At 44.8% G+C, this 71,130-nt stretch overlaps 4 protein-coding genes and 1 long non-coding RNA gene across 8 annotated transcripts in view; 2 read left to right on the forward strand and 3 right to left on the reverse strand.

Annotated features, from left to right (window-relative positions):
* The window catches only part of LOC135243492 (adhesion G protein-coupled receptor E2-like), a 20,801-nt gene extending 19,495 nt beyond the window's left edge, over nt 1-1,306 (reverse strand). Inside the window, exon 1 of one of the 2 annotated variants that reach the window (XM_064315366.1) lies at nt 793-1,306. Coding sequence is in view for 1 of the 2 variants with exons in the window: in XM_064315365.1 (XP_064171435.1) it covers nt 255-285 (31 nt within the window). In the remaining variant the exon portion in view is untranslated. Of the gene's footprint in view, nt 1-254; nt 449-792 lie in introns of those variants that run through there. The other variant, XM_064315365.1, reaches the window with a different exon arrangement.
* A 2,124-nt stretch (nt 1,307-3,430) lies between these two features.
* Nucleotides 3,431-8,982, reverse strand: LOC135244082 (adhesion G protein-coupled receptor E3-like). Its single transcript, XM_064316281.1, has 10 exons — nt 8,868-8,982; nt 8,530-8,723; nt 8,220-8,384; nt 7,924-8,130; nt 6,835-7,070; nt 5,678-5,744; nt 5,489-5,580; nt 5,003-5,162; nt 4,784-4,867; nt 3,431-4,139 (listed from the first exon to the last, which is right to left on the reverse strand). The coding sequence occupies exons 1-10, from the start codon at nt 8,947-8,949 to the stop codon at nt 4,086-4,088; spliced, it is 1,341 nt and encodes a 446-aa protein (XP_064172351.1). The 5' UTR covers nt 8,950-8,982; the 3' UTR covers nt 3,431-4,085.
* Nucleotides 8,983-19,669: 10,687 nt separating this feature from the next.
* Nucleotides 19,670-27,037, forward strand: gtf2f1 (general transcription factor IIF, polypeptide 1). Of its 2 annotated transcripts, none has more exons than XM_064315283.1 (14): nt 19,670-19,809; nt 21,003-21,117; nt 21,254-21,300; nt 21,624-21,696; nt 21,832-22,028; nt 22,664-22,834; nt 23,506-23,714; nt 24,059-24,212; nt 24,808-24,869; nt 25,148-25,276; nt 25,439-25,512; nt 25,620-25,761; nt 25,922-26,054; nt 26,458-27,037. In XM_064315283.1, the coding sequence occupies exons 2-14, from the start codon at nt 21,106-21,108 to the stop codon at nt 26,660-26,662; spliced, it is 1,608 nt and encodes a 535-aa protein (XP_064171353.1). In that variant the 5' UTR covers nt 19,670-19,809; nt 21,003-21,105; the 3' UTR covers nt 26,663-27,037. The 2 variants fall into 2 exon arrangements, with proteins under 2 accessions (XP_064171353.1, XP_064171352.1); XM_064315282.1 differs by having other exon boundaries at nt 19,745-19,947.
* A 2,085-nt stretch (nt 27,038-29,122) lies between these two features.
* Nucleotides 29,123-32,609, reverse strand: LOC135243743 (uncharacterized). The gene is made up of 3 exons (XR_010326775.1): nt 32,536-32,609; nt 30,142-30,260; nt 29,123-29,402 (listed from the first exon to the last, which is right to left on the reverse strand). It is a non-coding gene; the product is annotated as an uncharacterized LOC135243743 (long non-coding RNA).
* Nucleotides 31,571-54,609, forward strand: LOC135243741 (voltage-dependent P/Q-type calcium channel subunit alpha-1A-like). Of its 2 annotated transcripts, none has more exons than XM_064315751.1 (3): nt 31,571-32,052; nt 33,207-33,602; nt 53,457-54,609. In XM_064315751.1, the coding sequence occupies exons 2-3, from the start codon at nt 33,448-33,450 to the stop codon at nt 53,776-53,778; spliced, it is 477 nt and encodes a 158-aa protein (XP_064171821.1). In that variant the 5' UTR covers nt 31,571-32,052; nt 33,207-33,447; the 3' UTR covers nt 53,779-54,609. The 2 variants fall into 2 exon arrangements, 1 of the variants encoding a protein (XP_064171821.1); XR_010326774.1 differs by lacking the exon at nt 53,457-54,609 and adding an exon at nt 41,340-41,995 and having other exon boundaries at nt 31,578-32,052.
* Nucleotides 54,610-71,130: the final 16,521 nt, after the last annotated feature.

The raw sequence follows: 71,130 nt of genomic DNA on the forward strand, positions 1-71,130 counted from the left end.
CAAACCTACAAACTCACCTAGATCCCTAAACATTAGGTGTTATATGGAAACCCATCATACATATATACATATACATACACAACAGCATGAAGAAGAAAAAGATTACCTACGAACCAAACCAGGCCAGCACTGTAAATAAGATTACAATCTTAACTCAGCTGCCTGATGCTTTAGCCTGAAAGATTATTTAAGATAATTTAATTCAAAATTTAAGGTAAGGTACCTAACCTAATTAATGAGCATGCTCCACTCACCCAGTAACAATGGCAAATGACCATTGTTCATCTTCGCTAGTTCTTTGCTGAGAGGGGTAGACTGATAGATGAAGTGCTGAGTGAATTCTGAGGGAACATGCTTAAAAAAGCGTATTATGTAAACCAAACATCTTATGCAAAAATGGGGGCAGGAAGCTTTGAGAACTGTCAGTGATTTTAATGTTGTGGCTGATCGGTGTATATAGGGGCATTTTGGCTTTTCCCTTCCTTGGCATGTGATGTTTTTTTCTCTCTCTTTTTACAACATCCAGTACTACTCCTGTTTTGTTGAATTAGGTTTCGAGACATTTTTACTTTTCATCCAGATACAGGCTTAATTCAAAGCTCCTTGTAGTAAGAGTGCACCGCGGTGGCCATACCACAATGAAAATCTCTGAATACAGATGGAAAACACCCCATAAATACCAAATAATAAACAGCACTTACTACATACAAGATGTTTAAAGATACCCTTCAAAGCAGATGATTTCTCTCTCATTCTCCAATATCTTATTAATGGTATACTCAAAATAATTACCATAAATGCAAGTCTTTTCTCCTCTCCTTTGTCCCAAGCACACAGATTTTTTTTTCTTTCCATTTCTTCACTTAGTAAAGGATCATCAGGTTAATTTGGGGGGTGGGGGTTGCCCCGTGAGGCAGTAGCAGAGCCAGGTTTTTGTCCCCCCCTGGCAGGACAATCATCCATGACAGTGACCTCATCAAAGGCCTCCATATAGAGGAGGAGGCCAGAGAGGACTGTAGCAGAGGGGGGTACACCTCCACATTGAAATTACTGGTTGAGGTGGTTAATGTGAACATGAATGACTCTGATTACAGAATCTGGCTCCAGAGGAGTGATATATTTTATTCTCATCAAAACATGTGCAATGAAAATGCCATTAAGACACAGAGAAAGGCAATGTTAGATTTGAATAGAATTACGCCAACGGTGGTAGGTTGGGTAGGCATGTGTGTCTGTGTGTTTGTGATCTGTAAAATAAATGAGAAAACAGAAAGAGAATTAATTTATATATGCACACTTGGCATTACGGACAAAACATAATGCCATCTGTCATCAGTGTATACAGCCTACAAACATTAATTTGAATGACATACACTGCCATTAAATACAGCATTTAAAGAATACAAATGTAATGGCGAATATCACGATAATCTTTCACGTGTAAGCATCGCGATAACCACAATGAAACATAAACTGCATCAAAAGTACATCAAAGTGATTCTCAGTTTCAAGACCGCAAAACTGCGCGTTTATAGCATTAACATAAATATAAACCAACAACGTGGTTTCTGCCAGGAACTACGCATTTAACGGACTCGAATGCATAATCAAAATAAGGTAAAGCCATTTTCCTACACTCACATCATTTGCATGAACGCAAAAAGCAGCAAAACGAGATCGGGTTAAAGTTTCCATAAATGGCTACCGCTCTGCCAGCGCACACGCCGAATGAAACCGCAAATGCTGTTTTATGGGGGGAAACTACGGCACCACACTAGACGCCGCTGACACGCTTTCTTACCAGGACATTTACACCTCTACCATGGTTGGTTGGTAGTTGCTTGACATGTTTCAGCACAACACATAGACGAGTCTAAAACACAAAGAGGATATCAAACATTCCGTTTCATTTTCACACGACTTTCAAAAGATTGTGTTTAAGCACCTTATCAGCAGCCTCGCAAATGGTAAATTATTGTTTGCCATTACACTATTATTGAGGATAATCACCTTTGTTTATTTCAGTGCCCCCACATATGCAGGATCTGCCTATCCTTGTTTATTTTGAATTAATTTAATCCAGCTCTTTTTTAAACTTTGTAGCCAAACAAGGTGGTTATGTATAAAAGGGTGTTTTTATTGATATTGGACACTTGTGTACAATCATACAACGATTATATATATCTCTGTTGATGTTAAATTGAGAATGGTGATCCCTGTAACATTGTCTGCCTGGTATGACCAGTCAAGCATGCTTTATCCTGTAAAATATAAGAAGATGACATGTCACCTGATAGATTTTGTTAGTGTGTGGATCCTTTTTCCATGGATACCCTCATGTCACATATTTTGATAGCTGCTAAATGTTGTCAAAAATGGTGATCCAATGACAAGCTCAACAAGCTCAACAAAGAGTCTAAAACCGAAGCAAATGATATCTATAGTTCATTCTTTTTTATTTTTGCCATTTTCTCCAGTTTTAGTCGTTATACCAATTCTCTGTGTGTATCATGGTCCTGGTCGATGCGCTATCCTCTGTTGGTCTGGGGAGGGTGTAGACTACCACATGCCTCTGATACATGTAGAGTCGCCATGTGTGCTCCCACTTAATTTGGTACTCAAATGGCAAAGGAGTGTAAGGCAGGGCTGGAGATAAGTCTAACCATCATGTTACACAAACAATGAATTCCTAGAGAGAGAGAGAGAGTGTGTGTTTTCTCAGAGTTAGGACTAAGATTCAGGGGTCAGGATTGGCCTGGTTTTTGAGCAGCTATTTGAAAGAAGCAACAGTAAGGGTAGGCCTAAGTGTTATGGAAGTCTGACACTTGATAATAAATAAAACTTATACATAGTGATACAAGTATATTATTACATTATCAGCTCCTATTATTACATTTTTAATGATTTTAAACCCAGCTAATAATGTAATAACCAGCCAATAATGTAATAAATTATTACATTATATGCAAAAAGTTATTACATTTTTGGTTCAGAAAATGTATTACATTATTGGTCAGTTATTACATTATCGACTTTTATTACATTAAGAACGGAAAAATTATTACGTTATTGGCAGTTATTACATTAACGGTAGTTATTACATTATTGGCTGCTACAGGCCTTCTCCAAACTGTTGCCACAAAGTTGGAAACACAGAATTGTCTAGAATGTCATTGCATTAAGATTGCCTTCACTGGATCTAAGGAAGCTAGCCCAAACCATGAAAAACAGCCCCAGACAAAGGGGTGTCCACATACGTCTGCTCATTTAGTGTATTCTGTTCAGTTAAGAAAACTGACCCTATTGCCACACTCAAGACACAACTACAAAACTCTATGCCTAATAAATGAAAATTGTATAACACATTCCACACAGTCGCACAAGTAAAAAGAACTACACAACATAAAAACGGTGTTTTAACGAAACAGTGTTCCACAGAAGAATATATAATCTTTATTTAGCATTTATTTAATACACAAGTCTTCTTTTCTCTGACAGCTGTTTATCCTGTATTACTAAACTTGTAAATCAAAAATATTTACATGTGACTAATTACCTATTCAAGCATATGCAGCTATATCTATAGTTCAGTCTATATGACTGAATAACTAACATTGTGGAGACCTTGCATCACTCCTAGTTGTGCGTGTTATATGTTCATTTCATATTCACAGCAAACTGTGACTTCTCATTGTGTCACAGCATGGTGACACCAGGATTAGTCATTACAACTGGAGTTTGGCAGAGATGGCCACAAATTTTGTATCTGGTCTCCTTGGATTCCTGAAGCTGCACCTTTCTTCCAAATCACATTGGATCACAAAATTCAGACTAGTGTCAATACAGAACATTTTCATGCCAAAAGCAATTAAATTAACTCTTTTTCAAAACGAAGATTGGAACTTCTTCACATTAAGGTTATTGCCTCTAAGTATATTATAACCACTGTACTAGTACATGATAATAATGTGCACTTGCTGCAAAAATTGCATTAGTAGTCCAAAAGAATACTCAAATGAATTCATTGTCTGATATATTAAAAAGTATGCAGTTCCATAAAAAAGTTTCAGTTGTTCAGTTCCTTATCAATGATGGTGATCTGCCTTGTCCATGTCTTTTGTGGGTTGGGATTCATCGTTCTTGAAAACATGAAGAAAAAAAAACTTAATTAACAAATAATGTGATCCCTTATACTTTTGTAAATGTATTTCTGGTCATTCAGCATTCAGGTCAGCAGCGTAGGGTAATGGTAAGGGAACTAAACTTATGTCACAGATCTCAGGTTTGATTCCCAGCTGAGACTCTACTGTTGTACCCTTGAGCAGGGTACATACCCTGAAATGCTTTACTACCTATCCAGCTGTAAAAATGGATGGTATATCCAGCTGTACAATTCACTCTGAATACAATGTCTGCTAAATGAAAGTAATGTGTATATTCATGTTCATTGCTACATTATTTAGACAGATAATATACCCTTTCTAAAGCGTTTCCGTATAACAATATGCTGTTCCAAGGCGTAATGGAGAATTTGAGCTGGCAAATGTGTGACAGAATAGTGTTTTCAGCAGTGTAGTATAAACAGGGCTTGTAACTCTGAGGTTGTAAGTTTAATTCCTGTTGGAGGGAACATGTGAGGCAGCTTGGTTGGCCAGTGCCTTGCCACACCTTCACAAAACCCCAAGCTCAACCGTGTTGCCCCATGAGCCCTTTGTTTTGTCCATACTTAAAATCTATAAAGTTACTCTGACCTTTTGATCTTCTGACATCAAAACTCTCTTACCACAGTGTCTTTAGTAGCATTGTCTCCTGGCGGTCCCTCTTTTCTAAACAGACATGAGAACCACCTCCTGTACTCCTTTCGCACCTACGCAACACAGGGACCAATTAGCAGTGTCCACAAACATTCCATATTTTAACATTTACCCCATGTTTAGCATTGTGTAAAAACCCTTTCATCAACCATAAAATAAAGTCTCAATGCATGAGAGGGTCCAATCACCTCTTTGTTGAGCAAACAGTGAACGATGAAGATGAAGGTGCCCTGCTGTGAGTTGAGGATGATGAAGAGGTATTTTAATAAAGTGCTGCTCTGGAAAAAACCCAGGATCCAGCCACACCCCAAAACAAAAAACTGGGTAACAATTTTGAAGATAATCAGCCTGAAAAAAAAACATTGATGGGTAAATCTCAATCTCTTTCACTCTCAATCTCTCTCTCTCTCTTTCTCTCTCTCTCAGCCTGTAGCATACAGGTAGATATGACTGCCTGATGTTAAAATTTTTACTGTACCTAATTATTTTTGACTATTAACCTTATTCATGAACTTTGCCTCAGATCAGTGCGGGACTCTGAGAGTGTGTGTTTCCATAAAGCTGTGATACACCGCCACACATAAACCCAACACACACATGCACACATACACACACACAAACACACACAGGGAAACACACATTACGCACAGGCAGAGGCAGGTACACACACTCACCTGGTGTCTTTTGACTGGGAGACGTCACTCTTCATGTTGGCTAGAGTAGGCCGCAGGCTCCAGAGGATCACACAAAATGAGACCAAGTTCATCTGTTGAAATTATACACAAGGACCATTCTCAGGACTTCAAACTTATTTTCATTTAGACTCTGACAAAGTATATTTCGCAGTGCATAAGATTACATACTGTGAGAATGGCACCCACTGGACCAATGAAACTCCACTGGAAATATCGTTTTTGGCTCAACCAGCACCTGAAATCAAAAGGCAGATTCATAATCTGTTTCTTGTGTATTGTCACTCCATTTTCTGTGGATAAAGTTCTTCTCAGTCACACATCTTCTTTGGTTTTTTTTATTCATCTTATCTTAAAATAACATGAATGTGGGCTTTATCTTACACCCGGCGCAAAGCGGCGCCAAGCGCAACTCAAGTGTCTTTGCTAGTTTCAGAGCGACGCAGTTGTCATTTTTCCGTCCAGCGCCCACGTTGTTTAAATAGCAAATGTACTCGCGCCCATCTGAGCGCCCATGGGCATGTTGGTCTTTAAATGAGGTGTGGTCAGGCGCATTGTTGGCGCGTTGCTATCTTGAGGCAGCGGAAAGCGATTGTGCGATTGACCAACAAAAACCTGGTCTTAAGTCAACGGCGCAGATTTTTACTGTTATTTTAAGGGCGCATTATTAAGATAGTAATATGCGCCTACATAGGCGGGTGCACAACAAGCGATATTTTAAAAAAAAATACATGTCATAATGGTTAGTCATAATATTGGTAATATTATATTCATATTATATTATATATATTACCATAATATTCATAATATAATATTTGGTGGAATCCTGCTGTTGCCATAGATGGTCTGCTCGCGCACTTTCATTTCGCGCATGAGCAGATCCGTTTCCTCTGCAGAGAAGCGTTCTTTCCTAATACTTGGCAAATCCGCCATTATAATAGCAATCCGCCAAGGTGCAAGCTCACCTTGCTTTTAAAGGGAATGGGAGATGACAGTCTGGTTTATTTCATGTTAAGCCCAAAACACGCCTATGATATAATTAAGAGACTAAGCACAACCCCTTTGAACCATGCGCCTTACTTTGCGCTCAGATTATCCGCCATTAAACTAGCAAAAGTGGATTTGGAAACGCCCTAAATGCACTTGCGCCATACGCTTTAAATTGTGAGCTTAGATCGTTAAAATAGAGCCCTATGGCTTCTTGCACCCTTAACGTCAAGATCCCTTTAATAATACAATTCATGGGTCCATTCATGAGCTCTTCAATTTTATATCTGAAGATTTCTGGAGTTGTGCAGAGGACTGAAATATAAATGAAAGAAACTCACGTGTTTTTGCTGCCATAACCGCCTGGAAACACCGCTGCAGACACTCCCACCACCACCGTGGGAGCTCCATAGCCAATCAGCAGGAGGTACAGTGTCTTCAGCCCCTCCTTCTGGATGACCTGTACTTTGGTCAGGCTTCTGACCAGCAGGAACAGCTGCACAGTCTCCAGGAACATCCACACAAAGCCTGACAGGAAGATGAAGTGCAGCAAGCCTGCAATGACTGCACACACCACCTGGTGGAACAAGAGCCAGAGGAGACTAATCAGATCAGTATGCTCACATACAATAGCAGATCAGTACACTATGTTGCTCCTGAATACATATATTACCAAATGCATATACAGACATTATCACAGAAGTATATATATATATATATACCGCATTGAGCAACAAGAGGCTTAAGTTGTATACACTTGACAAAAATTCAAAGATCCAAAATTTAAGAATGTACAAACACATGTAATTACAACATCATTACCCTGTAATAAGCTTGGAAAGTTTTATTAAAGAGGCAATCCACCCGCAAATAAAATAAAGCTATATTTCCTAGAGTGCTATCCAGTTTCTCTGAGATTTGACATTTTAAAACATTGCCACTGCATCCCAGAATACTGGCATGCTTTGGTTGAGACTTTACACATACAGACACATACAGTTGGCATTCTTCCATAGAAAGTAGTTTTAGATTAAACTGTGCACAACTAGATCTGAGGATGTTTGTAAATATCCACGTCATTATACCTGGAAAGAGATTTTGCTGTTGAGTTTTTCTAATGTAAATTTTGGGCACTTGGATCACCACAAACCACTGAGCTTCACCAGCCTGGAGTAAGAACCAACCTGGAATTCATGACCATATAAGGGCCCCTCCCCCTTTTCCCTGCTGTGCTACCTCAATTTAAACAACATACCGGAAAGGAAAAAACACTTCAATTCAAAAAACATGCTCAATGCTCAATGTGATTGGGTGAAACAGATTGTTTTTACAATGACATTCTGCCCATGTTTTCATACTGCGTAATTAGAAAAGTAACAAAAAGCAATGCCTTTGCCACAATACCGCAGCTCATATTCCCAGATCCTTACAGCATTCTCGGTGCGAGACACGCCCACCAGGAAGAGCAGGTGACCCAAGAAGAGGCAGATGCAGAGGTGGAGGCGGGCGGTGTTGTTGACCTTAGGGTTCCATGTGCACAGCAGGAATGTGAGGATGGCGAGGGCGAGGAAGGTCAGACCCACACACATACAGAACAGGTCTACCATCTCCAGCAGAGGATCATCCTCTTCATTATCCTGTAGAGATACACAGCGCTTATCTCCGTCCAAGTATCTAGTCATGTGCTCATTCATGTCCTTCTTAGCAGCACTGAGGGACACCCTACCTGTCCCCCCGTCTGCAGGAGGACGGCGAATGTGGAGAGGTGGGTACAGGTGCATACTGTGTGGGTCTCGTTGGAGAAGGAGGCTGTGCACCCCTCCACTGACCAGTGTGTCTCATTCCCATTTTCCTTCCAGTACACACAGGTAACCAGCCCAGCCTGGAACTTCTACTGGCCAGGACAAGAAAGGGATGGAGTACAGCAGTGTATCAGAGTACAGTGTGTAGGCGAGAAAGGTTTAGTTATGACTGCAAATATTACAATAAAAGTTACTTTGAGTCACACCATAAAATGCAAGTTAAGTCTCTTATACCATGACAGGCCCAGTTCTGTCCTTGTTGTACATAGTGAAGTTGACAGGTTCAGGGAGCTCCACGTGTCTGGTCTTAGGCAGTGTGGCAATGATGATGTCAGAATACATCTCTGTGACATTTTCACTCTTGAAGAAACTGGGGCTCATGAGCTTCTCAATCCCACTGACTAACGTCAGACCTGCAGAAGCGGATCCTGGGGTGGAGAGACACTGGTTATACTCCATCATCATCATCATCTTCATCACCACAGGCAAGTTTGTCATCATCAGCATCACCATCAAAAGAACTTTGACATCATCATCGCTTTACATCATCCTTGCTGGCCTTCAGCTCTCACCATTGTTGTTTTTAGCAACACCTGCAAGATTGATTGACATCATGTTTCCCATGGCTTCTACTGCATTCGTCTCATCAGTCATATTCCCTTGTGGTCCAATGGCCACTGTACTGATCTCTATAGGAAAAAATATATACATGTATCACTTTCAAGTACAAGAGTAAACAATCAAATATGTCTGTAGAAGGAGCATTATTTGGGGCTGAGAGGGTCAGCCTGAATAATGGTAAATAATAGTGATTATGTTTGTGTTATGAGAAAAAAGAGAATAGCTTATTTCAAGTTTTTTTTTTTTGTTCAATGCTTTTTTAAACTGGCTTGCTAAATGTAAAATAGGCAACTTATAATATTAATAGTTTGTTCATAAAGCGGTCCACCCAAAAAAATCACGTGAATTTTGCCTTTTCACATGTGAAAATCACAAATTTACATGTGAATTTAACATTTTCACGTGTGAATTAAAATGTTCACATGTGAACCGGACATTTTCACATGTGAAAATAATAATTTCAGATGTGAATAATGATATGTTCGTGCGAACAGAAACTGTCATGTATGAACTGGACATTTTGACATGTGAAAATAATAATTTCAGATGTGAATAATGATATGTTCATGCGAACAGAAACTGTCATGTATGAACTGGACATTTACATGTGATTGGCTCTTTTTTTTCCAATGCTGCGAATCAAAATTTCGACATGCGAAAAGAAAATAGATCACATTGAATCTTTTGCATCTTCTGATTTTTTAAAAATGTGAACAACAATTTTCACATGTGAAAACAAATAGAAAATAACATGAAATAACATTTCTGCTCTGATCTTGGGGTTATTATTATTGCTCACATGCTGGGTGTTCTGATATGGTTTCTGAGCACATGATTTTTTTGTAACAGAACACAGTTTAAATACATTGAAATTGATGTCTAGATTTTAAAATGTTATGAAAAGTTGTTAATCCCAGTGCACTATGTACTGTTGACAATGTTAATACTTGATACTGTTAAGTTCATTCTATTTCCACAATCATAATTTAATAATGCTATAATATGTTTTAAAATACATAGTAAGTTAGTACATACTAAGCTCTGAACCCTTTGGGAACAGGGATCATTCAAAACCCTAAAATGTTTCCCAATTTGGAAGTGAAGTGAAAATACACCAAGTTTTCAATTCAATAAGTTATTGGAAGAGTTACTTGTTCACACCTAATTTCTTTTAAATCAGATGCTCAGTTATAGCTATAAATCTTTTTATAAGTTAAAAATCAGTAATCAAACAAACCTTAAGTGGGACGTTATTAGAATGTTCTCTTTTTTGTCAGCTTTCTGAAAGACCCAACATTATAACAATCTGTCTGTCTTTAACACCTAAGCAAAAAATGCTACCATCTTGCATTCTCAAAAGCAAAAATATCACAAGCCATGAGTTGAAATGTCATAACGAATATGTGCATGTTCATTACAGAAATAGAAAACTGAATAGGTAGGTGGAAGGTTACACAGACAAGCTAAAGATGATTTTAGCAAAATGTTGCAAAAGACAAAAGTATCAGTGAGAGAACATTAAAAACCGGAACAGCAGTCTGCCAACAAGCAGGTAGCTTCTAACAACTCAGCACAACTTAAACTGCTTTGAGCATGTAAATGATTAAATGCATCACATGCATTAAAATGCACGCTTTATTTTATACAGGTAGGTTCCATTGCTTTTGTTTCATTACACTACTCCCTTGCAAACTGGATCCATAGTCTTAGATAGACCCAAAACTCAAGTGGAAAGAAAGAAGTGTATTTCCAGTTTTTTAAATTGGTGGAAAGTATAATTTGCCTTCATTTAATGTTCATGAATAGTAACAGCATATGAAGTCCAGGAATTGTATGATAAGGATGTTGAAAACTGTATCAATTTGTTTGATACTTCCAGGGTCATAGCTTGTTTTGCTGATAAGTCATTCCATAACTGAGGTTCGTATCTCTGAATTTCTTTTGCACATCCAAAATTTGTGGAGGTTGTTTTAAAAAAAATCTAATTTAAAAAAGCATTATTTTAAAGAGCAACTGACTCCTGTACAGTGTGTTACCCATGGTTGGTGTCTTCAGAGATTTCTTAGACTGGGTCTTAGTGGGCTCCACCAGGGCAGATGTCAACCCCTCTATGATTTTCACGACAATGCTGGCTGCCTCTGCCGAACCGCCATTTCCCCCCGCATCAGACGTGCCGAATGTGACAGACAAGACCATGCTCAGGACACCGGTCACTGTCTGAGGGGGTCAAAGACAACAGCGAGTTAAGGTCCACGTAAAAAAAAAACGGTTCGCGTCATTCAACGTTTGTCTGTGCACTTACTGCAGTGTTTGTGCCAGATCCACTTAAAGCATGTGAGCATTCATGGCTCACACAGCTGAGAAACACAAGACATATTTCAAAATGTTGAAATCAAGCAAACTTTCAGTACTTATTTTACTCCATAATTTTGATCCAAATTTCTCCCATACCCATTTGGAATCCCCAGCTGCAGTTCATGACAGACCACTACGACCCCTGCTTGCACACACCTGGAGCACTCCAAGAGGAACCTTACCAGTTATCAATTATTATTTTACTCTTAATAGCCCATATGGTAGTGCAGAGAGCATTAAACTTCTCTTGAAGTCCCTCATATAAATTGTGCTCTCACTAGAAACAGAACCTTGGAAGTTTTACTTCTTGTCTTTGTTACTAAATAAACAGATTAGTCGCACTCTACCCCAGTCCCATCCTTACCCATGTCCATTGCCTTCTATATGAATATGCAGTATACAGGTCTTTGTACAAACCTTCTCAGGCAGAACAAGATCAGGGTTGTCCTCCAACTCCGTGTTAATTTGATTTAGGAAGAACATTTCAGGTGTCTGGCCCTGTGAAGAAAGAAGGCAAAATAGTGGCCTTCTGTATCTGGCACTATCCTTTACTGTCTGCTCCACAATCAGGTTTTCTTCAGATACCAACTTACCTCTGGAAGAGTTAGTGAGGCAAAAAAATCCTGTGTACCTAAAGAGGGAGATTATTGATAGATGAGAGGGAGAGAATCTAAATACCGAAAAAAAGGGGACCTCAGAAGGCTCATGAACTCAAAAATGCTCACAATTCATTCCGTCCACCACTTACTTTGGCACACAGTAGTCCCAGACACCCAGATCAATCCAGTAGTGGAAATGTACCCATCCATGCAGGTGCAGTAGAAGCTTCCTGGAGTATTGTAGCATTCTGTATTGGCACCACATGGTTTTGGGACACACTCATCCACATCTGCAAGACACAAGCCATATACTCAATATCACACACTATCAGCTAACCTGTATCCATTCACAATTCTGACAGCTTTTGGGATGCTCTGACCTTCACAGGGATTTGAGATGTTGGCCATGGAGCCTGGCATAATTTTTACACTGTACCCCTCGTGACAGGTGCAGTTGTAACTCGCAGGAGTGTTGACGCAGTCAGCGTTGGGGCCACAGATGCCGACCGCACACTCATCATTATCTGGGTATGATGGATGACAGGGATATGATGGTTATTCTCTGATATGAGATCACTTCCAAACAATTTTCCCATTCACTTAAGAGATCATTTCAATTTTGTGTTTTACACACTTCCAGTGACAGGAAAAGATTCCCACTCTAGGTACAGTACAAAAGCAGATGAATTATACATAATTGGGGACACGTGGTTTTGGGACACACTCATCCAAATCTGCAAGACACAACCCATATACTCAGTACCACATACTATCAGCTAACCCGTATCCAATCTCAGTCCTATTGATAGTGCTACTGATGCTCTGGCCTTCACAGGGGCTCAAAGCACTTGACATGGAGCCTGAGATGATTACACGGTACCGCTGGTGACAGGTGCAGCTGTGACTCCTAGGAGAGTCGATGCAGTCAGAGGAAGAAGAGCTCTTCTCAGACAATCATCCCGGGAAAACCAGTTGACCGAGCTCAGTTTATACTTATTTTGATTTGAAACTCCATCAGTTTCATTTCCATAGTAACCACTGCAGACGTGTGTGCAACTGGTATAGGTGGTGTGGGCAGATCACACTCCCAATGTGTTGCTCTGGGAGATTTCTATCTGGAATTGTTAACACAGACTAGATTTGATGCTTGCATAATGAACAAGTTCCTCAGTTGGACACCTTATGTGAAAGGCCCCTCGTTGTAAAATAATATGTCTGATGTTCACAAACATTTGGTGGCCTGGACCCCCAATGTATAGGGCGAACATGATATTACTGTTATTACCTGAATGTTGCAATTTTGTATACAGTAATTACCCTTGCTTTATTAAGGAAATTGAATTGATCCAAGGGAAAAACATGAGCCTCCCCCCTCACTTCTTACCTACGCAGACAACACCAGCATCTTCAGAGTGGTCACAGTTCATTATTCCAAAGCCATTTTGTGGACAATCTGTGAGGTAGGATTCCTGGCTAGTGCAAGCCACATCGTCCATCCAGATTGGATCAGACCCCTGTCCAAAGGTGGCAAGATCTGGAGCGGAGAGTGCAGCCCCACAGCCCATCTGTCTGCATACCACCACAGCATCGAGCATGTCCCATGAGTCATCACACACGGTTCCCCACTGACCAGCATGATAGACCTCCACTCTCCCAGCGCAGACATTGAATCCATTGACCAGTCTGATCTCATCACCAGCTAAATTGGACGAACAGAAAGCATCACCTCAATATGCAGTCACATGATGCACATGGTGTGAGACTATATCCTTCAATTAACTCTGAATTAAGGAAAACCATCACTATTGTGTTAAATTGACATTCAAAGAATGAACTACTGCTGAATTACTAAAACTGCTATTAATACTAATACACAGTCATCATCATCATGATCATCATCACCATCATTATCGTAATAAACTGCATTTGACATTTCCTGATCCCAAAGTGCTTTACAGTATAGTGAATGGCGTAACTCACTTTAGCAAAGGTAGATATGAGTTTGCTTTAAAATCTCATGTGAAAATTAAGTTCTCACGCAGTTGTAGTAACAGTGTGGTAAACTGTTAGTAAAAGGTAATGGCCAGACACTAAACAAAATTTGAGACTTCGGAGGATCTGTTTTGTCAGTCACCCCCATGTTCCCAGTCCCATCCAGGAGGAGCCTATGCAGCTGAGTAAGCCTGCTTAAATTGCATACATTTACATACAACATTAAGCATTTAGCAGACTTATCGCGAGGATCCCTTTTTGTTTTTTTACATAGCTTTACATGTACCATTATCAGCGATTATCGACAATGAGGTTATACCTTGCCAAGGTACACGCATTCCACCCGGGACGACCTTGCGACCTTCGGTACAAGTCAGTTCCTTACCAGTGCTACCTTTCACCTCTGGAATGGGAAAAGCATATTTGTGAGTGCTGCATTTACTGCAGGCAGTCTGGCCATTTCCATGTTTCCTGCCCTGAACTGTTGGCAAATGAGTAGGCTCATCAGCAAACATCTGAGTCAGCTCAGTTTCCCTCTATTAACTCTATAAACCCTCTATTTCCCAGAATATGCTCCCCAAGCTGGAGGAGGCAGTGGAAGTAGCATTGGCCTGGGCCTTCATCAGTCGTTGCCACTGGGTCCGATGACGAGTTTGTATGGATCTCCAACAAGCTTCGCAGTCCCTGTCTCTGACCACTAGAGGCTGCCAGTTTCTAGTATTTTTTTCCCTTTTGTTCACATATTTGATTTTTTGTGTCTGCTAATGTCTGATTGGATTGTCTGCACTTGCGCCTAGTTTGTTATTTAGTCTCCTTTGTGAGTTGTGTCTTTATTGTATTATTGGGTTAGCTATTGTTTGCACATGTGTTCCATTCATTTATTTTGTTCACCTATTTTGCTGTGTATTAATGTCCCTGTGTTCAGCTTTGCTTGATCTTTGTGTTCCTTAGCACTGCCTTCAAGCCCCTCTATGCAAAGTATTTATCTCTCCAGTTTAATATTTGTGATTTTCTGTTTTTCTGTTTGTTAATTGTTCAGTGCCCTTGTTCCTCAGTGTTCCTTTCATGTTTTTGCTGGTTTGTTAGTTTTGTACTCTGTTTCATTACAGTTCCTTGTTTTCTTTCCCAACCTTAGTCTCCCGAGATCATCTCTGCATTTTGGTCGAAACATCTACGTTACTGTGATAAATATTATCATTTTTTGTATCACAATGCTGGACAAAGAATTACATTCTGAAGCTGATTATAACATTTCCAACAGTAAGATAAATTAGACTGCTCAATTATGTAGGCATTAACTAATACATATAAGAAGGCGTAATTATTATTACTTGTTTATCACAAATGGTAATTATTTATTCATTTTTGTATAGAAAAATGAATAAATAATTAGAAATAGAAACTGTTGCAAAACATTGCATCAATCATTAAGCTCTGTTTATAAATGCATTGTTTCCATAATTTGTGCCAGTAATGTACATTACAATAACTTAACTTAAACTCTTATCCAGAATGACAGACAGAGGATGATAACATAATTGTTAGATTATTTTAGGCAACCTGGGATGGCAAAAAAAAAAAGCAAAAACATGTATTCTTAAAGTTTCCTCAGCATAGCGCTCTTCAATTACAGGAACTTTCAAGAAAATCAGAAAGGATCATGGCAATATAATGTAAATTTTATATTTCTAACAAACACATCCATAAAAAGTACACTATGTGCTGATTAATTTGGCCATTTGCTGACTTACCTCCTTCAGGATGGTTGATACGAGCTCCCAGGTACAACAGAGAGCCTGGGAACATGGAAATATGACAAGGTTATGGAAATATCAAGAGCACTCTTGATAAATAACTTTGCTGAGATTTCTACCCATATCTTAAGAGCAGAAAAAAAAAAAAAAAAAGATCCAGGACTGTTTAGGTAGACTCATTTTATGGTCTTTGACTTTAATAGCAAGCATACATTACTTACCCACCAAAAGTGTCAAATGAAAACTGGTCATTTTTGCTGGTTTTTCCCTCAGTTGTGAGGATATCAAAACCTCCTAATAGATCGAGTGCAGACCCAATTCTGAAGGATTATGCTTTAAAAAAAAAACAAAACCGGATTTGGAAACCAAACACCTCATGCAAACAGAGGGGTAAGCTGCAGCCAAAAGGACAACCCCCACCTACTTACAGGATACGAGTCAATCCTACACGCCAGCTTGACCACTCCTCTCTACGGCAGCAGGGCTAATTGCAAACCCCTGCCATCCGGGTGATTGGTTCTCGCTCATACCTACCAAGGAGCTTCTCCACCCTAGCTCCCCAGTGGTGGAACAAACTCCCTGTGGTCGGAAGACTCATCTCTTCAGACTATGCCTGGACTAACTATCACCACTCTGCAGTGCACACCCAATCTGGGATCATTTTTATCACTTAAATCCCCCTCTATCATGTTACACATGTACCTCCTGTGCCACTTTCCTGTTACATGTACCTCTATCCAACACTTATTTTGTACTTTGTATCATTATCTTGATGTTATAGCTTGACTTAGCATAGGTTAGGTCAGAGAGTGATGTTTACTGTATGAATTGGACTTAATGTGTTCATGGTTATGAATAACAAAATGGCTATCAAAATGCTACAAAATGAGAATTGTGCCTTATCGGAACTGTGTTTTGTAGTTGTTCTAATGACCTTCAGTATGCACTTATTGTACAACGCTTTGAATAAAAGTGTCTGGCAAATAAATGTAATGTAATGCTTTGGGAGCCTGTTCAATAGCTCTCAAAGTTCTCTGAGCACCACAGAAAAAGAAGATTAAATGAAGAAATTCAATCAGATTCTGATTTGACCTGTTTCATGTAAAACAGTGGAATGTGCAAAGGTGTTGCACTTTTTTGTGAGAAAAAATTTATCTATCTATCTATAAATTTTTGTTAGGTATACCTGCTTTTTATGGAGAGTTTTTTTTTTTCCTTGCTTTGAATACAGAGCTGTATCATAAACACAACGCAGTACTTATAGTATGTGTATATCTTCTGAGATATACATTATGACTGTCACCAGGGGAAAAAGTTTTGCTTTGGTTTTCTTTTCACATTTTGCTTTGTAAATGATGACGAGCTTGGTTGCCTTTAAGCTCCATGCAAATGTTGCACTGAGGAGAGAGTAATCTCTCGCAACTAAGCAGTTCAGAATGTAGCCATACATCCCATGTCGCCTGTGTGCATTTAATCCTTCTAGTGAATGAATGTACAAGTGTGGGTAGTTTGACTGTGAGTTTGATATCTAAATATATCCAAATGTACAGTGTCATTCACAGTCAGACTGGAGATTTCAGCTCTTGCCTTTATTTGGCATTCATGGTAAAGGATTGAATTCATGCCTATGTTTCTTTCAGGATGTAGGCTATGTGTGTTTGCATGCATTTATGTATATAAATGTATGCTTGTCTGTCATAGCCTAAATTTATATATGAATTACTATTTTCATTTACTCATAGCAAACACAGTGCAAAAAGAAATGATATCTGATGAAAAACACATTTTCAGCATACAAACATGCCAAGTTACTCACACATACAAACAGCACTGTCTATAAGTCATTCATTCAAACTGCCAAAATCTAGGCCTCCCATTAAAACTATTGATTTCAAAATTATGCCAAGTTACTGCACCACAAACAATGTTGACTATCTTACCTCACACAAATTAAACAAGCTGTATTCCAAAATAATGCTACTTCATGCTTCCTAAATTGTTTCAAGTCACTTTCATTTGGTGTGGGGATTTTTATGCACATAGCAGTTTATGGGGTAGTCGTGTGAATGATGCTAATGGTCTGATAACAGAGCAATTCATGGACAAACACTTTCTAGTATGCTTGAATGACGGAAGGGGAACAAGGGTAGATGTATGTAGGGATGGGACTATACTGTGTGAATAATATTGTGGGAAGTGATCACATTCCTGTCCACTGTTCAGTAGATGTAGGAGTTAGTCTCCAGAATAGGAATGCTGTCCAGAGGTGGTGCTTTCAAAAAGCTAAATGGGGAAAATTTCTGGAAAAATGTCTTGATAAACTGAGTGAAGTATCCCTGGAGGAGTCCATAGACGAATGTGCTGAAGCCATAAGCTCTCTACTGCTGGAAAGCAGCAAGCCAGTCTATCCTGCTGGTGTCAGGGAGTGGGAGACGAAAGAGAGTCCCGTGGTGAACAGACGAGTGTACAGCAGCTATGCGGGACAGGAATAAGGCTTTTAAAATCTTAAGGCGTAATATGACCCCACAACATTTAATGGACTATCTGAGGAGAAGAGACCAGGCAAGGGGAATTATAAAGACTGCAAAACAGAATGGTTAGCGCCAGTTTTGTTCTACTGTTGGGAGAGGGACAACATTAGGGGAGGTGTGGCACACGATTAAGCAAATGAATGCCGGTGGTAGGGTAAATTGGATTCCAGTGCTGGTGGAAGGTGGAAATTATGCAAATACAGGCCAAGGCAAGGCTGAATTACTGGGCTGCAAATTTGCAGAAATACATAGCGCAAATGATTTGGGGAAAAAATATACAAGTCGCCAAAGGGATATTTTGGTTGAGCATGGGGATGAGAAGAAAAGTCCCACAAATGAAGCAATGGAGGCAGACGTTACCGTAATTGAAATTAATCAAGCAATTCAAAACTATGGCAACACTGCTCCTGGTCAGGACATGGTTAACTATGAAATGTTTCATCATTTACCTGAACAGGTGATTATGGTTTTATTGATATTTTATTATAAAGTATGGGCTGAAGGGAAAATAACTGCTGGTGGGAAGAAGCAATAGTACTTTCTATAGCGAAACCGGGTAAGGATCCTGTGGATCTAGGCAGTTACAGACCTATTGCCCTCACATCCATCCATCCATCCATTATCTACACCCGCTTATCCTGAGCAGGGTCACGGGGGGAGCTGGAGCCTATCACAGCATGTGAGAGGCAGGAATACACCCTGGACAGGGCGCCAATCTATCGCAGGGCACACACCTTTCACTCACTCACTCATACCTATGGGCAATTTATGGTCTCTTACCTGCGTGTCTTTGGACTGTGTGGGGGGAAACCTGAGTACACGGAGGAAACCCAAGCGAACACAGGGAGAACATGCAAACTCCACACAGAAAGGCCCCAAGCCAAGATTCAAAGCCACAACCTTCTTGCTGTGAGGTGATAGTGCTACCCACTGCACCACCGTGTCACCCCCCTCACATCCAATGTGTGCAAAATTATGGAGAAAATTATTGTAGAGAGACTACAATATTACTTGGAAAGTAGGCAAATTTTTAATTCCAGCCAAAGTGGGTTTCATGAGGGAAGATCTACAGATCTGCAGAGTGGCAGGAACAGTTGAATAATGGCAAAGATTGAAGATGGCTATACAGACTGCAGAACTCCATTAGGGCAAAGGAGGTTAAGGGGAAAATAGGAAAGAGGAGGTGCTGATTGGATAGGGTAAGGTTGGGGAATACTGATTTAAATTCTTCTTTGCGGCTGATGGGGAGACACGTAGCTGGGTTGTGCAAAATGTGTATGGTACCAGAGACTGTTGAGCATGTCATACTCGTGTGTGGCAAGTTTGTCAATGAAAGAGCAATGATATTTAACAGGATAGTGGAAGGCGGTCGGTGATATTAAAGACATTTCGGATGAAGGGGAAAGTTCGAGTCGGAATTCCAGGGCTGTAGTGCAATATCTTTCAGAAACGGGATTGAGCTATGACTGGGATCTGACTACTGGTCTGATCTGCTCTACACTCCAGCACAATAGGTGGCGGTAATGCACCTTCCATGCATTTGCAAGCCGACAATGAACACCATCGAAGAAGCAAAAGAAGAACCCGTTCATATGAGTTCCCCGTTTCTAATCGGACGCTGTTGTTAACGGAAACGAACGGAACTGTGTCTCATTCTCTTCGGTGCGAAATCTGCTGTTTAGCGAGCCAACTGATCATATGTTATTACCTAAACAAACCGAAGTATTAGGTTTATATTTATGTTTATATTTAGCTACCTTAGTTTAAAAGAACAGTGGATGTAAGCTTAAACCGACAGAGGTAAATACAAACATTATCTAGAAAGATTTTAGCTAGCCTAATGTTAGTCAGCTATCCTAAGGGTTGTTCGCTAGGCTAGCTAAATTAACGTTATATTAAACGGACAGTTTGCTACGGAAGTCCTAGTACTTGATAACAGACACGAATGGGCAAATAATAATAATTACATTGAAATGACGTTAGCTGAATAACTACATCGTGGCTCAAACTGAATGTCGCTTCTGTTAACGTTGTACTAGGTATTTAAATCCAGCACAAATGATTCACAAGGTTTTTTGTTTTTTTATTAAAAAAAGTTAATTGAAGAAGGCTAGAAAGACGTAAACAAAATAACTGATTTGCTAGTTATCTTTGCCGCTAAATGTTTCGCAATAAACACTAACGTTAATGACTAGTCTATAGAGATTCTTTAACACACCTTAGCTAGCCTCATATTCTTAGCTGGGGTCCAATCTGCCTTACTCTAGTCGCATAAAATAAGCATTTTTATGCACTAATTTGGGTTATCTCAAAGTATGGTAGGTATGACTAATTTCCGTTTTAATATTTTAATGCTTACCTAAGTAACGTAGTGGCATTTGCCAACCCGTCGAAAAATGATCTGTTGCGATGCTGCACCGTCGAGACAATCTGGTTGTCATACATTTGACAAAGACCGAGTAGATTTATTTTCTTAACTTTACCTCATCAATGGCCTAATAGTCATAAGGTTTGTGTAACATTTCGAATGTTTTCCAGTTGTATTAGATTGCAAGTTTGTGCCTTTAAGTAATGGGACGTGCGCTGTAGTTGCTGGGGGAGTTGTACTGTTAGTACTACTATTTAACTTTACTAGTGTGTAGACTAACGTTTACTTCCGTGACTGGGATTCTTGGACCACTGAAGTGGACCCAAGTCCTCTACTTAATGTCGAACGATTAATCGACGCTAGATACGGTAGCTGCGCCGGTCTCTCAGCAAGTATAACGGATTTGCAGCCCTTGTCTTTTATCTTCATTGGTCAATTTACGCGAATGTTAATAAGGCTAATTCCCTATGCATGCTTTCTTTCCCAGACACAAAGGAGTCATTTTGTTTTATCGTGCTGTTCTCGGTGAGGTTACTGCTGGGTGTTAGACCACGTGTTCCCAGGGTGAACGGTTTCCAACTGTCTCAACAATGACATCGCTGGTAAGGTGTGAATGAATAAGTGATCAATATGTACTGTTCCACACAGAATATGATGTATTTTTGCAAAATAAAACGTCACGTGATTATCACGTATCTCGTGCCATCATCAATTAGGCCCATGTTGTTTTTGTTGCAGGGAAACGGTGGATCCTCCTCGACAGAATACATTGTCAGAGTGCCCAAGTGAGTTTCTTTACCCCCCCCCCCCCCACTCCATACACATTGCGGCACTATGTTCTCTCACCTGACCACAAAACTGACCTGTTCATGAGAAACCCAACCCTGCCACCCCTCCCTCCCTCCCCCCTCCCCCTCCCCCTCCCCACCCCAGACAATACAATCAACAATCCCTGTAGGTCATATTTGGCCAATATAATCAGACAGACAATTCCCCAGCCCTACCATCTGTTAACCCTACAGTCATATCGGAGAACTGACGCTCCACGCCTGCGTTAAGCATTGATCCATCTGTGGCGTCCCACACTGCCTTTGTGTCTGTCCAACAGAAACACAAGCAAGAAGTACAGCATCATGGCTTTTAACGCTGGGGACAAGGTCAACTGCTCCACATGGACACAGGTACTTGAGATCCTCGCTGTTGAGATGAAGGAGGATGTGGCCTCCTTGTGAACGCTCCCTGCCTCTCCTCTCTCGCCCCCTCTGGCAGCTCATTCTCTCTCTCTCTCTCTCCCCCGACCTTTGCACTCCCCGCAGGCGAAGATGGAGCGCGACATGAGCAACAGGCGCATGTTTGGGGGGGAGGAGGATGCGGCGGAGGGGGCCGCCGGCAGCGAGTTCGGGAAGAAGCAGAGGGAGGAGGCCCGCCGGAAGAAGTTCGGCATCGTCACGCGGGAGTTCCGCACGGAGGACCAGCCCTGGATCCTGAAGGTCAACGGGAAGGCAGGGAGACGGTACACCTCGGGCTCTCTGTGGCTCCGCCCTTTTCTCTTTGTGGCTGTTTTTCATGTGAGGAGTGGGAGAACGTCCACCCACGCAGATGCGTGTTTGCTTGTGCCGCTCATTGTGTGGATACTGCAAAGAGGGCTTCGTTGCGCTACCTGTAGCTGTAATGTCTTCCCCAGCTTGTTTAAAAATAATACTAATAAAGTCGTGTGACGTGACCATGTTAATTGTCGTGTAAGGGACACTCTGGTGGCATGGGCTGTACAGCCTCAGTTAGGCGCAGAACCAACCATCCCAGCGTAGGTTTGCGTAGCTCCGGTTTATGTGTTGTGCCTAGGACAGGCAAAATGGCGCTCTCCTCTAACCATGTTACATTGCTCTAACCATGTTACATTGCATAGTTGCGTTCGCAGCAAAGCATGTGTGGCAGGGGGGAGATGGCGGCTTGCACTGGAGGATGCTAGTACTTGTCTTCACCCTCCAGGGCTGTTGTAATGCCAAAGATGAGAAGGAGTCCTAGGGATTGGGAATAGGCATCGACAAAGAATTGGGGAGAATATTTGGGCTGGAAGTGTCGGTGGGTGTGGTTTCCTGCCCTGTTTGTCCAGCAAGGTTCAGGGTGAATCTCCTTGGTGTGTTTCAGGTTCAAAGGGCAGAAGAAAGGAGGGGTGACGGAGAACGCCTCCTACTACATCTTCACCCAGTGTCCGGATGGAGCCTTCGAGGCCTTCCCGGTCCACGGCTGGTACAACTTCACCCCTCAGGCCAAACACCGGACGCTCACTGCAGAGGAAGCGGAGGAGGAGTGGGGCAGGTGAGGAGGAGGCGCAGGGGCGAGGCTCTGGGCGGAGGTGCAGACCGGACCGGAGGAGGTGCCCAGAAAGTGGCAGAGGGTTGAATTGGAGGGGAGTAAATGAAATATGCCAGGGTGGACCGCTACACTGTTCTGTGATGGCACCCGAATAAGCAATGCCAAGCTCAATGTCCATGCTCAAGAGAGCCAATCAGAACTGCACTATGGTGTCCTTGCTGTGTGCGGGGGTGGGGGTGGGGGTGGCTGAGACACTGAGCTGGGGGAACGAGACGAGGAAGAGGGGGACCCCAGAAACATTACATTACCCTACATTCATTTAGCAGACTGTAATTCAGAGCAAGTGACAATGTAAGAGAACATAACTGCATTCACCTGACTAACATGAGTTAAGAACATTCCCTGGCCAGCATGGACATGTGTAACCACCAAAGCACTAATGCTGATTAACTCTGTGACCTAGGAGTGAAAATAAAAAAACCCAGATTGCTTTAATGACAAGCCGTAGGAAGAAAAACCTAAACCCATAAAAAAATACCTTGACTTGTACAAACAGTATGTCCTTATACAAACAGTATGAGTATTGGGAGGACTTTAGTTTATGTTGTCGCTGACGTGCAGGAGACGCCACGTTTCTCTTTTTATCTCTCTCTCTTTCTCTCCCTCTGTCACAGGAGGAATAAAGTGGTCAACCACTTCAGCATCATGCTGCAGCGGCGGCTGCGAGAACAGGAGCGGGGGGACGACGACGACGAGGAGACGGAGAAGGCCGGGAAGAAGAAGAAGAAGAAGAAGCCCGGCAGGGGAGGGGACCTGCGCATACACGACCTGGAAGATGACCTGGAGCTGAGCAGCGATGACAGCGACAGCAGCGAGGCGGAAGGTGGGCGAGCACAGACCCTCCCTGCCCCGCCTGCCTGTGCCCCAAGCTTTCACTTTTCATTTGGCTATTTATTTCTCTTACGCTTTTTCCCCCTTTCCCCATCTCATCCCCAATTTGTTATGGCCAGTATACTGTATATATATTATGTACTGTGTATGTGTATGCAAGTGCTACGAGGTAGGAGGTTTGATGTGGGGATGGATTGTGGTTGATTAGGGCTGGATTGATTGATTGATTGATTGAAACACAGAGTGAAATAAAAAAGAAAAGAGCCATCTTCTAACTCTCATTCATGCTGTCCCGCTGACCCGATCTCCATGCCCTCCTGGCCCTGTCCCCCTCAGATGGAGAGAGTAAGCCGAAAGCTAAGAAGCCGGTGAAGAAGAAGGGAAAGGGCAAGAAGAAGAGGAAGGGAGGCAGTGACAGCGAAGCCCTGGAGGACAGCGATGACGGGGACTTTGAGGGTCTGGAGGTGGACTACATGTCTGACGAGAGCAGGTAGCACTACGGAAGAGAAGCTGGCACAGAGCTGCCGGTAGTCTGATGCACCGTTAGATGAGGTGTCCTCAGTGTATTATATCTTGTAGTTTTTGATAATGTGTAATGCTGATAAACGAGCTATGTGGAGGAGAATTCATAATTTATTGTTTCATAGTGATGAGAGAGGTTTCAGGTTAGAGCTGGGGTGTCAGACTCCTGGAGGGAGGGCTGCAGTTTCTGATGCTTTTCAGTGTATTTCGGCAGGTGAGTGAAGGGTTAAAGTACCTGATTGGCTGAAGAGTCCACACACCTTGTTTCTAAGGCATGTGTTGGCTGCTGACTGACAGGAAACTGCATGCACCTGGATACTGCAGCCTTCCTGGGCTCCACACCCTCGTTGAATTGATCCAGGAACATTAGGAATAACCGGGCTAATTAATAGTTTAATGAGTTCAGTGAAAACTGGGCGTCAAAAAAATAAAGACAAACCTTGTAGCGCGTATTTCTGTGCAGTCCTATCCTGCTCGTTCCATTTCAGTATTGTGCATGAGTATGAAAATTCCAAAGTGCTTCCTGTCACCCTGATGCCGTGTTGGTTTCACACTTTTTACAGTTCAGAAGATCAAGACGATCAAGAGAAGGTCAAACACAATAAAGGAGAGGATGTTCCCAAAGGTGAGAGACATTTCAACTCTTCATTACTCCATTACTCTCTTATTAATAATAATAATAATAATAGTAATAATAATAAAAATACATTTAAGGATTTAAATGTTCTGTGTATGGTTTGGCAATAAACACCATTGGATTGGCCTGAGAGGGAATGGTGAAGGCTCTCGTGTCTGTAAGCAGACGTGCGCGGTGCTGCGTAGCCGTTAGCACGCGTGCCTCACGCTGAGGGCGAACGGGCAACGGCACGGTGCGCTGACCCAGGGACCGTCTGCCCCACCCAGGGATCGACGAGGCCTCGGAGAGCGAGGAAGAGAGCGAGGAAGAAAAGCAGAATCCCGAGGAGGCGAAGGAAGAGGAGGAGGAGGACGGGAAAAAGACTCCCGTACAGCAGGAGAAGAAGAAGAGGAGAGGTACGGACCACGCCCGCGTGCGGAGTCAGTCTGCTTAACTGCCATTTTAATCGTCGGCTTTTAAAAAAAGAAATAATAAAAGTGCGTTGAATTGGAATATGTCAGCCCCTGATTGGCTGCTGTGAAGGGGGTGTGTTTTCACTGACCCGCTCCGGGTTTCAGACAGCAGCGAGGAGTCGGACAGCTCGGAGGACAGCGACATCGAGCGAGAGGCTAGCTCTGCGCTCTTCATGGTGGTGAGTAACTGGGCCTGTCCAATGGCAGCGTGCGTTCGCTCGCGTCATGCCGCTACGCTGGCCCGTCTGCTCAGGTTAACGCCCCACCCGCCCTCTCCCCCGCACAGAAAAAACGCACCCCGCCAAAGCGAGGAGGCGGCAGGGGGTCGGGGGGTAGCTCCAGGACGGGCAGCCGTCCCGGGACCCCCTCCATCGACAGCGCCTCCACCTCCAGCACGCTCCGAGCTGCAGCCAGCAAACTGGAGCAAGGTATGTCTGCCGCGCCGACGGGTGCCCTGTCCGTCTCCCCGCCTTCTACCCCCGTCCCCATTTCCCAAAACGCGTCCCTGAAGACATTCCCCTAAAAACACTTAGCCCGCCGCGCCCAGATGTGCCGTTTCATGTTCCGCCATCTTAACTGTTACTCCAGGCAAGCGGCAGGCCGTGGCCGCCACCGCGGACACGCCCGCGTCCAAGAGGCTGAAGATGGAGCCCAGTGCACAGACCCCCTCAGGAAAGAGCACCCCACAGCCCACTTCTGGAAAATCCACACCTAGCTCCAGGTACTCTCTCTCTCTCTCTCTCTCTCTCTCTCTCTCTCTCTCTCTCTCTCTGTCTGTCTCTCTCCTCCCTTTCTCTCTGCTCTTTTTTTTTCTTCTCTCCCCAGCCCACTCTTCCCTCTTCACCTCCTCTTCTGCATGCTTTCATAATACGAATGTAAAATTTTCTCATGCCACTGAAGCCCGTTGAATTGAACTGAACTGAGCTGAATCGACTTGAATTACGATTTTCACGACGGAGTCTTGGTTTGAAGTTGATACCTCCGCCTACCTCTCTTGCACTTCCTCTTCATTCTGCTCTCCTCCTTGTCATTCTTTTTGCTTCTTTGCCTGCTTTCCGCTTCACATTCCCTTTCTCTTCATCCCTTTGACTCCCCGACTCCGATTTTGTATTTCCCCTACGCAGTGACGTGCAGCTGACGGAAGACGCGGTGCGGCGGTACCTGATTAGGAAGCCCATGACCACCAAGGACCTGCTGAAGAAGTTCCAGACCAAGAGGACGGGCCTGAGCAGCGAGCAGACGGTCAACGTGCTGGCCCAGATCCTCAAGCGGCTCAACCCCGAGAGGAAGAGCATCAACGAGAAGATGCACTTTTACCTCACCGAGTGAGGGGAGGCGAAGGGGAGGTGGGGGGTCGGGCAGAAGACAAAGGAGGCCGTGAGATCATGAACTTGAAAAGAACTGAAAGTTAAGGGAATAGCAGGAAGTGGGGGTGTGAGGGGACTAGACGGGACCGAGGGGGGATTGTGGGATTGTTGGTAAAATAATCAGTGGTCCTAGGTGGTGAAGGCCTATGGTGTAATTTACCAAGACTTTGTCTCTGCATAAAAAACACTGGTCTAATTTAGGGGGACTGGCCTTCTTTTTAGTCGATGTACAGTATGATGCGGTATTGTAGTGCATCTTACTTTCTGGCTGTAGAACACCAGCTGTGATGGAGAGTGTTCCTCTTTTGTGCTTATTTGTAATAAAACATTCCCTCAATACGGTCGTTCACATTGTATAAATGAGTTGATCAGTACCCAGAATCTCGTACCCCATTACATCTGAGCTCTCTGAGCTTCCTCTCTTGCCGTAGTTGTATCGAGGTTGGTTTACTCAAATGTATTTTTTTATGCTATCCTGGGAAATCCCCATTGATAACAACATCTTTTGTTCCCGGTGGACCTGATCAGTAAAGGGAAGGGGGAAACTGGGTCAAGGTGTCGATCCACCCCTAGATTTTACTGCAGGCAAAGCTACTGGACAGGAACTACAGCAGCAGTGGGTGGTTCTGGTTCTGGAGAGCCGCTGTGTGTTTTTGTTTCCACCAGTTACCCTGGCTAAATTAGTTGATTGGCTGCATACACCAACACTGGTTCAATCGTAGATTAGATGACAGTAAAATGTTTCATATCTACTGACACAGGAACAGCCTTTGGCTTTTGTTCATTCACTTGCCAAGAAATGTAGCTAAAATGCCAGATGGCATAAATGTTAGGGATAATTGAGTAATTGAGGCTGGACATTCACACGAAAACCAGACAAGCGAACGGCCCTGGTTGCCCATCTCTGGTCTACATCAAAGCACTGGGGCAGTGGAGAGGAGCTGACACAAACTCTAACTCTTAACTCCACCGGTAGTAACACAGTGGGATGGAGGAGTTGCGGTCATATTGCCCAAAGAAAAAACGTGTCGCTAGAGTGGTTAACGCACTGAACAGGTGGAATTAAAATGCTGTAGTAGGTGAGATGGCCTGGTAATGTTCAGTATATGTAACCCACTACTTTTCAAAATGCTACTGTGCTGGATGTGGATACATTTCAGACAAAATATGCACACAGCATGGCAGTGGGGTGCTTCGCTGAGAATTCAAACATTTTATCGCACATCCAAATGTGAAGTTAAAAGTGAATCTTGCTTTGCAAGATATAAATACCTCACAGTACATTTACATAACACTCCTCAGGTGAGTATATGTGCAGGAGACACATATAAAAGCTAATTTCCATCTTTGTAAGTAGTAGCTGAGTGTAATGTCTCTTCAGTCTTTAACAATGTTTCGGCGGTCAACAAAACAGACAGGTGGTCTTGCCTTTTTCTCAGGAGGCCTGCGAGTAATACAGTGGTGATTTTGAGGACTATCCTGGGGAAAAGTCATGGTGATTTAACATTTGTGCGCGCTAGATTTTGTGTGATTGACTGACAGAATGAGGTGTCATTTCAAGGTCTAGTCTAGCGTATCCTGGATTGTTTCCGTAGACATCCACCAATGGATAAGGTACAATGACGAGCCACTCTCGTTTCCCTGTGTAAAGGTGTGTTGTGTACATGTCATTTATTATGGAATCCTTTGCAGGATGTAGGTAATCACTTTCTTCAGTCTTGGATTTTGCAGGATCTCAATTCTCACGCGTCTTGTGCATATCGCTAGTTTTATCTACGTGCAGGTTTGTGTAAGGGATAGAGACTGTGGAAAAGGCGCTGATGGTATTGGACGGCTGTTCTCCTCTCTGAGTTCCCCCAGTTTATAATCTACCTGCCCCGTTGTCACGTCCCACAGGACCACTTTCTTGTCAGAAATAATTGGAGCACGGGATGATTGTTGCCATAGGAACTGCATACACACCCTGTGAGTTTGGTCTGCCGCAGAACGGAGAAGGTTGGAGCATGTGTGCACTCAATGTTCAGCCAGAACACAGGCAAATGTGCACAGCTGAAATTACGGTCTGGATGATTGCAGGGTCTACGGGTTTTTGCCAGTATAGGTCTTGGAAACAAGGTACCTGGGCTCTTTAGCCAATCAATAACTTAAGTGTTAAAATGCCAAAAACCAGCAGGGGCTCCAGCCCTACCAGACCGGAGTCATACGTCCTTGGTATAAGTAAATGTGTAGAGTCAATATGTAGAGACCTTTGTGTGCAAATGCAGAGAGACACAAAATTGATGGGTGTTCATTCCACACAAAGGTTGCTAGTAAAACCTAATACCTGCCTGCAGGAAGCAGAGGCTTAAAAATGTCTTAGCAATGGAAATGAATCCAACCTGCCGTCTGTAAGATATTTTAAACCAAATAAAGATCGCAGATGCATTTAAAATTAATTTTATTAAATAATGGGATTCTCTGAAACAAACACACAAAAGAAAACAGCATACAAAGGGGACCCCCCCGGTACTGTGTTTTGGAAGTTTTGGCTTAGTGTGTTTTTGTTTTGGTCCTTCTTTTGTTAACTTTTAGTTTGTCTTTCCATCCTACTCAGCTCTTTGCCTCTGCAGTTGTGACGCCATGCTTCCAGAACCCCTGGGCCAATGTTGCTTCCATGGTAACCAGAGTTGTCCGTAAGTAAACTCCCGTCCAAAATATAGACTCTGGATGGGGGTGGAAGGTAAAGAGAGACGCCAATGAAAACAAAAAAAGTAACCGTTCTGTATTAAAGAGCACGGCCATTTTAAAGACTAACTTTTAAAGTTTCCTTGATGTGGAATTGTCTAATTGACTGTGTCCTTTTTACACAGTCAAGCTGGCTCTTTTATCCGTATAATCCTCCAGATTATACGGATGTAAGAGGACTGCCTTGGCTGGTTGTTAGCTGCTGTGTATGGCCAGCTCTCCCAAGCCTTTTTCATTTGTTCAATTGGCTGCGCACCTGCAGGTAACAACCTTGTGTAGCTTTATTTATGTAGCGCAACAATTATCTCTCAGGCTCCAGGCTATAGCACAGATCTCATGTGCTTCCGATGTGCTGAGCAAGAAGCTCAAAGACCAGCGGAAATGACTGAGCTCATTGTGTATATGGCTTGAGAATGGATTGCTTTGGGGCAATCTGTCCACTTCTGTGTATATTAAGTTTTTTTTTATTTGTTTGTTTGTTTGTTTTGGTCAGGTCAGAGGTCCATTTGTTCTTCAACTACCAAAAACTGGATATGACAATATATATTGTTATTAAAGGCTAAGCATTCATATTAATTTATTGTTCTCTGGAATACATATCTGAACTTTGGCTTTCATTTATCTCAACTGTATATGTTTTTACCAACACTAGAGGGAGACATGCCACTATTGTATGCCCTGGGCCTTCAGGCACCATATGGGTTTGCACTAATTAACTGAGTAAATCTGCTGCTGTTGCACTGGAGAGTCAGGAGACTTCACTTTCTAGCCGAGATCCTGGGAACCGTTCAGCTGCTCTCACAGACACACAGGCATGCACCGTTTCAGCCTTGTTCCTAAAGGCAGAAAAGAGAGAAATGTAAAAATTTCAGTGGAACAGAACAACATCATGTGCGTGCAAGGTGGATTATTTTGTGCATAAGAAAACACGTTTGGAATGTCCAATAATATTCCCAAGCCCGGTTCATATCCACACCTCCCTGCATTGGCAGAGAAGGCTCCTCAGATCCGCATGCTAACAGCCTACTATGCAAGTGCAATCACTGCATTAGACACATGCACTTCCTGCGCAGTTAAGCTGGGCAGACTGCAGGCACTGGAGCAACCAGGGTAGCTGCTCTTGCAATATGAGATTTCTACGCAACGTACTCCAACCTTCTCTCCTTGCGGCATTCTGTGGCCTTTCACGAGCCCTGTGGGGCTGCCGCTCGTTTTTGCTGCTGGCACCGTACGGATTTCATGGGCCGCTATAGCCTGCCCGTGGTGTGGCGTAACCCCTCCCCTTAAGACGGGTCAATGTTCCTATTCGTTCATTTGTTGTAATTGGCTGGAAAGACAATTCTTCCATCCAATGTGTTCTACACTGAATGCCAGCGTACTTGCGTGACAACAGCCCTATTTTCTGCATTCATTTCACTTCAGGCTTATCTTAATTACATCCCTCTCAACTCTAATTGATTAGTGTTGCAATTAAGGCAAGATAAGATGGTACAAGATCAGCTGTTGTGGCCTGAAACTACCCAGAATTGTCCATGCCTGACCTCTGGAGCAGAATCTGATCCCCTCCTCCATCCCCGTCCACAGGCAGTGTCTGGTTGCTCTGGTATGACATTATGCCGAGTCAGACATTGACATTGACAAGAATGTCCCAGATCAGTCAACAAACTTATCTCTCTCTCTCTCTCTCTCTCTCTCACACACACACACACACACACGCACACGTGCACACACACACGCACACACACACCCGTTTGTATGGCTGTGTAGTATCTTTGGGTGTATACAATTATCTATCATCATATTTGAATAACCCACTAATTTTCTATAAAATACTGTGTTTTTAATTCCATCTTCTTATGTTGCCTTTATATGCCTATGTACTTTTTACACTGTTTTTTTAATGTCACCACCTCCAGAGGCCATTCAGAATGTGCAATGGTGAGTTTGTTATGCTGTGTACTTATGTTTATGCACTAACGTTGCATATACATATATATATATATGCATATATTGCAGTTATTTATTATTAATTAAATTATATTTCTCATTTCTTATATTGCTTTCTTATATTTCTCATGTTTAAATCGCCTTGTGCATGCATCTTACTAGAAACATGTTTTCGGGCAATTGGTGTCTTGCAGGACAGAAAGGTTTAAACAGAGCGCACGGACTGAATGGCACTCCGTGAGAGCACCCCTCGTGCGGACAGAAAACGCGTGCGTTCGGTTAGTCACTCAAACTGTGACATAGCGCAATTTCCCCCACGGAGTCCACCACACCTGCGCGCATCCAGGATACAGCACACAGCTGCAAACATTATGAGCGAAAGAAAAGATTGTCGAAAGGTGAAGCAGAGAAAACGAACACATTCAGTCACTGGATATAACTTGGTATTTGTGGATGATTCTTTTTCTTTGTCTCTTTCCACAAGGATAGTTAGAGCGCAATGTATTTTGAGTTAAATCGATGGATTTTCTTTAATCAAAGCGGGGCACTGACATCGCCAAGTCCTGCAGCCTAAATTCAGCCGTTACAACTCTTTGGCACGAGCGCCAGGTTCACTCCGGAATTACCGCCACAGTGAAGAGCTCGTTTTAACCATTTGAAACTAGTCACTTCGGTTGTCAGGTAATGGAAACTATGGAAATTTAAATTTTATATATTAAATGTTTATAAAATGTATTTGTAACGTTTTGGTATCGTTAAAATACAATGAGCTATTGTCCAAATTAAGTTGTTATACTGAAAAAGAGCACCGAACGTCATCTTACACTCGGGCATTTCTCTACAGTGGCGCGTATTACAAACAACATTTGTTTGATGGTCTGTAATCCCGTGAGCGGTCGTCTGCTCGATAGATTGTGGGTAAATTATATGTTATTTAAGTTTAGTAAAGTTATCAATGTGGGTACTCATGAGAATTATCTTGGTGCCTACATGGTTAATGGTTGAGTGTTGTATGCGGAATTCATAGTTTAAGAAACGCAGTAGTAATTTCAGTGCTTGTGCAACGTTAGTACTGTGTCGATGCATGGCTGATTAGTATAGACGCAGTGGGGTCGTCAGAAACAATCTGCGCACAGTGTTTGGCTGCGTGTGTATGTGCCTCACCTGCTGTTAGCCATTGCTTCTGAGCTATGAATCATTGCGACCGTCTTAACAGTGACTCAGAGTCAGTCTTTCAGAGTAATTAGTTGATTGCATCTTAATGGAGATTGCCTGTGCAATAAGGTCACTCTGTTTCGCTAGTTTGTCAGCTGCCCTGACATGACCCTGCTCTGACAGTGCATCGGGTCAGTTTGAGCTTTCAGCGCAGATATGCTTTTCTCTGTACTTTCAAAAGACTGTTTTGGCTCCCCCTGTAACCCTGTCCCCACAAACTGCAAGTGACCCATGAAGGGCATGGCTGATTTTACTTCCTCTCGAGGGGCATGGTGTCGCGTCCCCACCCCCACACCTAACCTCCTCGGCACAGACTAAATCCCGACAGTAGCTCTCTCACTCTTCTGCTGTGCGTTAGTTTTGTTATTCTCTTTAGGCCGTTTGACACAGGAAGAGTCATGAACTGAATCAGGCCTCTTTATGTGCTGTAATCCAGGAGCATGTATTTGTAGATGTACCCAAAACTTGGACTGCTAACGTAAAATACTGCAGTTGGCTAATGAAGCTTCTTTTTTTTCTAATATTTTGTTCTTTTTTAAACCCATTTTTTCCTTTTAGCTTCTGCTTTCATCCTACTAACTCACTTTCCATCCTCTCCCCCCCCCCCCCCCCCCCTCCAGCCAACTCTATGCTGATATCTCGCTGTCCAGATAACTCAGTGAATGTGGAGAGGACGCTGCCCCTGTGGACAGGTCACAGCTCGCAGTCTCAGTACCGTTCCCTCACCGGGCTGGGCGTCGCCCGCCATCCTCCCAGCTACTACCATGCGGTGTACGACGTCCGGGTGGAGAGACGCCACGATGCCCCCTTCCCCTCGGGCGGGGGCGGGGCTGGGTGGCCAGCCCCCCGGAGACGGGAGCGATGGGCGGGACGTTGTACTCGGAAGTGACCGGCGGCGCCCTGGCGGCCCCCCTGTGCAGGCGGCGCGGGGGCCTGTTGGACCACCGCGACATGATCAAGGCCCACGAGTGGCACAAGCTTCACAGCACCCCGAAGGCTCGGCGCAAAGAGTGGGAGTGAGTACTGAGCGCCCATTCCCCCGCCCCCCCGTTACCCCCCGGCCCCCCCGTACGCTCCCCCCCCCCCCCTTATTCACTCTTCCGTGAACATTTATATGGTTGCATAATGGCAGAATATACTCTGAGTCACCCCATTGCGCTCATCATTCTTCCAGTGAAATTTCACAGGTGTTCCTTGCATGCAGTGGGCCACACTAGTTGGGGGGGGGGGGGCTGCAGTGCATTTTGGGATGAGGGAGTGCGGGTATCTCTGGTGGCATCAGCTCCCTTCCGTACTCCGTGTTCTTGAGTCGAACCTTTGTGCCCTCTCCTCCCCAATAAGCATATTAATGAGAAACTGACCGCAAGAGAAACAAACTCATTTCAGATGCTGTACTTTCTCCTAATTACCCAATGTGTCACTCTCATTTGGTTTGTGATTACTCGTTCTAGCTGGGCTGTGTGCTTGTGCTGTGGATGGGGCAGAGAGAACGGCAGACAGGCGTTTCTGAGAAGTTCCTGCACAGTGTTTCCCTTGGGGTGCTATGTGGCACAATGTCCTGCTCTCATGAAGGGGGTGTCAATGCGTACAGGCTGACCTGCATGATCCTCCCAGTAATGGAGCACAGCAGGCCTCTCTGAATGGCCACTGTCCACCTCTGAGAGAGAGAGAGAGAGAGAGAGAGAGAGAGAGAGAGAGACACATGAAGTACACAAAGGGCCACACAGACACATTCTTGATCATAGCAGCACTGCAGGGAGCAGCAGGCAGGCCAGCACCTAAATGTCATCTCACTGAAGAGAGAGAGAGATGGAGAATCAGGGAGCTGGGGGGGGGAAAGGGATGAAGAAGAGAAAGGGCATGTGAGGCAGACTGCAGGCAAGGAATTGAAAGAGAGGGAAGTGGAGTGTGGCAAACCAGCCATCCCCACACCACATGGAGGTATGAACTTCAAACCAATACTCTGGTGTGAAAAATGGTACGAGTTATTTCAGTTCAATTCAGTGGGCTTCACTGTCATGACAGAATTTTGCATTTGTGTTGGCAAACGTGGCAGATAGAACACGGAACATAACAAAATCAGTTAAATAAATGGCTTAACCTCATTTGCATTCACAGGAGCGAGCAAACATTTGCGTGTGACAATTTTCATTGCAGGACTTTGCACTGAGAACAAAATGCAAATGATCTAGAAAGCAAAAGTAAGAACAGCATATTTATATGTATATTTAGCTTGAGCAATGCAAATGTTATTCTAACAAGCAGTGAGACCACTTAAGCCGAAGTAAATTGAATGTGAAGTGAGTGATTGGCAATCTGTTGTCTGTCGCTGATCTGTCAATCATTTGGCAGTATTTACAGAGATGTATTTCACTTCAGTGCATCTATTAAAATGTAAATATGAAGCTGTCAGTGAGGTCTGAAGCTTGGGAGAGGGAGAACTGGGCTAGTGGATGAGTTGCAAATACAGGTTTTTCAAAATCAGTCCTGGAGCCCCCCTATGCATGCTGGTTTTTATTCGAACTATGGGATAGTCCCTGAATTGTAACAAGATTTTAATTGTTCCTAATTTATATACGTAAATTCTCTGGTAGAGTAAGCCTACAGGTACAGGGAAATTCAGCTGACAAGATATGCAGCCCACATTTTATGAGCATTTCAGTTGAAAATGTTTGCAGCTACGTGTGTAATTTGTAGATTCCTGACTCATAATGCAGGCCAGGTATTGAAATGTGGAGGTACTCGTAATATTTCAAGAGCTGAGTTTTTTAGTTTTCACCGTTCAGGCTGTCGAAGGGAATTTTGTTATTGTACATCCCTGGAATTTATAAATGAGGATCCAGCAGGAAAAGAGAGTAGAGCAGGGCTGCCTAACCCTGTTCCTGGAGATCTATCGTCCTGTATTTTTTCACTCAAACCCTAACGAAGTACAGCTCATTGAGCAGCTAGAGAACTCACTGAGCTGCTAATTAGTTGAATCAGGTTTGCCAAATTAGTGCTGAAATGAAAACCTATAGGACAGTAGATCTCCAGCGTTGGACAGCCCTGCATTAGTGGCAGATGAGTACTGGCATATTAGTTTAATGGAGGCAATGAAATGAAGAGGAAGGGTGTACAGAAGTACATTGGAATGGAGAGAGTAAGAAGGAGAGATAAACAAGGAGACTTTACTTTGAAGTTCTTTATATATCTGAATATGTGTTATCTGAAAAGGCATTGCGAAATATAGCTGGGGTGTCAGACTCCTGTCCTGGAGGGTTGCAGTGTCTACTGTTTTTCAGTTCGCTTCAGCACCTGTGATTCAAGTCATTGATTGGCTAAATAATCCATGCACCTTGTTCTCAAGCCTTTATTTGGCTGCCGATCGAAAAGGAAACCACGAATACCTGCAGCCCTCCAGGACCTGAGTTTGACACCCCTGAAATAAATAGTTTGCAGTCTCAAACGCTGTGTGATGCAGGGAGGGCTGTTCCTGTTTTTTGGCAGCTGCCTGCTGTTCATCTCCCCCCTCACCCTGGGAGGTCTTCGGGATGTTGGACAGGTTCCCTGTCTTACAGATACACACACCTGAACCCAGGTGCACCTCATAGGCTTCATCAGGACAGCCAGCACGCCCTTTGGGGGTGGCTTTTTGTGATTTCACAGCTTTGATCTGCTTGTGCTTCACCACCACCGCTTATCTATGTAGAGCAGGGATAGACAAATCTGGCCCTCGTGGCCAGAAGTATTGCTTCTTTTGTACCCGATAGCTAACTGATGGATTAATGCCACTGATTGGCCAGAGATTTATCTTACCTGGTGGCCCTAGGTGTAAATCAGTCCAGATTAGGGGGGCTGGTTGATAGCTCATTCAGTTAAGGCACCCTGGTGTGGTGGATGGGGGAGCCTCATAGCCTTGGATCAAATCTGGTCTGCGTTGATGCCAACTGTGGGCAATGCACAATTGGTGGTTGCTTTAGGTGCCAATAGCCTTTCATTGACCTTATTTTTAAACATTTCTTTTAGTGTCTGGGTCTAGGCTTTGTTTATTCTCCTAAATAGGCTAAATAAAGGTGTTACCTTTTTCACAGCCTTGCCAGAGTCCTCCTAATTCAAACATTGATGATGGTTGAGGGGAGTGTCCCCCGTGCCCCCCCCCCCCAGTAAACACACAAGCCGGCAACCTTGTGACTGGCGTCAGCAGTAACCGTCACCTGCTTGGTGCATTGTAGGTTTGTGTACTTGGCCAAATACTGCCCCGGAGTGGTCTTGAGCCTGGGCCTGGATAAAGTGCACATTAAGCACTCTGCGCTTTTAATGATTCAGGAATTGGGACACACTTACGCTGAGTACGAGGAAGAAGAGGGCAGCGGACCAGAAGGCCGAGGGGAGGCACTGGTGGGGTGGAGCAGGCCGCGGACAGGAAGGGACGGTGAGATGAGATGGAGTTTGGGAGGGGATATGTGGGGAGAGAGATGATGAAAGAGGCAGGCAGGATTAGTTTGGGCTTGAAAGCTGGCTGAAATCAGATGGATTAAGGCCTGGTGTGCCTCTTCTCTCCCCGCCTGTTCTTCCCTCTTTCGCTGTCCAAGCTGTTTGAAAGGAAATTAATGTCCATCTGAACAGTAATCTTAAATAGTATTGATTTCTTTATCTGTTTTAAAAATAATAGTGGTGCATTCTTGATGGCCAGTGTATTTATTTAGACAAATATCTGAGAATATAATTGGGTAAAAAAAAAAATATGATTAACGAGCCCTTTCCTTTAATATCCCTGATTAATGAATTTGTCTAAACGTAGTTCGAGCCATGCTATAGGGCAGTGCTACTCAACTCCATGTCCTGCAGGCCACAGTGTCTGCAGGTATCTGCTCCGACCATACACTGCACCATCTGATTCCACTAATTACTTTACCTCTTTGGTTCAGGATGTAAGCTCATTAGTGAAATCAGGTGTTGTAGTGCTGCACGGGTAGAGCAAATACCTGCTGACACTGCAGCCTACTTCAGTCCTGGATTTCAGTAGCTCTGTTATAGGCGATGATACTGAAATCTGGTCCTCAGAATTCAAATCCTGCCTCTTCATTTGTACCCAGGTAATTAACTGAATGATTAGTGCCACTGATTGACCAGACTGTCACCTGTCACCTGACTCCCAGGTCAAGGGAGGGTGGAAAACCAGCAATTCTTGGCCCTTGAGGACTGTGATTTGATTTACAGGGCTATAGGGGTTCTTAAAAACAGCCTGATAATCAGCTTATCACTCACCTGATGACACTGTCTCTTTTTGTCCATTTTAGTGCCATAATAAATGCCAGATATGATAGACTGTAGCCTGGAAAGGATCTAAAAGTGAGAGACTGGGAAGGAGTTTAACATCGTGGACCACAGTGATTGATGCAGCCACTGCCGTTTCAGTGAGGAAGCTTACGTTTGTGTGCTTTTCTCATAGCCGTCACACTCTTAGTTTCAGTGGAGCATCGTGGAAATAATCAGTTTTCCTTGGCCTTCTCTCCGGTTTTGGGAGCCAATGGCATCCAGCTAAGCCATGAGTGTACACTGCCCTCTGGTGGAGATGATGGCAACTGCAACATAAGCAATTTGCCTTCTGGACAGACAGTGCAGGAGGGTGAACTGCTTCTGATGTCGATACTGCCGTGTGAGCTGGTCCTGACAGATGTGAAGTGAAGAGGGTTTTAAAGAAGTCCCGCCTTCTCTGTTCTGTTTTCAGTATTGAACAGGCCAGCAGTGTAGTTTTTACAAGCACTGTTGTTTTCCATGGCATGGCATTCCTTATTCACTGCATGCAGTCTCAAAAAAACATTTAATTAACTATAGAGGTATGAATACTGTAATGAGTCCATGTCCATACAGGTATCAGGGCAGGCCTGATGTTCCATTCATTAAAGTCCTGTTCTGGTTGATTTTTTTTCGCCTGACACTGCCTCATTCGGGTTGGATGCATAATCAGCATGGTTTCTCCTTTGAGATTCAGTCTTGGAAATGAATAATGTGGGTTCGGGCTAGTACGGGTCCAAAAAACATCTACCCATGCAGGACCTGGTGCTGGCCTTCTCTAGAATCCGTGGTTCTCGTACTTGGTCCTGTGGGATCCAGGGGGCCAGGATTTCTCTCCTAGCGGAAGTAACGATTTTTGGGCTCGTCAGCACAAATAATGACATCATAAACCTGGAACCTCAAAGGACTGCTGTAATGTTTGAAGAAGAAGCTCCCTAAAAATCCTGAAGCTCTGACGGAGGTTTGCCGTATGGAAAGTTAGAAAATGTAATCCACACTACATATTATAGCACATTATTTAGAGAATATGAGGAATAATTTTATACATCAAAATGTGTAGCAAATTGTTGTGATTTTGTGTTCTAACCTCGATGCTGTACTCTAACTAATTCTACAGCGCAGCTACTACAAGGACTACATCTTTTGTATCAGAACCACTGTGTTAGGGGGACTAATGTCTTTGTTTTCAACATATTCTGTATGCTAGGATTCCCAGTTTCACTTAAACTGCTAATTGTCTTTGTGTCACAGGCTGTGATCACTGACTAAAGCTTACTGCACACCTGTCGGCAATTGCAATTAACATTGGATAAAAGCAGATGCGTGAGAACAGGATGAGGCTGTTCTAAGAAATTGAATTGAGGCCTCGTTTGTGGAACTCTGTAGTTTCTCCATAGTGATATTTGAAATGTATCTGTATTTTTGATACTTGGCATTTTGGATTTTTTTTTTTTTTTTTATCTCTCTGGCCAGCTTTGTCACTCGCTGGAGCCAGTTAATACTCTTTGCTAGGCCACTGGTGTCCTCCGTGAGCTTCCTACCAGTGTCCTTAAGGTCACACCTTCCTCGAGGCCCAATGATGACCCTAAATACCTCCGTGACAAAGCTAGAATAGCTCTTGTGTGCTTCACTTTATTAGTCACGCCAAAGATCTAAGTGAGCGCACTTTTTTGTCTCGTCTTTCTGTCCAAATCTTTGCAAGTCCTGTGCTCCCACTTTGTAGGTCTCAGCTGCGCATTTGTATGGCAGAATTGAGACGCCTTTTAAATGTTTTATTTCCTAGTCATGTCAGCGCGTACTCCCTGTAGATTGTTTCCAAAAGTTTATCAATGCCCTCCGAAAACACAACGTGAATATAAAACCAGTAGGTGAAGAGTAACAGGTAATGAGGAGTGAGTAAAGGGAGCAAAGAGAGGGTGGACAAACAAGTGGAACAAGAGCAGTAACGAAAAGAAGAGAACAGAGAAAACGGGAGGAGGAGGGGATGAGGGGGGGTGGCAGTAATTGCAGTGGTGGAGCAGCTGTAATTAATGCTGCTGCAGCAGTGTGTGTGTGTGTGTGTGTGTGTGTGCACTGACCTAGTTTGCAATTAGCAGAAGGTGCCAGGCTGTGGTTATGTGTGTTTAGAACAGATGGTCAGTCATGACCAGTGTCCGGTCTACAGACAGCCGGGCCAGGGGGTGCACAGCATTGCGTCTCGCCAGCCCAAACCCCCCCCCCCCCCCCCCCCCAAGCCAGTGTACTGTTGCTGCACCCTGTTGAACCCCAGTCCACCAGTACCTCTCCTCCCCTGGCTGTCTGCTGATATTTCCTTGAATAATACTGTGGTTCATTCATGTTTAATAAAGTAATCCAGCTTTAAAATGGCCGACAGAATTGTGCGCATGTGAAGGGTCGAGAGCAAGGCCTGATGGGATAGGTGTAGTAGCATCATAGCAGCAGGACTTTCAGTTAATGAACTTCAAGGGCTGTGCAACTATATGGTGACTGATTATGATGCATGTGTGCACATTATGGGAAAGCGCAGGTATGTGTACGTGAGCGCGTGTGGGAGTTTGCAGTAGGACAGGACCTTTTGTGAGCACGCAGAATGAGGACGGAGCCTATTCTTAGCAGCATCTGATCGGGCCGGAGACAGCAGCCTCGCTCTTTCGGCTCCGTCCTCTGCTCGTTAGCAGAGGCTCTGACAGAACTGGGTGACAGGCTGCCTCCCCTGGGCCCTGTTCTCTTATCCAGAGAGAACCACTGCAGTTGCAGTGCCTCCTAAAGACACCAGGTGGCACTGCAGGGCAGGTGTACACCCCGCTGTGAAGTCCGCCCCTTCCTCAGCGTCCTGCTGTAACTGTCTCTCTGTTGACTGCACTCCACCCAACCCCCACCCCCAGATTCCGTTTGCTGTTTACCATTTCAGTTATTTATGAATTCTGTTGTTCTTGAAAGCCAAGAATGAAGAATAGGGGGGTGCAGAGGCAGCAATGTCTCTGTGAGGGGAGGGGGGGGAGGGGGGTATGTTCATCTCACACTGTAATTTAATACACCCATGTGTCAATGTGTGGAAAAAGGCATTAAAGCGCGTTTTACTATGGGCAACAAATTACAGTTTTATTTTCTGTTTACTGCTGACTTTTCCCCACTAATCTCATCTTCTGAATATCACGGGTCAACTTCAGGAATGAAAAATAGCTGTGCACAAGGCGTATATTTTATGCATTTCCATATACGGTATTCCGATTCAGACGCACCTCTAATAAAGAGTATCTCTCTCTGGTGCTTTGCCCCTACCTCTGTCTTTGTCTCTTTCTCTCTCTCAGTTCAAGAATGCTTTATTGGCAGGACACATTACAATGTATATTACAAACATATTAAATTACAAAATGTATACTTTGAAGTAATAAACATTTAAGCAACAAGAACAGTGGAGAGTAACAAAAAAATCTCTCTCTCTCTCTCTCTCTCTCTCTCGCGCTCCATCCCAGGTTTGGATTTTCCCCGGCTCTCTGTTCCTCTCTCTGCAGCCCACGGGTGCACAAACACTCCCCCTGCATCACGATAATCATTACAGTCAGACACAGAGCCTGTTCTGTGGGGCGCTGCTGATCAATTAGCCCTAATGTCTTTAATGATAATAATCCTGAACTGTAAAAGGCACACAAATAATTGTTTGCGGGGGGGAAAGGCTGAATTAAGCCAGCGCTATTTCAGATGGAATAGCAGGCTATGCGGTCTGAGGGTGCCGTGTGGATGTTTAAATGGAAGGAATTTTATACATATTTAGATTTTTTCAAAAAAAAAAACATTCACTGTTAATTTGACACATTTAAGATTTAAGTAAATGTTTAATATTTAGATTTCAGTTAATATTTATCCAAAAAAAGTGAAATATTTAAAATACAAGTTTTTTGGAAGTATACCCTTTTTAAGAGCATTGCAGTCCTGGCACTGCAGTACTGTGCCTCGGAAGGATTTCTCTGTCTGTATGAGTTACAATCTCCACAGTGTAAGCAGGGGTAAAATGGTTCAGTTATGGCAGTGATTAATTTAATTGAGTTAAGTTCTTAAAGGGGAGTCTTAGATTTTAAAAATGAAAATGTCTTAACGTATGATGTGAATCATAAACAATATCGGCCTTGCACGATTGAGCAGATTTTACCATGCTTTGGCCCTGACCCTGCTCCTGTAGCTTATGATGTACATCGAGGTTTTCCTTACAGTGAAATACAATACTCACATGGGGAGGTTGTTTTTTCCACAGATCACAGGTGCTCTGTGATCACACGAAGACACATGAAATCATATAGAACATTTCCAGTCAGAATGTTTTTGTGGTGCCTGTGCTGGCTGAGGCTTCTTCTAAAAACAAGAGTACAAGCTCAGGATCTAAGACCAATTTAAAGTGGGGAAAAAATGGAAGATATAATTGAAGCCCCTTCTGGGGTGTAGTTGCACGTGTAGTTGCACAAGTTCTGTGCATTCTAAATTCTTACTTCCACAAGGGTGTGGCCAATTCAGGTGCGGCTGTTGCTCAGTGAGCTAGCTGGTTAGCTCGGTCGAGTGTTCTCAGGCTTTGCTTGTGAAAGAAGGCCGGCTGCCTCCGTGCTGCTCGGCCCTTTGATTGACATTGACGGCTGCAGTGCGGAACGCGCGCGATCGCGCGACGCAGCAGAGCACGCTGCATGTAGCGGCTTGAGAAAAACAGGAAGCAGTTTGGCCCCTCCCACCCCCAGCCCAGGGACTGCATAATACTCTATTGATTGTAATGTATATATGGATCTATAGATGTATCCGGATCAGAAAGATCCTCCTGAATTCTTCTGCAGAGAAGGCAGGGGAGAGAGAGAGAGAGAGAGAGAGAGAGAGAGAGAGAGGGTTGGTGCAAACGTTCTAGCGCCTTCGTCGCTGCCTCCCCTGTGCCGCCATTGGCCTACTTACACCACAGAGAGGTTAGCAACAGTTTACAGCTTAGCGCCTCTCTGCTGGTCCTGCACTATCCTGCTCTCCTCTCTCAGGAAATAAGGTCATTTTGTTTTCCTCTGGGTTACAACTCCGGCAGTAACAAATAGCTCCCCAACGACACGTTCCATTTTCTCCAAACTGCGGTTTGGCATGAAGAAAACACAAAGAAAGTAAACCAGTGCTTTATTCGTCCCTTGACCTGCTTGCTCCCTTCCCCTCTGCCGAGTCTGCCCTGTTCATCTCTCCATTCCTCTCTCCTCTCCTTCCCTTCTTCCTCACTCATCCCTCACATCTTCACGTCTGTTTGCGTGGGCGGGCATTCTGTCATGACATTTCATTAAGGCCGCTTGATTCATGTCATACTCTCTCCTTGTCTCATTCATTTTCTCTCTCTCTCTCCCTCTCAGTTCCTCACTCTGCCTCTTTAAAAGTCTTGTTGCTGTCTGCAGGTGTGTTTGGTGAGAACAGTAACTGGGTTGGTTTGAAAAAAAAAATGTTTTAAAAGTCTTTCCATTCGGGCATTCAGTATCAGTCTGAACTCCTTTCCCTTTGTGTAAGTCTGACTTGCTCTCGCACAAACTTTCCCTCCCGCGTGCAGTGCCATGGAAAGGCATTTGCCCCCTTCCCGGTTTCCTTGATTATTGCAAATTTGTCGTTCTGAGTGGTGTCAGATCTTTAGACAAAATGTAATAGACAAAGCGAACCTGAGTAAAAAAACACAGCACAATAAAATAAGTTATCAAATTCCTATAACACCCGTGTGAAAAAGTAATTGCCCCATTAAACTTAATAACTGAGTTGCACCGCATTTAGCAGCAATAAATTCAACAAAACACTTCCTATAATTTGATATCAGTTTTCCACGTTGCTGTGGGCGAATTTTAGTCAACTCTTCTTTGCAGAACTGCTTTAATTCCCTGGTTTTCAAGCATGAGCTGCTCATTTCAGGTCCTATGACATGCATCTCTATCGAGTTCAAGTATCAGCTGATATATTTCAACAACTTTTTTCCCTCATCGATTCTGGAATTTCCTTTGATCATGATGGCATAGTGTGCTTGTAGAAACCTTTCGGTGACTAATTCACTCTGATGGTAAGGTTCAACATGGGTGAGGTTTAGATTCAACAGGGCTGGCTGCAATCAAGCCTGACTGTGTTCAATCAGTTGAATCTAATTATCAGTTAAATTTGGTTCATTGATTGATTGAGTAACTAATGTGGCAATTACCTTTTCACATGGATGATATGGGTGTTTTATAACTTTGGAAAGGGGGAGTCTTGTGTGTTTTCACAGATGGGGAGGTTAGGCCCTGTCTGTGTGAGTTCTGTGCTGTGCAACCCTGCATTTGAGCTTTGAATAATTTCAGCTGTTTAAAAATGTATTGCGCCCAGATCCTGTCTGTGTGCACTGCACCAGAGCACAGACAAGCATCCTTCAACGTCCACCACACCCTTATCTGTAACTCCACTCTGCCCCACCTCTCTCTCTCTAACTCCACTCTGCCCCACCTCTCTCTCTCTAACTCCACTCTGCCCCACCTCTCTCTCTCTAACTCCACTCTGCCCCACCTCTCTCTCTCTAACACCACTCTGCCCCACCTCTCTCTCTCTAACTCCACTCTGCCCCACCTCTCTCTCTCTAACACCACCCTGCCCCAGCTTTTGCTACCTCCCTCTCTCCCTTTCTGATACTTTCAGACAGCACTCACTTATTCATGCTGAGAGATGCAGGCATTTAGAAAGACACAGGCACAAATAGATGCACACACGTATGCACATCCATACGTATGAACACACAAAAACACACCTGCATGCACAGACACACAAACTTACACACACACACAGACACACAGAAATACCTTCCTATAATAACCTGGACCAAATACTGTTGGTTGCTTTGCTATTTTTGGTTTTTGTGCAATATTTCTTTGTATCATGCTGTTTTGGGAATATCCTTATTTGTACACAGTCATTGTACAACAAAGTCCTTTCTTGTCTGTGCTGATGCAGTTTAGTTAAGTGCAAACTTTATATGGTGGATGTGGTGCTTACATACACACACACACACGGGCACACTCACACACATACACACTCGGTGGAAAAATAAGCCGTTTTCAGAGGGAGAGAAAAGGAGGTGGAGAAAAGACCGATGTTTGGTTTCCCCTTTCTGGTAACTGCACAAACTACTGTTTGCTGGATGCACACAGCCTGCTGCTTGGTTTCGCTCGCGGTCCGCTGACTGCCCCTCCCAGGTGTGGCGGTCGCTGGAGAACTCTGACTTACGGCACACAGAGGCGTGAGCGAATGTAGGTCAGAGTGTGCATGGGCGCGGTGCCTCCGCTCGCTTTGGGAAGGGTCGAACTGCACACCTCCCCCCTCACCACCAAGGGAGCCGGGACGCGACATACAGGGGTTACCCGTCATCACAGCCATGCCGAAATAGCGGTCCCGGGTCGCGAAGGCCAGGCTGCGGAGTCCTAAACAGATCAAGGTTTAATAATGAGCGGGGGGGGGGGGCGTGTGCATCCACACAATGAATTATTCAGCTTTATGAATGATTGAGTCAAGAATTCATTTTAGGCTGCGCTGCAATTCAGGGGCGAATTCTCATGCTCTCCATCTTAAAAGGCCTAGACAAGTACTGGAGCGTGCACACACACACATGCACGCACACACACACAATCTCACACAATCAAGTGCAAAAACACACAAATGCAAACGTACTCAAGGAAGACACACGGTTAACATACACAGTTAAATGCAAAGGTTAAAGTCCAAAGCTGTCAGCTTTAATTTAAGGGCGTTTTCATCCCAGTCAGGTGGTCCGTACACCCCTTAAAGCTGGCAGTTTGCACTTTAACCTCAGATTCACCGTCTTGTTTCAAATCCAGTGTGCTGGAGTGCAGAGCCCAAACGCCAAAAAAATTGTGTCACTGTCCCAAGGCTTTGGCGTTTAACCGCAGATCCACACGCGCATGCATACTCAAGCGCAGAAACATCCCCCACACCACATCCAACTGCGCATGCAGATCTCACGTTTACTGGGATCATCCGCACACCGAGGGGAACCGCCGCACCCTGATCTTAGGGCTGCCGCCCAGGGGGTCGACAAGCCAACTGCCAGTTGGCAAGCTGACTATCAATCATCAAGTTTCTTCTACATTTTTCCTTTTAACGTTAGCCCGTTGATATAGCCGCCTCAGTCCTTCCTGGCATGTTCAAAATAAGAGCCTTCAAAACGGCAATCTTTGAATTTGAAGGACAGCGGCAGGTTTGCGGAAAAATCCAGATATGTTGGTTTTTGTAGAAAGACATTAACCCTGTAAGCATGTTTTTCCCTTCATTTCCACCAGCTGTCGCTCCTGTGCCCCTCTCCCATTACGTCTGTCTACCCCCTTACACTACAGGGGCTCGTTGTGCATGTCCTTGCACACTTCAGCCCATGGGTGGCAGCACTGAGCTCAGAGTGCGGCGTTTCCCCTCGATCGCAGGAGACCGGTCGCGTCCGCCGTTACGAGACTGCACCTCCGGTTTTCGGATTCCCTCCGAAGACCCTCGGCGTGGGTTAATTCTGCCGGTGAGGGCGGCGAGCGGAGGCGATTCGGGGTCCTCCCGGGCGCTCCTGTGACATTCCCCCGCGCCCGTTCCTCCCTCCTGGCGGAGCCTCTGTGCTTTATATCACGCCCGCGCCCGACTGCAGCTCCGCGGCGCTGTCGTCCGTGGGGACGCGCGTGACACGGCTGTGTGACACTGTCACCGGTACAGCCTCGCGCCGATAGACACAGTTACGGTGAAGGCGATGCCAGCTGAAAACGGTCCCGTGCGTTTCACCCCTCCCCCTCCCCCTCCCCCCTCCCCCCTCTCCCCTCTCCCCTCTCCCTTCCTGTTTCCCCTTGAAGCTCAGCGGCCGCGATCTGCAGTAACGGACCCAGTGTGTGTGTGTCTGCCTGCCTGTGTGTGCGTTTTTGCGCAATAGTGTGGAGGTGCACTCGATCACCGCACCTCTCATTCACCTCTCTTTCTCTCTCTCTCCCTCTCTCTCTCTCTCTCTCTCTGTGCTCGGAAGCGCCGTATGGGAAGTGATGTAGACGGTAAACACTGCTGAATCATCGGCTTCCATTACAATTTAAAACCACTTCTCATTCTCTTTTTCACTCCCTTCCCCTTTCTCTCTCCTTCCTGTACCCCTCCCCCTCTCCACTCATCCTCCCCCCCCCCCCACTCCCTCGCTGTGTCCCCCCTCTGCGTGAGACTAGTCTGATGTGCTTTAATAAGTCACAAGCGGACGGGGTTTCTGTTTGAAAGGGAAGCGGTTGGATTTCCTGCGGGGTTTTCTTGTGGATCCTCCCTGACTGACAGGGCTGCACATCAGGGTTTCATAGCTGGAAATCCAGGCGCACAGCAAGAGCACAGGGGCTGACCTGGCACCTCTACATTCACACACACACACACACACACACACACACACACACACACACACAGTCACACGCACACACTTATATAGGCACACACACACACACACATGCACATACACGCTCACACACACGCATGCACGCACACACACACACAAGCACTGTATAAAAGTTGCACTTGATAATTGTGAAATGAAGATTGTGCCTCTAGAGCAGCAGGGAGGAAATGATTCTGCAGCTGGAATATCTGTGAGTTCAGTGTGTTCTGTGTTGCTGGTGCTAAACCAGCAGCTCAGCTGAGCAGCACTCACCTATTTTCATTTTGTTCTGCTGGTCTTTGATGAGGCTTATTTTATTTTTTATACGGTGTTCTCGAACAGTAGCCAGCATCGGTCCCTTCTTCACACGCACGCGCACACACGCCTGCACGCGCACACACGCACCAACACCGTCACTGGTATCAAACACAGGAGCGGTTTAATTAGCCGGATGATCGAAACAGAAAGTGTGCGTGGGAGACCAGCTTTGGAGGATGTGTGTGAAGGAGAGGAAGAGGAGGTAGAGGAGGAGGAGGAGGAGGAGGAAGTGCACTGGAGACGCCTCTTCCACCTGCGTGGCTCCTGCTGCCTGCGAACACACGTTTGTCACTCCACCCGTCTGAGCGGGTGCCTGGCCCCCACGCCGCGCACAGGTGCGCCGCACGGCCCCACCTGGGCCAGGAGGGCGGCGCTCTGACCTCAGCTGTGTGGACGGGCCGCAGGTGGAGGGGGAGGGGGAGAGAGGCCCACGTTGCGCAGAGCGAGCGTGGTGGCAGTTTGGCGGAAAAGGAGGCCCTTGGGCTGCCCTCACCAGAACAGCTGCGGCTGCTGTGTTCTCTTTCAAGAGGGGGCCAGCCACACAGATGGCCCCCACCTGCATCTGCATGTCCACACAGCAGAAATGTTCAGTGTTAAGTGTTTAAAATAAGCTCTGGGAGAGAACAAATGGTCCCTATTAGACTCTGTTACAGTTGATTTTTACATTGAGTGTTTTTCAGTGTGCAGTCTTCTGTACAATTATAAAGGGAGTAACAGGACCTTCTCACAGGGGGCTGTTATTGGGGAGTGGGGGTGGGATGTTTATGCCCAGCATTCATTGTGCCCATCTTCTGTTAGATGCCTCTTTAGAGCTTCCTGACCTGGTAATGACGTTCTTGCTCTCGGACAAACATCCTCTGGCACCCAAGCAAGCAAACAGCCAGCCTATATTCTGAAAAGTCTTTTTTCAAAAAAAATTTTTTTTCTTTTTTTGGATTGGTTCATTAAGGTCACTAAAGATAGTTGCTTTTAGAGATGTTAACAATCATCTAATATGACAGAGGTGCACCAAAAAAAAACTGATTTGTTACATTGGGCTTGACGGACATGAAGGCAGTGCTTAGGAGAGTAGAGATCTCGAGACAAATGATAAGAGAGATTTCACAGATAAGATGACACGTGATTTCCATGTTAAGGATAAGATTTTACATGACTAATCAAAACAGTTTATTATGTGTCGGGCGACAATGTGTGGACGGGGTACTGTCTTTCAGCACGCTGGACAGCTCCAGTTGACTGCAGGGGACAGGGGGGAGATGCGTGTGTTTTGCCCTCGGAAGGCGCCATTTCCTCGCGTGTTTCCCTTTAGTATTTCTGTAACCGAAAGTGTGCAAATCCTAAAGTGCACCCCTACCTGAATTTTAAAGCAAAGGAATTCACTGGCTGATTTCATAACAAGTTCCTGCTTTAAATCGTTTATAGTGTAAGTGATTAGGACTTCCAACATTTGTTTAGAGTGGGGATCAAACCCACGACTTGGGGCTAGTGGTGCAACAGGGATGAGGCTACATAGTGTCAGAATAGTTAACCAAAGCTGTGCGACAACTTAGCGGTAGGAAAACGTGTAGAATAGATGTTCAAATATAAAATACGCCTAGCTATTCTTTGTTTTACTTTACCGGCCGGCTTATTTCTCCTGCATAATTTCAAGATGGGGAGTCTGGAACTCAGTGAAATTTGGCAGTGAGCACAGCATTAGTGGCAGCCAGGGCGAACTCACGCCTGAATGGGCCGCTTGCTCCGGTTTCGCGCTTCTTGAGAAATGCGTCCTGGCACTTGGGTGCAGGGCGCGCCTTGGATTCTGTGACTGCAGCCTACAGACGCGCTGGTCTCTGCGTGCACTGCCCGCGTACAGACCCGCGCCCCCCGGCCGTTGTTGCTCGACGCTAAACGCATCGAACGCGGTTGACCAGATATGTGTTGACCCAGATTGTAAGCGGCTATGGGGTAACTGAAGCCGGAATTTGCAACGCACAGCTGAAAACCAAACAGGACATCGAGAAGGTCTCAGTTGGCCGTAATGTAATCAAACAACCAACCCTATATACCGCCACAAAATAACCGCATTATACGGAAATAGTTTTGTTGTTGCTTTGATTCTGCCCTATCCTTATGCGACCTTTTATTTGGAGTTATTTGCGTTCGTATTTATTTCATGTAACTCTTAAGATGGTCTTCCTATAACGTTTCGGACAAGCCAAATTACAGCTGCACAGGACATTGGTCCTCTTGTGGATCGCTCTCGATCCTCTTTGTACTTTACCCTATACCAGGACAAGCCCTGCTCCTTTTCTGCAACGTAGAATAACCTGACCAAAACAAGCCATGTGCTCTTTCGCAGGCTGAATCGCAGTGACAAATTAGCTAATGAGGCATTCGAAGATGGGAGTTTAATTTCTAGTGCAATAAAACAAATACTGATTTGTAATAGCCTGCATCCTAATACTTATGCAGACGCAGGTTATGTTATAATACGCCAGAACAGCACAAGTATATGCTTCCTGGATAACAAAGTACTTTATTTTAACTTGTTATGATTGGATTGTTTCACCTTCATCCGTCCTTCTTCACACGGGGAAGGACATGCATAAGGACATACCAGAGTACAGCAGTCGACAGAAACAGCCTCGCTAATGATGTTCAAGTGCACATGGAACTTCTGCCCCTTACATTCTGAATAATCATGTCACCTTCCATTATGCCTTTTGGTGAGAATAATGCCATTCCGATTGCATTACTCGATCGCCCATATCAAGCAGAGTTAAACTGAGGTAGGTGTATTTGAGCTTCCACAGCGCAAAGGTGCATATGTTCATTCGGCTTCTCCTACACGCTGCTCTATCACTCTCAGGGGGCTGAAGGTATGGAAGTATGGCATTGATTGGCAGTCACTGTTATCAGATAGGCAAACACTGTTAAGGTCGTACAAACCCATTGGTTGTCAAGACAAACGTGAATCCTCCGATTCAATTCAGATTTATAGATTTAAACATCCGTCCCGTCATCCGATTGGGTTAACGTTGAAGTGCACCGACAAAACACAATATTAGTGGGCACTGCACCCTTTCCTTCTCTTTGTACACTTTTAAAATGACGGTATAATACATACTATCAGATGTGATATTGTAAATCCAGGTCCGAAGACCTGCGGTCCTTGAGCCAATCGAGGAAACGGCGATTGAACAATTGCAGCTGCACTGCGTTCATGACCCGAAGGCGTTTCGCCCGCTGACATAATGATTTAGCACACAGCTTCCGTAAATACTAACGGTCGAAATCAGTTAAAGATTTATTCATAAAAATACACATTCTAATTTAACATTGCACATATCAAATGTGTTATTGCAGCATCTCTTGTCGTTGTCTCAAGCATTTTTGCAAGGGCTTCTGCCTCTACGGCAGTGATGGTCATGTACAAAGTAGAACATAATCGGAATTATTGCTGGGTCAAATTCTATTATGTTTTGCGACAATGTGGAGGTACATTTTAAACCTACAACCAAACACTGCGCTATACAAAGGAGGTGAAATAGAGAAAAGCACTTGGCCAATCGTAAATCAACCCGTTAATCTACAAAAGCATGTGTATTTTGTTTAAAGACCCAGACACAACTCACTGAGTTGCATTTTACCATAGTTATTGTATATGAAGTATATAATAATAACATATGAGGTATATGATGAAACGAGCCATTTAGGTGGGGTGTGGCCAGTGGAATTGGACTAATACACATGGGTGTTAAATAATCACTGCAAAAATTCGATTCGTCTTCAGAATATATGCAGGCTAAATCGTTGAACGTGAAACCGGAGCTCACTGGTGTAAGGTTCAGCGATTCCATCGAACTGCGGAAACGTGACAGGTTCCACTGCCTTTTCCCCCAGCACTGTAAATGAACAGTTGATATAGACGTAGGATATGAAAATCCTCAAACAATTAGATGTTTGTAAACCGATCATGTAGGAGCCGGGAAGATTTCGTCCTTTAATTTTGAAATGTCCGCTGCTAAGAATAGTCCCTCGCTCTCCACACTCAGCCCCCCCACCCCACCCCCCCTCTCGAGACGCGCCTTCACGTCAGCGTGCGCTGCTGCCCTACAGCCCAAGTTTCACGTGCCAGCACTAACCGTGGGGGGATCGCATATTGTTCTGAGGAGAAACTGTTCATAATTACATGTGTACTGACGCAATAACCAAAAACATAAAAAATAAAATAAAATACCGTTACTGTAGAACTGAGGACCTCCTCCGCAACCCCGCGAGTCTGCGCAGGTATGCAGACTGTAGCACTGTTGCGGTATATGCGTGCGGATCGCTCATAGAGGTTTTAAACGTGCTATTTATGATTGATCCGTACAAAATAAATAAGAAAATAGGGGGGGGGAGGACTGGGCTTGGTTTGACGGTGTTGGCTCCTGGCGGAAGGAGAGCGCCGTGAGCCCCTTGTAGGAGTTGGAAAGGCAGAACGCGGGTAAGCGAATCAGTGGGGGTGGTGTGCGTCATGTGCTGTGCTGCAAGGGCTGGCCAGAGATTTGGGGACGGCGCTCCAGCAGCGTTAAATTGATCAGATGCTCATTATAGCTGAACCTGCCAGCCGATCGGAGGCTCTCGCGCTCTCTCACTTTCCTGTTTTGTTTCACGGGCTGATTTCCAAAGCGAAGCGCCCCCTCCCCCTCCCCCTTCCCCCAGGGGCGCTGGACTGCACTCCGCAAGGCCAGGTAAAGGGAAGCGGGTACGGCTGGACAGGACAGCGGGCTTCGCGAGCGAGGGACTCTGCGGGGCGGGGATGGTTTGCGGCACCTCTACTGCGCCTAGCCTGGTGGCTGAGAACACGAGAAGCTGTGAAAGATTCAAGTCGTTTCTGCCGTCCGCTCAGGATTAATGATGCTTCGATCCGTGTTCGTATATCCCCTCGTCGGATTTTATCACACCTGGATTTTTCTTCTAACGCTGGAGTGCAGATGATGATTGTGGCAATAAGGAGGTCATCGTATTTTTTTGAAAATAAATCAGATTTACACATCCATGTACAATGATATACATACGCCCATATTGAAAAACCGACGATTTTTAAAGGAGCAAAAGATCAAACGTAATCAACGAACATCAACAAATGTCACAGAAATTCTTACGTCGGAAAGCCTGGCTGTCTGAGTTTGTGTATAAAACAAATGTGTGGCGGCGGACGGCGGCATATAGCAGTACTGTATCAAACATTGCGGATGCTACAAAATAAATAAATAAACATTTGCCTTTTATAAATCTTAAAAAATGAGAGCCAGTGGAAACACGGACAACATGCCCAGCTGAAAAAAACGCAATCGATTTTTTCCCATTTCCTTTATTTTGATTATTTTATTTATTTGATCAACGGCATCATTGTTGCAAGTTATGTAGTTACGATGATTATTATTTGAACCATCGCAAAGCGTAAGTGGAGCCCGACCTCGCTAATTAAGAGGAATTCATTTTTTGGAAATATGAAGGTGGAACGCCTTTTGAACAGATAAATCGCTTATATTAATTTATTTTTGGAATATGTTTATGTTGTGGTTTTGTTTTTGGCATAAAATCTGACGAAGGACTGTTTTACACTATCCGTCGGAAGACCGACCGGCCAGCCAGCCAGCCGAGAACACGCTTCATTTTTCACACCGATACTTTTCAATTCATATAAATACACAGCGGTGTACTCAATGGGCGTCAGTCGTTCTTTCTTTTTTTACAAAACGACTTCGCTATGACGATATAGAAGAATAAAACAGTTGTATGCTTATTAAGTCCTGAGGCAGATGGGGTGTAATGTGGTGTGGTTGTACTGAGAATTCGCCTCCTGCTCTGCTTCGTAACGACTGGCGTTTGGTGTCTGTAGAATGGCGCGGTTTGGAGACGAGGTACAGTCCAGGTATGGCGGGGGGCCCGGCCCGGGGGGCCCCGGTCGCGGCGGCAGCAGGCAGGGTGGCCCGCCGGGAGCCCAGAGGATGTACAAGCAGTCGATGGCCCAGCGAGCCAGAACCATGGCCTTGTACAACCCCATACCGGTGCGGCAGAACTGCTTAACAGTCAACCGGTCCTTGTTCATCTTCAGCGAGGACAACTTCGTGAGAAAATACGCCAAAAAGATCACCGAATGGCCATATCCTTTTGAATCCAAATGCAAAGCATGCGGTTCCGGAGCCAAGGTACTGTACTGATCTGTGGCAAGTGTATATGCAGATAGCATGCTATTAATAACGGGAGTGTGTGTGGTGTGGAGGGGGGTACACCTGAGTGTGCTTCTGGGATATTAATGCTGTTTCTAGGCCGTTGATGAATTCATTATTAGCGTGTACATGTGAGATTAATGTATAACAAGCAATACGATAAACTACGTTTGACAGGGCTGTTTTTATTATTTTTATTGTTATTATTATTATTATTATTATATTGATGACGGTGATACCGAGCTACCGATGAAACCGCAAGGAACAGCATTGTCGCAGGCTCTACGTGTGACTTTGGTTTGTGAGGTGCGAGAATGTGAATAAAATACGCTAGAGGCATTTTATAATGTAATTTAGTTTGGGTACATTTAATTGTGGGCTCAGTAGGCTTAACGTTTTTTCATAGTGGCTTCCATAATAATAATACAAATAATAATAACAATAAATAATAATACATATTATTATTCATTTGTTGTTGGCCATAGTTAGCCTTCTTGAAATCCTGATCTTTTTGGTGCTTTCGTTGACCCTTTTACAGGACTGTATTAATTTACTGATATTTGCGTGAATTTGTCAATCTGTGCGTTTTTGTGTGCGCGCGCGCGTGTGAGATAGAGGGATGCATGTTACGCGTATGTACAGAGGAATAGCGTCGCTCTGCGCGAATAGCAGCTGCTTTGTCAGGGAGGCAGTATGTCGGCGCTGCGTTACTGATTGCTGATGTCAGCATGTGCAGCCTGAGGTCCATACGTGAGATGGACAGGGGAGGGAGGAGTGGGAGGCAAGTACCATTTCTCTCCCATGGTTCTGAGGGGTCCAGAAGCAGGCGTGTAGCGGACAGGTCTCCCCGCGTTCGGAATATATTATATTGTAAAGGGGGGGAGGGGGGTTGAAGGATGCGAAAGCTTTTTGCCATTGTTTGTTCTAAATAATTAAACGGTTGTGTGTGTGCATGCACATGTACTAGTGTGTGTTCATCGGTGTCCCTTTGACATAAAACAGTGATGATTGAGTTACTAAGTATTTTTTTAAAAAAATTAAATGGTTGACTGGAGGGTTCTGAAAGGGCAGTGAAATAATTGTACTGCTAATTAAAAATGAAACCTCATCAGTGGAATGGCATACTTATGTAGAACTGCATGCTTGCACGTGTGGCTATAATTGTAATAGCGTGTAATTGCGCGTTTGTATGTTTGTGTGTGTGTGTGTCCGTGTGCATGCACACACTGCGCTCGCTAATCAGGCAGAATTGAGAATGTTTGCTGTCTGAGCTGCTCTTTGGTTCCGAACTCAGGACTCGATTTCACGAAGTGGTCAGGCCCTCAGGTGTCATGTGAGGGAAGATGGCGTGAGCAGTCCCCATTTTCAGGCCACACCTCAGAACTGGGCCACCCTTTACTGGCTGGACATTTTCACCAGCCCGTCACACGCAGGTGTCCTGACCCCGGTGCCCTTGTGCATTCTGGGATATTTAGAGGGCGGAGGCTGTTCTGCGTCACGCGTGCCGTTCCCCCTGCCCCGGCGGTAAAACGTGCGGTCCGCCGCGACGGTTCCATGACACGTTACCGGGCGTACGCAGATCAGGCGTCACAGTGCCCCCTCTCCCGTTCCGTCCCCTCACGCCAAGCACTGGCCTGCAGAAGGACGCTGTCCTTCCCCATCCCCCATGGAGACGCTCTTGCGCGAGGCCCTGAGGGATTATACATCCACCAGCCTCCTGCTGGGCCCACTCACCTCTCCTCCCCGTCCAGATGGTCCAGACCCCACCGGTGCTGGAATGGCAGACTGTGCCTTTGCCTGGCAGCAGGGCTTCCTAATCTTCTCCCTCTCTTACCTCAGACCCCACCGCACCCCCTCACTGCCTGCGTGTGTCTCCTTCTGGATGCAGTGTGTTATTTATATCAGCCAGGGTGCAGTGCATTCTCTCTCTCTCTCTGTATCTTTCTGTCTTTTTTCCTGTTTTTTCCTCTTGTCTCTAATTCGCTCCTTTCCCCCTCTCTTAAATAAAGATAACCACCATACCATCCTTTTTGCATACTTCCACCTGCCACCTTTCTCTCTCTCTTTCTCTCTTCCCTTCCTTCCTGCTCAGCCTGATCTCTGGGTGATGGTAGAAATTGACCTTTACTCTTCTTCTTTGCATCCTTCTCATTTTTCTCCAACTCATCAGAACTGGTAGTGAAATGCATTTTTTAACATCAACCGTTTGATATTATGATCAAATAATCAGGATTTTACAAGAGTTGCCTCCAGGATAGATGTGAGAGATACCAGACCTTGGAAACCTTCCAGGTTTACTCTCCATGCCCAAAGAGCAGGAAGGGTATGTGGATGTTCTTTAAAATGATGCTCTATATAACCACAGGATTATGTGCTCTTGGATTATTCAGGCATTTTGGAAGTGCTTTTAGACATATCCACAACAGCATATACATTACCCCTGTGTTCTAGTACAGTTGTCTCCAGTGACATTTGCCTGCTAATAAAAGGGCATTCTGATAGAGAAGGAGGATCAGATGGTGGAATATCGGCCCAAGGCCACGTTTCTCCGTCATTATGTAATGCAGCTGCCATTAGTCGAGAAAAGATGAATTAGGAGGTAGGAAAAGCTGGAGGTGAGGCTCAAATAGGCCAAAACCAAACAGACCCAAGTGTTTGAGTCAGACATCATTCTCCATTCCCGCTCGGGCCTGGAGGCATTGCTGCCGCTCCTCCCCCTACCCCCCACTCCCCACCCGTGGGGCTGATTTCACTCCATGTCCCAGGACCAGCCATAGTTGTAACCACGCAAGAGGTCCCCTAGTACGGTGGCCTCTGATGGACACAGTGTCATGGGGTCAAATTACTGGGGAATTAATGACTGGCTTCCAAATAGCCCAAGCGTTTTCCCATATTGCAAGAGGCTGTATGCAGCAGAAATATAGCCTCGTTGCTTTTTGATTTAGCCTGTATTTCAGTAATGTCTGCACCAGAATGGCGACATATAATAATACTCATGCTGCACCCTGGAACACATGGCAATGTCTTTCAGTAGCTTTGTCCTTCTGGAAGCATTCCATTGCAGTGAACGTGATTTCCACTTCATCTCTGACCTTTCTCATGCTCATGCTTCTCATGTTCACATGGCAGCAGTGTAGGATAATCAGTAAGGAACTGCGGTCTTGTAACCTGAGGGTCGCAGGTTCGTTTCCCAGGTAGGGCACTGCCGTTGTACCCTTGAGCAAGGTGCTTAACCGGCATTGTTTCAGTATATATCCAGCTGTGTAAATGGATGCAGTGTAAATGCTGTGTGAAATGTTGTGTGAAATGTCGCTCAGGATAAGCGCGTCTGCTAAATGCCTGTAATGTAATGTTAATACCACAAGATTTTGCCAATGTGTTGAATGTAGCGGTTAGAATAGTGTTTTTGAGTCATGTGATCAAGTATGTTAAAAAAATACTGTGATGCTTTCTGTCAGTCGCAAACACGTCCTGTCCTAAGTGCATTAGAGTTTGCAGGAATTTGCAGTCTCTTGGTGCCATTGCTGAAGTTTTTGTGTTTACAGTACACAACATGGTGGATACTGGGCTTTACATCAAATTCTCTATCCATGCTTTATCGAACCTGTAGTCCCATCACCAAATTTCTTAGCTGGGCCATGAATAAATTTACGGATAAGTACTGTAGCTTCTCTTTAAGTGGTTTCTCACAGATGTTAATCTCAGCAGGATATATTTGAAGTAATACTCTTATGGCCTGATTCACTAAGACCTTTAGCATGTCCTAAACCTTTAAGCATAATAACACAACCAATGATAGGTGCATAGCAAATATCACGACCAATATTGGGACATGTTATTGGTTTTCCATGTGGTAAAATGCTAAAAACCTTAGTAAATCAGGCCCGTGGTTTTGAATGCGTTTAGGCATTTAAATCTCATATGTTAATGCTTCAGCCATTTTGGCACGGGTGGATGTGTTTTTGGAACACCTTGTTCTTGCATATAACCATCGTGTGTAAAGATTCATCAGTATACATTTCGGCAAAGCCATGTCTGAAGGCTCATTGTTGGCTTTTTTCTTTCCATGTTATACCATGCCTTTTGCACCTACCATAAAAATGATTGAGAATATAGCTATATCAACAACATCTGTGGGACTGGTTAAGAATAATTTAAACCTTTCTGTATTTAAGTAGAATGACTTTATGCATCATAACTTGGGCGTTTACATTATCAGATTTGTAAGGGTATACTGTATATGTGTAGACTGAATCTGTATAAGATCTGACACAGAGCTCATGCAAGCTTTCTGTTGAAGTGTGTTAAGCTTTCATGTCTAAAAAAAACATTAACCCTGAGAAAAAGTTCTTGGTTGGTAATATACAGCAAAGGTATATCGTGCCTGTGATGGCCAGTGTATGCTTGGTCTCTCCAATGGCTCTTGTAACCAAATGACCCTACATTCAGGATATGGAGAGTGATGTTCATGTGGCATCCCAGGATTATGCTAGCCCGAAGTCAAAGGCTAACCCGCAAAAAACAGACACACAAAAAATTGGAACAATTGTAGAGATTTCAACTGTATTCTTCATCGGCGCTAAGAAAAAAAATGAAAGCAAGATTGGGAAACGATTCCTTTGGATGCAGGTAGATGGGTCCTAACTTTTAAGAGCACGTATTTTAAAATGAAATGACACAAGGGAGCAGTGAAGAAGGTGGTGAGGTGGAAGTCGTTCAGACACAACGGGCCTTATTCTCAACACATGGATCTGATCAGATCAGATTATTAGCTGTGCTTATGCACATTTCCACAACCATATCGGCATTAATCATTTTTTTGTTATTTGAATTTGTTTTGAGGTACAATCAAAATCTACGTATTTGGAAAAGCATGATGGCATATATGCACAAGATGTTTCTATTTACTGTAGAATGCTTTTTTATTTATGCAAAGACTTAAGTAGACCTGCAGACCTCATATTGACAACAAAATGTTTATCAATGCAATTATATTAATATTATAATATGGTATATTAAGATTAAATAAGCTATTGATTTTAACAAGGCTACATTAATTAACCTTTCTGAGTAACCTCAAATCCTTTTCACAATGTTTTATTTTAAATTTTTATTTCAATTCCACTTTCAATTTCATCAGTTTTAAGAGGGGGTTTCCTAGTTTTAATTTAGTTTTTTTTAAAGTACATTATTTAGTTTAGTTTTATTATTTTTATTTTGTTTTATGTTGTTTTTAATTTTGTTGGATTATTTGGGCCATCTTGCCTTGGCTAGAGAGTGCCTGCAACTGCGTTTGATTGGCTGCTGTTTGCACACAGCCCTGAAGTCGGCATGCCATTTATGGGGTTGCCAAGGCGTTTCCTTATGCTAATCAACATGAACAGGCTTGTGGACACAATTACCGAGCAATTGTCATTTATCATGTGATTCAGCTGGGATGTGCTTAAATTTTTAAAACAAAAGTAAGAAGATTTTAAGAAACGTTTTGTGAATGAGGCCCAATGAGAGTGATTGAGAATGATATTTGTCAGGGTTGTGTCCTTTGGCTGATGAGTGTGTCCTGTCGTTGGTGGTATGTCCTCTGGTTGATGGGTGTGTCTTGTGGCTGATGGATGTGTCCTGTGGTTTGTGGATGTGTCTTGTCGTTTATGGGTGTCTCCTGTGGTTAGAGGTGCATCCTGTGGTTGATTGGTATGCCCTGTGGTTTGTGGGTACGTCCTGTGTTTGATGGGTGTCTCCTGTGGTTTATGGGTGTGTCCTGTGGATTAAGGTGTGTCCTGTGGTTGGTGGGTGTACCCTGTGGTTGATGGGTGTGTCCTGTGGTTTGTGGGTGTGTCCTTGGGTTTGTGGGTGTGTCCTTGGGTTTGTGGGTGTGTCCTGTGGTTGCTGGATGTATCCTGTGGTTGATGGGTGTGTTTTGTAGTTTGTGGGTGTGTCCTAGGGTTGATGGTGTGTCCTGTGGCTGATGGGTGTGTTCTGTAGTTTGTGGGAGTGTCCTGTGGTTGATGAGTGTGTCCTATGGTGGCCGTGTGCGTTGTGTTGATGCCGTTTAGGTTGACACAGGTCACAGGAATACTATCTGTTTCCACACACCCATGCTTTTTTTCTCAGGATGTGAGTAACACTTTGTGTTTGTTGCCACAGTTGGTGCGTCATAGATGCTTGATCTCACTTTGTTCAGTCAGTTCACCCTCTGTGGCTCCTTAACTTTTACTGTTTTTAGCAGTATTTCCTTTGTTGATTTAGTTACCACCAAGCTGGTGATGGTCTGTAAGGAATAAAAAATAGGTTGCTGAAAATAAAAGAAAAACTGAACACCCCCCCCCCCCCTTCCAGAATTATAGCCATTTGAGTGGCAAAGGGGACAGCCTCGGATCACCCTGTCTATAAGATGTAAATGTAAATAACTACTTATTTTTCTCCTCAATAAGTACTTATTTAGAGTGCTGGCCACATAGAAAAAAGCTTTGCTTTCAAAGACTTAATTCTGTTCTCCGTTGCACTCTGACTTGTTTTTTTGTTTTCGCCCACATCCAGGTTAAAAGCGACTAACGCTGTACCTTCAGATATCAGAGCATAATCATAAGTACCTTCACCAACGCAAAAACAGAAAAGAAGTGCCCACCTCACCTCTCTCTTTCTCCGGCGGAGCACCGAAGCGCCGGAGGAGCCGGGTGCTGACGGGCGCAGAGTCTTTTAGCGCGTGCTGTCGTTCCAAAATGACCGCCATGTCATCACTGTGGCTGCTCGCCTCTGATCACAATCATAATCTCACGTCTTCTTACACAGCAGGTTTTTTAAAATTTTATTTCACAGAATAAATTAACCCTGTAAAAATGAGGGGAAAAAAACCCTGAAAGTTCTGCTACTGCATGTTAAAGGCTACGTGTTCCCCAGTGTCTGTGTGCATTTTATTGTTGTTTATTTTAAAGCATCTTTTTCCTAATGTGAAATTGGCCAATCAGATGAGTAGACAGCAAACAGCAGTGTATGCCTTATGAAACATGAGCTGAGCTGCGCAGTCGCTCTGTAGTCCACTAGCTGGGCTGTGCAGTCACTCTGCAGCCCCCAGCTGAGCTGCGCAGTCACTCTGTAGTCCACCAGCTGAGCTGCGCAGTCACTCTGTAGTCCACCAGCTGAGCTGTGCAGTCACTCTGCAGTCCACCAGCTGAGCTGTGCAGTCACTCTGCAGCCCCCAGCTGAGCTGCGCAGTCACTCTGTAGTCCACTAGCTGGGCTGTGCAGTCACTCTGCAGCCCCCAGCTGAGCTGCGCAGTCACTCTGTAGTCCACCAGCTGAGCTGCGCAGTCACTCTGTAGTCCACCAGCTGAGCTGTGCAGTCACTCTGCAGCCCCCAGCTGAGCTGCGCAGTCACTCTGTAGCCCCCAGCTGAGCTGCGCAGTCACTCTGTAGTCCACCAGCAGAGCTGCGCAGTCACTCTAGTCCCCCAGCTGAGCTGCGCAGTCACTCTGCAGTCCACCAGCTGAGCTGTGCAGTCACTCTGCAGTCCCCCAGCTGAGCTGCGCAGTCACTCTGCAGTCCACCAGCTGAGCTGTGCAGTCACTCTGCAGTCCCCCAGCTGAGCTGCGCAGTCACTCTGCAGTCCCCCAGCTGAGCTGCGCAGTCACTCTGCAGTCCACCAGCTGAGCTGTGCAGTCACTCTGCGTCCCCAGCTGAGCCTGTGCAGTCATCTGCAGTCCCCACTTGAGCTGCGCAGTCCCTCTGTAGTCCACCAGCTGAGCTGTGCAGTCACTCTGCAGTCCCCCAGCTGAGCTGCGCAGTCACTCTGCAGTCCCCCAGCTGAGCTAAACAGTCACTCTGCAGTCCCCCAGCTGAGCTGCGCAGTCACTCTGCAGTCCACCAGCTGAGCTGTGCAGTCACTCTGCAGTCCCCCAGCTGAGCTGCGCAGTCCCTCTGTAGTCCACCAGTTGTGCAGTCATTTTGCTTTCTGATAACCCATTTGTTTGATATATTTTTGCAATTTGACTGACAGCTTCCTCTTTATCGCATAGCTATACATGGGAAATTCACTGCTTTGGGGAGGGTGTTTTTTGAGTGAGAGTGACCCATTCTGCACCCGTACGTACATGAAAAAAACGTGCATACATGAAGTAAAAGGTTTTCCTGCCTTAGAGAAGGGAAATGTGTGTTTTTTTAAATGAATGTAAAGGATATTAAATTTAAATTTAAAGTATAGAAGTATTTATTTGGCCTCTTTCACTAAGATATCCATAGGACAGAAGTTCACGAAAGAGTACCTGGATAATTTCAGTTAACTGGACACATACAGTATATTTCTTTTAAATAAAATTAGGTTATATACTCAAATCCCATTAATGACATAGATAAAATAAACGTGTGGCATACTCATCCTAGGTGATATTGCTGTGATTATTATATTGTATATTTTATTATGCTAAACAGCTTCTTGTCTCCTACAGATGCACAATGCTGGCTTGTTTAATTAGCGGCTGCACAGCCGCCTGTATTGGGTGTTGGGCAGAGGTGTCAAACATTAGCCGTTTTATTTAAGTGGGTGTCCGAAGCTACAGGACAGTCATTTTATGAGGGGGCCTCATGACAAGAAAGTTTCCCCGATACAAGGCACCTGAGTGACTGGGGGAGAGACGAATGGTTTGGAATGAATCTTCTCTTTCGTTTAGACGGAACAGGGATCTGAATGGGATTCGTCGTTTTTTTTTCTCTTGCGTCGTTCCTTTCCTTCACGCAGTGGAAGTACCATCACAGTCCCCGTTTTCTCTGAACGTGGCCGCTGCACCAGAAAGGAGCACGGTCCGATGAGCAGTCTTTCCGTCACACAGCCGGCAAGGCGGTATATATCCTAATTCCTTTAGGCTAAATAAACCGGCAGGTTGCGTTCCTTCGGTCGTGTGAAGTCTGGAGTCTCTGGACCAGCTGAGTGAGGACGTTCTCTTGCACTAGGGCTGATGCAGCCGTGTGCTGTCAGACATTGCAGTCCTTTTTTACGGTGGCAACGCGTGTGTTTGTGTGTGTGCGTGTGCGTCCGCATGTATGCGTGAGCTCCAAGTGTGTGTATGTGCGTGTCAGAGAAATCAAAGTATGAAAGCGTAAGAGAGGGACGCTAGAATGAGAGGGAGGGAGAGAGAGAGAGAGAGATGTTGTAAGCAGTCCCAGTGTTTTTCCTTGTGTGGAGTCAGTGATCTACATTCAATCTGCAGAATGTAAATAATTCATTGGCCTTTCTCTAGCTAGATACTGTGTGCTGATAGCCGAAGTGGCTGTGGTTCCACACTGCCGCGTGTCCCAGCGGCGGGTGACTGTCCGCCCTCGCTGAGGGGTCGGGGGGGGGGGGGAGGGGGGCGCTTTTAAGAAACTGAAGATTCTCCCACACACAAACCTCCCTCCCCCTCCTCCCCTCCCTCCCTCGACTCCACTCCAGCCCTCTCTCCTAGTCCAGTGGCGCGTGCCGCCTGGGTTCTGCTGTTCTCCTCCTCCTTCTCTTAGATCCTTAGATCCACGGTCCAAATTGCACTAAAGAGCGCCTTCCTGAAAGTGCTCTTTTTCTTTCCTCTGTCCTCTCCTCCCTTCCCCCGACTGCGCCTGACGTCGAAATCCTGCCATCCGTCTGCCGCACGCACGCCGCCCGGCGTCATTCCACCATGACGCGCTCAGCTAATCTTGCCGCCGGATTGGGGGGGGGAAGAGAGAAGAGAGGTCGTGATGTAAATTATCCATACGCTTACAAAATCCAGCTGGGTCAGCAAAAACCCGGCACGAGTTTGAGCTGGTTAGGCAGAGCCCTGCTGTAAACGGTGCCTTCTGCTGTGGGGATGCTCTGTGAGGCCTGCTAAAGTGTGGGGGTAGGAATGGACTGGGGGGGGGGGGGTAGTATGGGCGTTCGGGTGTGGACATGGGATATGAACTCCCTCACGCATCACACCCACACCCACCCCCTCCATCCCTCTTTCTCTCTGTCACTCTCTCTCTCACGATTTCAGTTTCAGCCTTGCTTCTTTTTTTTTCTTGGCCTGGCACATTGTGCAATGAATAGTGCCAACAGCTTATATGGTTAATTTTTATGACAAAACAAATTAGCAATTGAAATAAAGAAAACAATAATCATACCAATACCGAGCTTATCCATCCTCTGCGTACTTCCCACTTGCCCCCTGCTCTCTCTCCCTCTCTCTCCCTCACTTTCTCTCTCTCCCTCTCTCTCTCTCTCTCTCTCTCTCCCTCTCTGTCTGTCTCTCTCTCTCTCTCTTCCTTCCCTGCACACTCACTCTGCAGAGGTAGCAGGCCTCCACACTGCATGCCTGGTTATAAATCATTTAACACTGAGCTCTAAGATGAGGAGAGCAGCTCAGAGCACATCTCGGCATTCCAACGTAGGAGGAGTTGATGTCACAGGCTTTTGACCCTGGGAGGTGCATTTGCACAAAAAGTCCCTTTTTAACCTGAGGTGAAGGGATTGCTGTGTGGCTAGTCCCATTAAGGCGCTGTTCTAATGCAGGGATGGACACCAACATCTGGTGTTGAATCCAGAGCCTGCCAGCGCTGACTGGCTGGCGCCCAGCTGGGCAACGCATGATTGAAAGCATCCCATCGCAGGGCAACGCTGCAGCCAATCAGCTGGGATGATGATGTCCTCGTTCTCTTTCATAGTGAGATTACGTGTTCATTCTTGAAAATTGGAAACTCGCTTATATGACAACAAGAAAAGTTGTATGGTGTAGAAGTCTGGTTGCAATGAGATGTGTACCCCCATTCCGTGAGTCCCTGCGATCAGTAAGTTCTGGAAAGTTCTGTCAGTCTCAGATCAAGGGACCTTTTGGGTCAGTTTCTCCCTCACCTACTGCATGTGCACATCTGTTTATTGCCAATTCCTTCCTTCCAGATCACCTGTGGTGCCACACTGTCTTCACTCTCTTTCAGCCAAGTGTTTGTCTTTCATTTAAAAACCCAGTCTGCTGATTAGCCAGTTAGCCAGGCATTCATTTCAGTGTACAGCAGTAGTTCCAAACTAGTTCAAACTGGGTCCTGAGGACTGAGTGCTTATACTGGCTTTTCAACTGTTATTTCAGCTTTTTAAATGACTTGTTTTACAACAGTTTTAACTGATTGAATTACAGACTGCCAGGTCAAATCAGTGGGGTCCTAATTGGTCACTGAAGCTAAACCATTTGTGGAAAAAAAGTGAGTTCAAAGGGAAAGCAAATGACGACTAGCCAAACCTGCATTGCATTAACATATGTTTTAGGAACAAATCTTACAGTCTAATTTGTAAATATTATGAATAAATATTTTCACCAACCTTAATTGATCAAGAGCTAATGACGACCAGCATACACTGTTGAAAAAGGAGTCACATAACAGAGAATCAAAGCATCGGGCTGTCTCAGTGTCAGTCAGAGGTTTGTCTTTCAGTGAACTGGCCGTGCGTTATTGGGGCATTCTCCTGGTCCGTGGTGAGGATAGCTGCAAATCTGTTATGGAAGCGGTTGGCCTGCAGCCTGTGAGACAGTCAGTGTGTGTGTGACTGCCTGTCTATCAGTCAGCTGCTTGTGGGGAAGTCTGGAATCGAGTGTGTAGAATTTGCGAAGATGCAGAAAAGATGCTCGTTGATCGGGATTCACTCACTAATCACGTGACGCGGGCAGAGGAGCGTTCATTCGTGAGCAGGTGCTACTGCACAACCCTCGAGCAGCAGTCCAGACTGGGTGTGTCCGTCTGTGAGGGAGGGAGAGGGAGAGAAAGGGGTGTGCTTTTAGGGAGCTGTGCTGTCTGTCATGTCTAGGAAGTGAGTCTCTCTCTCTCTCTCTCCCAGTCTTTCTTGCTGGCTGTGAATTATTCAGCGATAGTGGTAGGGTGGTGCACTCGGGGGTGGGGAGGGGGGTACGCTGACGTGGGAGCGGGACTATTTTTGGGCGCTGAACGCAGAGAGCGGGTGTGATGGATTGATTTTTCATGCTCGTGTTCCTGGAGTCACATGCTGGTACTGCTGCTGCAGCCGCCAGACACTCTGACCCTCTCTGCTGCTGCAGACGTCTGCAGACACACTTACACTGAACACACACTTACACTAAGCACACACTTACACTGAACACACACGTACACTGAACACACACTTACACTAAGCACATACTTACACTAAGCACATACTTACACTGAACACACACTTACACTAAGCATACACACTGAACACACACTTACACTAAGCACATACTTACACTGAACACACACTTACACTAAGCACATACTTACACTGAACACACACTTACACTAAGCACATACTTACACTGAACACACACTTACACTAAGCACATACTTACACTAAGCACATACTTACACTGAACACACACTTACACTAAGCACATACTTACACTAAGCACACACTTACACTGAACACACACTTACACTAAGCACATACTTACACTGAACACACACTTACACTAAGCACATACTTACACTAAGCACATACTTACACTGAACACACACTTACACTAAGCACATACTTACACTAAGCACACACTTACACTGAACACACACTTATACTAAGCACATACTTACACTGAACACACACTTACACTAAGCACTTACTTACACTGAACACACACTTACACTAAGCATACACACTGAACACACACTTACACTAAGCACATACTTACACTGAACACACACTTACACTAAACACATACACTAAGCACACACTTACACTGAACACACACTTACACTAAGCACATACTTACACTGAACACACACTTACACTAAGCACACACTTACACTGAACACACACTTACACTAAGCACACACTTACACTGAACACACACTTACACTAAGCACATACTTACACTAAGCACACACTTACACTGAACACACACTTACACTAAGCACATACTTACACTGAACACACACTTACACTAAGCACACACTTACACTGAACACACACTTACACTAAGCACATACTTACACTGAACACACACTTACACTAAGCACACACTTACACTGAACACACACTTACACTAAGCACATACTTACACTGAACACACACTTACACTAAGCACACACTTACACTGAACACACACTTACACTAGGCACACACTTACACTGAGCACATACTTACACTGAACACACACTTACACTAAGCACACACTTACACTGAACACACACTTACACTAAGCACACACTTACACTGAATACACACGTACACTAAGCACACACTTACACTGAACACACACTTACACTAAGCACACACTTACACTGAACACACACTTACACTAAGCACACACTTACACTGAACACACACTTACACTAAGCACGCACTTACACTGAACACACACGTACACTAAGCACACACTTACACTGAACACACACTTACACTAAGCACACACTTACACTGAATACACACGTACACTAAGCACACACTTACACTAAGCACACACTTACACTGAATACACACTTACACTAAGTATACACTGAACACACACGTACACTAGGCACGCACTTACACTGAACACACACGTACACTAAGTACACACTTACACTGAACACACACGTACACTAAGCACACACTTACACTGAATACACACATAGTTACACTAAGCACACACTTACACTGAATACACACATACACTAGGCACATACACTAAACACACACGTACACTAGGCACACACACATACACTAGGCATACACTTACACTGAATACACACATACACTAAGCACACACTTACACTAAACACACACGTACACTAGGCACACACACTGAATACACATGTACACTAGGCACACACTTACACTGAATACACACGTACACTAAACACACACACTTACACTAAATACACATGTACACTAAGCACACACGCTAAACACACACACACTTAAACTAAACACACACATGCACACAATACAGACGCCTGCACAGACAAACACACACCCACTCCGGCTACTCTGCAGTGATCTCCCATGCGTGTGTGTTTGCTCTGGGCATCGCTGTCTCTCATCTGTGTGTCTCTGAGGCTGCACCTGGGCGGGGCCAGAGAGAGGAGCCTCCCCTCCGCTGAACAGTATTGATCAGAGCTTTATTTAGTGGCTGCCCTTATCCGAGACACCTTTCCTCAGTCCTGCCTCTCCTCCTTTCCTCCTTTCCTCCTTTCCTGAGCCCTTCCTCTCCTCTTCTCCTCCTTTCCTCCTCTCCTGAGCCCTGCCTCTCCTCCTGTCCTCCTTTCCTGAGCCCTTCCTCTCCTCCTTTCCTGAGCCCTGCCTCTCCTCCTTTCCTCCTTTCCTCCTTTCCTGGTCCCTGCCTCTCCTCCTCTCCTCCTTTCCTGATCCCTGCCTCTCCTCCTCTCCTCCTTTCCTCCTCTCCTGAGCCCTTCCTCTCCTCCTTTCCTCCTCTCCTGAGCCCTGCCTCCCCTCCTCCTCTCCTTTCCCCATTCACACACACGCAAGACGCACGCGTGTTTGGCAGAGAGAACGTTCAGAGGCCTGTCACTGTCAGCCACCACACAGCAGCAGAGATGGAGAGACAGAGAGAGAGAGGGAGATGTGTAGAATGGAAGTGTGTGAGAGAGATACTGTATGTAGAGGGAAAGAGAGAGATATGTAGAATGGAAGTGTGTGAGAGAGATGCTGTATGTAGAGGGAAAGAGAGAGATATGTAGAATGGAAGTGTGTGAGAGAGATACTGTATGTAGAGGGAAAGAGAGAGATATGTAGAATGGAAGTGTGTGAGAGAAATGCTGTATGTAGAGGGAAAGTGAGAGAGGGAGATGTAGAGAGAAAGAGACAGAGATGTGGAGAGAGAGATATGTGCTGCTCTGATCTAACCCATCACATCAGTCCCCCCCCCCTGCCCTCCACACTGGAGTCAATCAATCAATCGGTTAACCGATCAATTCCTTATTTATGTAGCAAGTTTCATAGACAGGCCTGCAATGCAATATGATTCACAGTAAAATAAAATTAAATTAAATAAAATAATAACTAATAAACAAGTAATTAAAAAAATTAAGACAAACTGCAATTATGCTGTTGCAAATTTTAGTCAGAGTGCTTCACTGTATTTAACATGCAGTAATTTACTGGATGCTGCTGCAAGCCTGAATTTGGAGGATTATTTTTTCTTCTTGAGGCCTTTTTGAGTGAAGCCAGTGAGCCTGTGTTAGTGCAGAGTGTGCAGTGAGTGTGTGTGTTTCTGTCTGTTAGTGCAGGGTGTGCAGTGAGTGTGTGTGTTTCTGTTTGTGTCAGTGTCGGGTGTACAGTGAGTGTGTGTGCGTTTCTGTCTGTTAGTGCAGGGTGTGCAGTGAGTGTATGTGTTTCTGTCTGTTAGTGGTGGGTGTATATTGAGTGTGTGTGTGTCTGTCTGTTAGTGCAGGGTGTACTGTGAGTGTGTGTTTCTGTGTTCATGAGCTCCCTGATCACATACTGCTGCTTGGTTCCTTTCTTCTGTACCCGTTCCCTGCTGAGAGAGAAGCTGTTGGGAGCCACAGATTTGCGTTCACCTGTAGTGCAGACAGTGGAGGCCGGGGATCTGAATGTAGTTTTTTAGGCCCAAATCAGTTGCAGTTTGTAGTTTCTCGGAACAACAAGAGCGGGTCTGCACCAGAACCTCAGCCGATTGGAGGGAAACGGGGAAGGAGCTTGGTTCCGTCCCTTAAGACATGCCAGGAGGAGCGAGGGACCAGAGTGGGAGAGAGGGATTGAGAGTGAGAGCCTGACAGAGAGAGAGATGGAGTGCTGTGTCAGCTCCCCCGGGGGGTCGTGACTGCGCTCGGATGAGATTTGAGGTCAGGGGTCATCCGAGGTAACACTAGCCTTTCTCTGACCCTCGCTGCCCATATGGTGACCTCTGGGTTAATGTGGAGGAGGGGCAGGGACAGGAGACGCCTCGTCCTGCTAATTGCTCTTTTATGCATCTGCTGCATCCGTGGGTTGTGTTTCGGGATCTTGGTTACGTCCGTGTTCCTTACTGCAAGATGTCAGAATGCATCCCTCCATGATGTCATTGAGGTTGGTCAGACAGGGCAGCATAGGTCGTTATGTTGCTTACAGAAAAAGGGTTTTTCACGAATCTAACTAATTAAATCCAGAGGAGGCCCTTTTTAGGCACTGGAAGTGACCACTTGGGACTGGGGAAAACTGTCATCAGGTTGAATAATGAAAGCAATTGGCAAACAGGCTAAATTTGACACAGTAATATGATGTTATTAATATACGGCATGTCATAATGTTGTTGTAGATATGTTCTGCAAACAGTTGCCACCAAGGGTCTGTTTGTCGTGCGTTTTAAAGAGTAATTGCACTCACTGTTCCACCCTGGCTCCGCTCGCTAACTGCACTATTTTGAAAAATGTGTCCTGGCGTGGGTGGAGTAGGTCTGTCCATCTCATTTGCATGCAGTATTCTCTGTGCAAATTAATTTGTACAGTGTAGCTGTGCCTGGTTCATGAAACCCAGATCAAACTGTCAAACTAGGTGTTGCAGTTCAAATATGAATCAAGATTCAGCACTGACATGGCCTATTTCTCACCTCAAATGTTTTCTGAAACATATTTTAGTGGATCTTCATCTTTTTACTACTTGAATATACATGGGACGGATGATGAAAGGTGGCCTGTTAGTTAGCTACCGGTACAGTGAATCACGTGGCCTGTTGTGAATATTTTGAATTCATTTGATCGATTGATCAAAAGTTAGTAGCATTTAGAGTACGGTCGTCACAAAGCACTTGACAGTGGATGCAAACTGAATTTTATATGTACCCTGCCCTCGACTTTGTAAAATAAATAAATAGTTGAAAAAAATGAAGAAATGGCATTTAGGACTCCACCCCAACACTTCCCTCTCGCAGCAGAAAGAGTGAAGTCCACCCGTCAGTCCTCAGGCACAGTGTCATTAATTATTCACTCAGGAGCTGAGGAAAAGTGTGCGGCATCCTTTGAAATAAACAAATAAGTTGTGGAATGAGGGAATGAATTGATATTTGCATTTCTGCGGGCGGGTTGGTCAGGCCTGAGAGTGCAGTGGGCTCTGGTACAGTGGTATTAATGAAACTGCATCAGAACGGGGGGGGGGGGGGGCATCGTGAGTTAGAGCCAGCCTGTCCCCGTTCAGGGAACATGGCCTCCCCGGGACGGACCAGGCACCTTCACTGAAGGGACAGCGAGTTCCCCCGTCTCGTCCCCCTGCGGAAGCGCCGCGGGTTCCGCCGCAGGTTCCGCAGGTACGTCCGCTCCTGCGCCGTCCCGCCGATGTGCCTCAGCCGCGGTGAAGCGAAGCGGACCGGTACGGCTAACGGCTAACTGCGCTGTCAGCGTTCACACGCCGCCGAGGCCTGTTCTGCCTGAATGGGATGGCGGGCGATCG

This window comes from Anguilla rostrata, chromosome 17 (genome assembly GCF_018555375.3).
Source record: "Anguilla rostrata isolate EN2019 chromosome 17, ASM1855537v3, whole genome shotgun sequence".
NCBI lineage: Eukaryota > Metazoa > Chordata > Actinopteri > Anguilliformes > Anguillidae > Anguilla > Anguilla rostrata.

What these genes read in the sequence shown, in the direction of transcription:
- LOC135244082 (XM_064316281.1), bottom strand. Translation starts at nt 8,949, where the DNA reads ATGACTGATGAGACGAATGCAGTAGAAGCCATGGGAAACATGATGTCA. An exon ending in GGTTATGGCAGCAAAAACAC is followed by an intron (nt 5,745 to 6,834) that starts GTGAGTTTCTTT and finishes TTTTGATTTCAG; the next exon opens with GTGCTGGTTGAGCCAAAAAC. An exon ending in ATGCTACTAAAGACACTGTG is followed by an intron (nt 4,140 to 4,783) that starts GTAAGAGAGTTT and finishes CATGTTTTCAAG; the next exon opens with AACGATGAATCCCAACCCAC.
- gtf2f1 (XM_064315283.1), top strand. An exon ending in GCGGAGGAGGAGTGGGGCAG is followed by an intron (nt 22,835 to 23,505) that starts GTGAGGAGGAGG and finishes CCTCTGTCACAG; the next exon opens with GAGGAATAAAGTGGTCAACC. An exon ending in AAATCCACACCTAGCTCCAG is followed by an intron (nt 26,055 to 26,457) that starts GTACTCTCTCTC and finishes TCCCCTACGCAG; the next exon opens with TGACGTGCAGCTGACGGAAG.
- LOC135243741 (XM_064315751.1), top strand. Translation starts at nt 33,448, where the DNA reads ATGGGCGGGACGTTGTACTCGGAAGTGACCGGCGGCGCCCTGGCGGCC. An exon ending in GCTCGGCGCAAAGAGTGGGA is followed by an intron (nt 33,603 to 53,456) that starts GTGAGTACTGAG and finishes TGGTGTCTGTAG; the next exon opens with AATGGCGCGGTTTGGAGACG.